The 72,089-nt window shown below is 41.7% G+C and overlaps 1 protein-coding gene and 1 long non-coding RNA gene across 4 annotated transcripts; one reads left to right on the top strand and one right to left on the bottom strand.

The window, feature by feature from the left end:
* Positions 1-26,884: 26,884 nt before the first annotated feature.
* LOC135406773 (uncharacterized) lies at positions 26,885-33,633 on the bottom strand. Of its 2 annotated transcripts, XR_010426472.1 has the most exons (4): positions 33,499-33,633; positions 32,330-32,453; positions 28,454-28,563; positions 26,885-27,377 (listed from the first exon to the last, which is right to left on the bottom strand). It is a non-coding gene; the product is annotated as an uncharacterized LOC135406773 (long non-coding RNA). The 2 variants fall into 2 exon arrangements; XR_010426471.1 differs by having other exon boundaries at positions 32,330-33,633.
* Positions 33,634-34,511: 878 nt separating this feature from the next.
* Positions 34,512-45,942, top strand: PLK2 (polo like kinase 2). Of its 2 annotated transcripts, none has more exons than XM_064642829.1 (14): positions 34,512-34,530; positions 40,716-40,823; positions 40,975-41,091; positions 41,272-41,401; positions 41,678-41,765; positions 42,169-42,264; positions 42,490-42,688; positions 42,774-42,921; positions 43,345-43,442; positions 44,082-44,205; positions 44,398-44,638; positions 44,734-44,863; positions 44,950-45,060; positions 45,179-45,942. In XM_064642829.1, the coding sequence occupies exons 2-14, from the start codon at positions 40,740-40,742 to the stop codon at positions 45,368-45,370; spliced, it is 1,758 nt and encodes a 585-aa protein (XP_064498899.1). In that variant the 5' UTR covers positions 34,512-34,530; positions 40,716-40,739; the 3' UTR covers positions 45,371-45,942. The 2 variants fall into 2 exon arrangements, with proteins under 2 accessions (XP_064498899.1, XP_064498898.1); XM_064642828.1 differs by lacking the exon at positions 34,512-34,530 and adding an exon at positions 39,942-40,281.
* Positions 45,943-72,089: the final 26,147 nt, after the last annotated feature.

Below are 72,089 nucleotides of genomic sequence, written 5' to 3'. Positions count from 1 at the left end.
TCTGAATGCTGCATCTCAGCTGGGTGGTTTATCATTTTGATATTTCCCCTTTGGGTGTGCTAAATCAAATCAGAAGGATAGTATATAGTACCTTGGCTCAGCCAGTCTCCTAGACAAGAAGGGCCTCTAGTGGCAGATGCTCTCATTATATTAAAAATTACTCATAACTCAGGCTTTCAAAGTATTAAAACATTAGGCTTTTTAAGGTGACACTTTGTCTACTGTCTTTTATACAGTCTTAACAAACAAAGAAGCCTTTGGCACAAGGGTACTGTAACACAGGATGCTGATGCTATTCCACATGTGACAGAGTAATATGGAAGGTCAGAGACTGAGTCATCCCACCAAAGTACTTTATACATATGGGTCTCCCTTATACATCCTTCCTGTATCCTTAATATCTCTGAACTGCACTGGAGTTAGAAGACCTTTCTTTTTAGAAATGTCAAAAAAATGTGGTGGGTTGTGGGTGATTTTTTTTTTAGTTGGTGATTTTTTGTTCTGGGTGGGGTTTTTTGTTTTGTTGTTTTGTTTTGTTTTGTTTGTTTATCTTTAACAGTTGACAGATTCCTAATTGATTTACCTTGGGAGAAAGAGGGTAAGAATGTTTTCATTGCACTCTGCAGATGTTGCTGACAGCTGATGGTAGCGCATTATTTCAGTATAGCAGAGAAAGGCAAGACATAAGAATTTTGAAGCAGAAGTCATCAAAGCTCAAAGTGGAGATAAAGCAAGATTAACAGAAAGAACAATTAAGCATTTAAAGTGATAACAAGATACAAAGAATTCCAAGTGCTGGAAAACAAGCATCAACACCTGTTGACTTTCCAAATTAACTGAAAACCAACAGGTAAGCAAAGGTTAGTTAGGGCTAAATGAAACATCACTAGGCAAAATTTTCTGATCTTTATTTTTAGGACAGAAGACACCAAATTACATTCTTCAGGCTAAAAAACCCTAAGAAAATGCTGATATATGAGACCAGTAGCAGGGAGGGAAGACAATTAGGAAAAATTGAAAACACAGGGGACAAAAAGCAGATTAACCATGAGCATATCTATCTGAGGAAGGCTTCAGGAGGTGAACTGCTATTACTGGATGGTACACATCATTATATGATGGGAGAATGGCATTCACTTCACTTTAAGACAACCCATAGGATCCATCATCCCAAAATACAAAAGTCAAAAAGTCTGATGTAAATGTCTTGTAGGTCAAAGTGTAGAATTAGAGCTCATCTCTTGTCATTATTATTGACATTAGTAGAAGGAATATAAATGCAAACTCTCACACATGATGATCTTACTTATCAGCTGCTCTTGGACAGCCTTTGGACAAGGTACCCAAAAACCGTATGAAGAAGGTTAAGCTAATTTTAACCATTATTTCTTGTTTCTGATCAAATTTTTTGGTCAGTCTTGTTCAGGACTACTCTTAAGGAGAGCAAGAATCCTGTTGAATGCAGTAACTGTTGATAAAAACCAGCATATGCTTTGTAGATGAATAAGGTACTATGGTGGCCATGTGAAACCCTGAAGATATCAATACAATTGTCTTATTCATGAATACAATTACTTTCCAAAAAACACAAGCAAAATGACATGAAGGATTTATGTTTATATATGTATTTAAATAAATTCTGGTTTTCCAATCTGGTAGCTCTGTCATGACATTTTTGTCATTTCAGAGTACATTTTTTTTGGACTTTTTTCCTGCATGTCTGCTGAATTAACAGTGTCCTTTATTGAACCTAAATTACTATCATGGCTCTTAGTGGGAGTGACAGTAATTGGCAAAGGATAGGGGATATAATAACCCTATACCTATTTCTGGGATTTTAAATGGCTAAAGGTTGCTAAGTGCACTGTTTCAGCAAGTCACTCTGGGCTATTTTCATCACCTGCAAATGCAAGGAAAAGCATGTCCTATAATAGTCTGGTGCCAGGGGAATTGACGTTGAACCTTTAAATTGATTTAAGAACAAAGCAGATATCTATCCGGTGCTATCACATTGTAGGTCACCGTCAGTTTCAGTCCTGGCTAGCTCAGGGTAGTAAGCTGACTCTATAAACCAGATTTAACCACATCTTTATCTGAAAGAGTTTGCACTGTGAATGAATATTATCCTTCCAAAACTAGGATTCAGAGCTGTTCAGCTCCTTAGTCATATTAGGGAGGTTGAACGATAAGTCAGCACTGCAACAGCAAGTAAGGTAGCAAACACCAAAGGAATCTGCAGCTACATATTTGCAACAGACCTAACTAGGTTAGGGCATGGTCTTGAGCATAAGAATGGGGTCTGACCATCCTAAGTGCGTAAGTATTAGCATGTTCCCCAGCACAGCCAGTCTGCAGCCTTAGGGCAGTGCCCAGGCAAATCTTGGGAAAGGCATGGGATTGGGACTCTTCATAAACAACTATATACAGAAGGTCATGTGCTTTCACTGGTGAGATGGGATTTTTGAAGTATAAAGATCCTATCTAAATTGGAGATGTGACCTCCATGTTTGTGTGTGGAACATCATCACAGATATAGCTAATAGTGTGTGTGCCTTTTCCTGCCTTTTCCTTGGTATTACCCAAGTTTTCCCCATGTGATAAATTCTCTGGCATTTACCACATATTGCCCTAATGTGAGAAAACAAAGTTATGAAAGAGGATTTTTTTCCCCAATTAAACTGTTGAAAATATCAGCTATGAAAACTGTTCAAGGTTTTCCCCCTCCCTCTGCTCTACATCTCAAACCAAATAGGATTGAGTCAACTGAAAAAATAAGATTAAATGAGTAAATGGAAAGCAGTAATTTCCACACTTGGAAACAGAAGCAATAAAGAGCATGGGCTCTTTATTGTGGAACTGACTATGCTGCATGCTGCTGAAGAGTATCCAGAGCATAAAGAGTACCAAGTGATTACCACCAAAAAACAGAGTGACATTTTGAGTCACTGAGCTCAAAGGAAGGAAGAGGGATCAGCTCAAACATGAAATCTAGAGCACAGTTGGGGTGCCATATCACGTAGTCTTCCCATTGCATACTACATTTTTAGGACTGCTTTGGTTGCAGTCCTGACATGATGATCCTGCTTCTGGGCAAATGGGGAAGAATTCAGGGGAGTCTAGACAGGAAATACAGGCAGAGGTACAGAAATTTTGTGAGGAAGGGAAAAAAAATTGGGTTCATTTAACCAAGAAGACTGAGAAACAATACAACAGTCTTTCAATACATGAAAAAGAGAAAAATTAAAAATCCTCTGTATTCACCAGAAATGGGATTGGGAATGATAGGCTTATAGTGCAGCAAAATTTTGATCGCAAGGAAAGCTGTAATATGAAGGCTAATCATGAGCGATATCTGTCTGCGAATAGGATGGACAGTGACCTGCAAAGAATAGCCTTGGTGTTATTGATCCTCTTCCTAATTGCAACAAATTCTAGTTCAATGTTACCAACTACACCTCTTCCATAAAGCACAAGTTTGAAATGGGCAGATGGATAGTGTGAATACATTCACACTAAAAATGTCACTACTTGCCTCCTTTACCCTCCATTTCACCCAGCATTTCATACCTGGAAAAAGATCATGGAAAAAGATGTCTGTATTTCTCAGAAGGGTGACTCACCAGTTGAGACTGGAAGGGAAGAATTGCTAAAGCACAGAGTTCAATCAGGATTGCTCTTGTCATGCAGTGAAGGGTTCCATGAAAGATATGTAATGGATCATTCTTTCAGTCCCTGGTCTTCAGGCTAAAATGCCCTTTTTTGTGATTTTCATACTACACATACATTTTCTGAAACCAGAAAATAAAACTATGGTGGATGTTTATTTAATTGGTCTTATATTAGGATACGAGGGGGAAAAGATATAAATTCATACTTGTTTTTGGTAGTCAGATACTTCTTTTTTTTTTCTTTTCTTTATGTCCCTCCTACCCCCATTTTACTCTGTTGCTTTATTCTTTAGCATTATAATCTTCTGAAATGTTTTCCTATGTGCAGTTTGCCTAAGATATTAAAGCTTGGAAAACTCTGCTTATTAAAGTGGCTTTTTGTCACTGTCAAGGTTTCTGAAGCTTGAACAAACTCACTCCATTTTTCCCTTACCCTGAAGGAGGGCACACAAAAAAAGAATAATGGAGCCACACAGCTGAAGTATATGATCCAAGATGGAGCTCAAATTTTATATCACAGTTTGATAAAGAATATGAGAGATCTGCCTTTGTTGTAATTTTAAATCAGAGTCTCTTCATAATCTTATTAAAAACTGAGAAAAAAGCCAAAACAGTTGGGACAGTCTTCAAATGCTCTATTGAAATTTCTATCTAGCAAAAGTAAGTAACACCCCTTTGTCCAATATTTCTTTGTACATTTCCATAAGAAGAGGAGAAAAAAATCTCATTTATTTCTTTCAGCAGCACAACAAACATGTACCACCTGCAGATGTAAATGTAGGAAAGTCTGGGGAATATTCAGGGTAAATAAATGGAAGTGCATTTTAATATCACTGGCTCTTCTCCATATGCCGAGGAAAACCAAAGAATGGAACTGGCATACTTATACTGCCCACTATTTGCAAAAGTGCTCCTGCAAGGTGTGAGAATTTTTTTAGACATCTAGAATCAGGGCAAAGGGCTCATGATTTGCACCAGACAGCTGCAATTTTTATTCCAGCTCCCAGGCAACAAAAGCAAACCTAAACCTGATGAGGAATCTGGGTCATTGCTGGGTTTAGTTAAAAAAAAAATCCCAATTGAAATAAAAGATCTGAATATTTCATACACTCTAATTGTGTTTCATAGTTGTCAATAACTTCAAAGTAATCTAAAATTTGGAACTGCTTGTGAATAAACAACTAAGCCATTGCAAGCCACAGAGCCCTGCATCAGGAGTCCATCTTGTATCAGCAAAGCCACCAATTCTTCTGGGCTCAGAAGAGAGCTTGTCCTTTCAAATAAAGCTCACACATAAATATTTAAACAAAGTTCTTTAAGGAGAAAAGAAAAAACTTTCTTCATAAGAGCTGCAGATCAGCTTGCTAAGTGTATAGCATGAGAGTATATCAGAAAGGAGATCTGGGGTTTGCGTGCTGGGTGTTTTAGAAGGAAGGGCAGGAAGTGGCAAAACAGCCAGTTCCCACCATTAGAAAAGGACTAACAATAGATATACCATTGATGATCAGCACCTGTATGATTGTGAAAGAAAATTTTTTCTTTTATAAGCTGATCAGCTGTGAAAGGCTCGTATTTGGCAAGATCAGGGTGCTGAGGGATGTTAGAAACAGGAGCTGGGAGGAGCCGAGGTGCAGGAAAGGTGACAGTTCCCTTAAGAGGCCTGTTGCCATTGAAGGGCTTCAGGAGAAGTATCAAGTGATGCAATTCCTAAAAAAGGGGCATGAGGGAGAATGGAAGCATTGAAAGCGTTACAGCAGCACATGTATTCTACTCTTTAATTTTCCAGTTAGCCCCCTTTGAGAACTGCCCTATATTTTGAAATAGATTAGACTTCAGAACCTTCTAGCAAATCCTTCCCTGATGATCTACCTATTTCTTTAATTAAGTAATACAAGTTTAAGTAAGGCACTTACTAATTCTGCTAAATGAAACATAATGCCTGACTAAAGTACACTGCAACTTGTGTTATGAGAAAATAATGGAGCCTTCATTATCTACCTAATTAAGACCATTCAGGTAGACTGCTTTTCCCAAGCAAAGATTTTTGTTCCATACAGGGGGAGGGGCCTTATGGACACAACTCTTTGATATCTCTTGATCTGGGACCTAAGTTATTATGCATGTAGAAGTCTGAACTATGTAACAAAATTTTAGCATCATAGTGAAACTTAAGTTTCTAGATTAATTTGTTATTTCTTCTTCTCTTCCCCGATTTGTTTATTGTATTTAAACAGCATGCTTTGTGAGGTACAAAATTCAGTGAGACAACCCTTTTTTCTTCCCTTCACCATTAGCCTGCCTTGTTTTTGAAATAAATGTGTGCCTATCTGATATGATTTGACCCTAAAAGCCCTGGGTTGAACAAATTTCACCTATACAGGCCCAAAACATCAAATCCAGTATAATGGATCCAGTATGAAGCAGCAGATTGTTTATATGTGACTTTTTATGAGGTGAACTGGAAGACATGGGACAAATGCTACCAGGTATGCAAGATGCTACTCAAACCACTGCTATCCTAAAACTAACTAGCTGCCTGAAATGGCATCAAGACCTTCCTTAGAACTTGTTCCTGCAGGAGAACCATAAAATGCAAGTGTGAGAGAGCTGGTCAGGTGGTGTCACAGAGCCTGGCATTGTCGAGTAGGAAGGGGCCCCCCTTCTGTCACTGGGTTCTTGATGGTATCTGCACATACCCAATCTTGGCGAAGTATCCATTAGAAACCTGCAAACTTCCATTTCACTCTTGTGCCTGTCAAAGCAGTCCTCAGTGAGGACAGACTGAGGACTGTCATTTTTGTGAGGAAGTGCTGAGAAAGCAAAAATAAATGTCAAGCACTCCTCTGTAACAATGTGGGAGTGTAAATTCCTGTTCATGGGACCCTGAATGTTCACAAGCTGTAAAATCCTATCTGGAGCACGCATTTTATATGGTGACAAAAAACCCCTGCACAACTGTCCTCCCTTGCTTACCTTTCTTCTGATCTGCTTGCAGCTTTAAAACCTCTCCTCCTTGTGCTCTCCTGCTAACTGCCGCTTAAGGTGTTTGCCACTTTCAACAAGTGACTTGTGATTCAGGTGCTCCTCTCTTATCTCTGCCTCTTTCACCTGGTAACCTCTGTAGCATTCTCCTACAACTCTCCAAAATATTTACTTCTGCATCCCCCTGCACCATGTGGCATCATACCCTACCTGAATGGCAGATACGGTTGTCCACCTCAGGACTGCTAAGCTCTGCAAAAGAGAGAGTTTGGAGCAGTTCTGAATAAGATTTCCAGGTAGTGAGGACACTTGAAGGCTGCATGTGGTGGGTCCTCTCCCAGGCTGTGATCAAAAAGTTTAAGTCGTTTAATGCTTGCTGATAAAACATTTAACTGTAGGTTATGTGCTGCTTTCTTCACTTGTGAAGGTACCACATACATCACGATGTAAGACTGCCATAATAACAGTGATATTTGACATTCTAGTTATGAACGAACTATTGTACATGCTATATAACATAATTTGGTAGAATAAAAAGCTTGATTTGGAGACTAGCAGGTTACTTACAATAAGAGGCAATTCCTCAAAGAAACTCTGTATCACAGAAGTCAAGGAAAGATTTTCAATTTATTCATGTCTTAAAATCTTAATTTATTAGTCACTATAGGAAGCATGATTTTATATAAGGATTTCTTAGTCTAAGTCAACCATACCTGGATAAGGTATTAAGTATACTTCATATAATTTTGGGCTGCTTTAAATGAATACCCTAGGGGCTGGATTAGGTTTCATGGGGAGCAAAGTAATTTTTAAGGAGATATCAGATACCTGATATCTCTTTTATATTCAGCTCTGATTTTCAGGTAAAGGGCTGTATGCATTGTATCAGGTGTTTTTCATGCTAGCAACTCAGACCAAGAGGGAGGTCTTTTTAATGATGCCTGCTGGCGAGCAGGAAAAAGAACTGTTGAAGCCTACCTGATAAGACAAATGGACGTAAGTGCCACAGTCCATGGGGGAGGGATGAAGGATCGCGGCACTGTGCAAAGGGGCTCAAACGAAGTCTGAGGTGCAGCGCTGGTTTAATGAAGTGTGCAAGGGTTAGATAAGCTCTGGCATGGAATGCACCAGAAAATGGGGTGGAGCATGACACATAACCAGGGACTCAGGCGAAGAGGGAGGAACTGGGGAAGGAAAGGACGAATGGTAGCTCTCTCCTCACTGCAGCTTCTTCAGCCAATCGGAGGGAGAAGCAGGGAAGCAGGGAGCAGGCACCACGAGGTATGCCTGGGCAAGCCCGGGCATTACAACCATAGGGAAATCATACAATGTACATATTTGTAAACACATAATAACTGTAAAGTCCATATAATAAAGTTCTTTCAATTGCTGTATATCTTTTTCCACTCCTGGAACCGTTCCCATTCTGATTCTTGCTCTTCCACACGTAAGTCTCAGACTAGAAGACAATCTTCTCTTGGCAGCTTCTAGTGAGCAGGCTACAAATGAGGTCTGTTCATTTAAACAGTTCATTTAAATTCTATTCAGGACCACAACATACTTTTGTTTTCTTTTATTATTTTTGAATGCATGATATTGCCATTTTAAGAAAAAATGAAGACATTTGAATAATAACACTATATAGCAAAATTTCTACAACTGCCAAACTCTGAATAAAAGGAAAAAAAAATATTTTTTGGGAAAGTTGCACCCTCGGGTATTCTCATCAAATCTGAAGCAATAGTGTGAAGAAGCTGTGAACAGGGCAAGAAGCTGGAATCAGAGCGCTTGAGTTAAAACAGAAACCTCAACGTAATGCTGTTTCTTCCCTGAAAAGATGAGTTGGTGCAAAGGCAGTGAATCAAGGTCTGTAACATAGAGATGTCTGCTGAAGCACTGAGCAAATCAAGACTCCCCAGCTGAATGAAAGCTTTCCTAAACAAAGTCACAGGTGTTCCTATCATGGGAAAGCTTGAGAAGTAAGCCCATGTAGACCAAACTAGGTGAAACAAGGCCAAGTGCAAGGTGCTGTGTTTGGGTCAAGTTTCAATACAGGCTGGAGGATGAAGGGATTGGGAGCAGCCCTGCAGAAGAGGACTTAGGGAATACTGGTGGACAAAAAAGTGGACATGACCTGGCAATGTGCACTTGCAGCACAGAAATTCAGCTGTATCTTAGACTTCATCAAAAGCTGCATGGCCAGCAGGTTGGGGAAGGTGATTCTTCACCTCTGCTCTGCTCTCATGAAACCCCATCTGAACTGCTCCATCCAGTTCTGGGGTGTCCCTAGCACAGGAAGGATATAGACTTGTTGGGGCAGGTCTAGAGGAGGCCATAAAGATGGGTAGAGGGAAGAAGCATCTCTCCTGTGAAGAAAGTCTGAGAGTTCTGGGATTGTTCAGCCTGGAGAAGAAAAGGCTCGAAGGAGGCCTTATTACAGTCTTTCAATATTTAAAGGGGGCTGAGAAGAAGGATTGGGACTCACTGTTTAGCAAAGCCACTTGTGATAGGAAAGAGGGTAATAGTTTGGAACTAAAGAAGGTAAATTCAGACAAGATATTAGTAAGGGAATTTTCATTGTGAGGGTGGTGAAACACCCTCAATGGAACACATTGCCCAGAAATATGTTAGATGCCCCATCCCTGGAAGTGTTAAGAGTCAGGTTGGACTGGGCTCTGAGTAACCTGATCTATTTGAAGATGCTCCTGCTCATTGCAGGGGGTTGGACTGCATGACCTTTAAAGGTCCCTTCCAACCCAAACCATTCTATGATTCTGTGCCCACAACACAAGATAAAAAAATTGCGCTTGGATTCAACATCCCTACACACAGAACACTCACACAGTCAGACAACATTTTCTCTTCAGCTTCAATCCCAGGTTTCCCATTGCAGAGTCTTATATGTCTGGATCCTTAAAGTAATTTTAATCATGGTGCAACAACAGAATAAAAGTTGGTGCATCCAAGGAGTAACCCTGAACAAAGGACCCCTTCACAGTCTAAGTGCATAACACTCAGGGGTCATCAGCTCCTGCTGTGCCTCTGAGTGTCTAGTCCCCTGGCTGGTGCCACAAGTCCCCATGCCCTTTGTTGTACAAATGGTCAGCACCAGTTCATGGCCTCTTGCCTCAGGCTCCTGCTACCCAGAGCTCAACCTGCAGCTGCACACCAAGCTACCTGCACTAGATGCATTCTTTAACAGCCAACATGGCAATATTGGTGATAGAATAAACCCACTACCATTTTAGTTCAAAGCTAGATTTGTATTTCCCTCACAGTAAAATTCATTGGTTTCCAACCTCCGGGCTCATCCTTGAGAATTGAGAGTGCTGCTTGTTATAAGTACCATCCTGCTGCCTAGAGTACTGCTTAGTTTTCTGGTTGTTGGCAGCTAGGCTTTTAGAAGGCAACAGATAAACCATTTTTGAGACATATAACCCTCCTGCTAGGTGCTGCTGGTACTTAAAAAATCTGCTTCATTCTTTCCACAATCTCATTTAGATGCTAGAAAGTCTTATACCTAGTCCCTTTAAAATATGTTTAGTATAATCTCATCATATCTTTGATTTTCTTAATATTATCAAAATAGGCAACACATGTTTGACTATATTATTGTACTTAGGCTATAACAGTAAAAACAATCAAGCTATTCTGGAAAAGTCATTAATAATGCATATATCTTTCTCTTTGTGCTTTCCTTCTTACACCTTGTCTATTCAGAAGAAGAATAGAAGGCTTATTTTATCGTGTTTATTTGCATGCAGGGTACACACTAATACTGTGAACACAAACATCATCTCTTCTTAGAGATTATGAGTCACTCCTGCGTCAAAAGAAGAAAAAAACCAAAACATGTACTAGCAGATTCTGAGAAACAAAGCACTTTAGAAACTGTTAGACAAGGATTAGGATCTACCCAGAAATGCTTTTCTTTTTTTCTCCAAGCTTCACTTGCCCAAGGAAAATATTTCAATATTCCCTTTCTTTTTCAAAGTTTTCATCCTAGATGTAACCCAATCTACCTGAGACTAAACACCAGCACGCTGCTAAAGAAAACATAAAAAAACCCCACCTGCTTTCTGTAGCTGACGTCTCCTATGGCTCCCTCCCTCTTCTTTCATCCTTATCTTCCTTCAGGTACTGGAAGGTCACAATTAGGTCACCCTGAAGCCTTCTTTCCTCCAAGCGGAACAACTCCAACTCTTTCAGCCTCTCCTTGTAGGAGAGGTGCTCCATCCTTCTACACTTGGTGGCCCTCCTCTGGACCCACTCAACAGGTCAATGTCTTTCCTGTGCTGGGGATGCAGAACTGAAGTGGGATCTCACTGGAGCAGAGGTGTAGAATCACCTCCCTCAACATGCTGGCCATGCTGCTTCTGATTCAGCCCCGGATACAATTGGCTTTCTGGGCTGCAAGCACACATTGACAGATCATGTCCAGACTCTCACCCACCCCAGCCTGTATTCATAACAAAAGCTGCCCAGATCCAGGTGCAGCACCTTGCACTTGGTCTTATTAAACCTCACAATATTCCTTTTTTGCCCACTTTTCAAGCTTGTCCAGGTCTCTCTGGATGGCATTCCATCCATCACTCATTTTGCTGTCATTTGCAAATTTGCTGAGAGTACACTTGATCCCTTCATCTATGTCATTAATGAAGGTATTAAATAACACTGGTCCCAGTATGGGCCCCTTAGGGACATCACTTGTCACTGGTGTCTGTTGGGACTCAATTCTTGACCACTACCCTCTGGATGCAAATGTCCAACCACTTTCTTATCCATCTAACTGTCGAACCATCAAATACATCTCTCTCCAATTTAGAGAGAAGAATGTTGTGGGGGAGCATGTCAAAGGCTTTACAGAAGCCCAAGACATCCATAGCCCTTCCCTTGTCTGCTAATGTAGTTACTCCATCATAGAAGGCCACTGGGTTGTTCAGCCAGAACTTGCCCTTGGTGAAGTCATGCTGGCTGTCTTGAATCAGCTCCCTGTCCTCCATGTGCCACAGCACAGCTTTCAGGAGGATCTGTTCCATGATCTTGCCAGGCACAGCTGACAGGTCAGTAGTTTCCAGGGTAGTTTCCTGTAGTTTCCTTTCTACCCTTTTTTAAGATGAGTACAACATCTCCCATTTACCAGTCACCTGGAACTTCACCTGATTGCTATCACTGTTCAAATATCATAGCTTAGCCAATTTCTTCAGGACTCTGGAATGCATCTCTACAGGTCCCATAGACTTATGTACATTCAGGTTCCTCAAGTGATCATGAACCTGATCTTTACTTACAGTGGGAGAGACTTGGCTCCCCTGGTCCCCATCCTGCTTCCGTCTACTTGAGAGATGTGGAAAGAGAGGCTGCCATTGAAGTCTGAGGCAAAAAGTTGTTGAGTACCTCAGCCTTCTCATCTCTTGTTTTCCAGCCCTGTTTAACAGGGGGTAGTACTCCTTCTTTGACCTTCCTTTTCTGGTTAATATACCTGTAGAAGCCCTTTGAGGTGCTTGTTGTTGCACAAACGCAGACCTGCACGTGGATGCACTCTGAATTAGCCTTTATTGCAAAGAACACCGGTTTAAATACAGTGCTTAAAACGTGTCACATGATCTCTCAACCAATGACATTAAAGTATTTCATAGAGCATGCGTAAGAGCCCAGAAAACTACCAGTCCCAAAATCCTTTGCTACATTTTTTCCCGCTACAATTCCCCTTTCCTTATATAATTCACAAGTTGTAAAACAGAACACTTTTTAAACATTTCTTATCATAACCAATCTTATCTTAACCATTTATAAAAACCAGGGACTTTTTGTGATAAGGCCTTTATTGAATTGTTGATAACTTTATTGGTTCGTGCAATATTCCAAGCAAACTTAAATTACCCAGGTTTTGTTGATATGTAAGACTTTTTATTTGAGGGTGATTTTTGTGTAATTGGGTAAAGGCATCATCTTCATTTGAAAGGGAAATGTGTTAGGTTACAGATGTTGTGTTTGATTGTAGTTGCTGTGGTTGAGGTAGTGTTGTTGAATGAGTATTTAAAGTATTTTTGCCATAAAGTGTATTTGAGTTCATACACATGCATATTTCCACGCAACTATTTTCATTCACACCACAGTGGCCACCGTCTCATTCTCTCTTCACAGACGCATATTTGAACCTTTTATTGTGTCTTCATTTAAATCACGGAGTTTCAGTTTTGTAGTGTTTGTCAGTTAGTGTGGTTTTTCTGGTTTTGTTTTATCAATTATTGTTTCCTTGTGATTGTTCCTGTTTTGAAAAAGTGCTAATGTAGATTCACACATATAGGGAACAGACCCATATATCTCTTTCCCCTCTTTTTGTGTGTTTTTATAGCATGTTTATTACTGTGGGGTGTGTTTTTAACTATTATTAGTCTTGTGAGTGAGTGCAGTATGTTGTGGAATGGAATATCTTCTGATTTGTGAGATATGTTTTAGCTTTTGTTGAATAATATACAGGATCATTTTTTGTGTTTATGGTTTTTGGAATTTCTAAAATTGCAAAACAAGAGTCTGATAACGTCTTTTTTCTAGTGTGTGTTGTTGCATTACTGCATTTGGAATGTGAGTGTGAATGGATGTGCATTATGTAAAAGTTAGATTTTGTGTGATTGACAAGGAATTATATGGTATGTATTCTTACAAGTAAGTGAGGATTACTGAAATCTCAAAGGAAGGAGGCTTTGAGATGTGAAAGTAACTCTGTAGCATAGCATGAATCAGTTATAACATTCATAGGTTAATTACAAAACAACTTAAATGTAGAGGAGTAGGTTCTAAAAGTTGTACAGAACCTTGGTCCAAGGTCTGGAATCTTATTGTTCCATTGTCCTTTTTTGTTTGTCCAGAAGCAGATGGTTTCAGTGTCCTGTTCATTTATTTCTTGTAGTTGTTCTTTACCTTTAAAAACAATCTTGGTAAACATGTTAATCACAGGATATTCAGTTTTAGATGAAAAATGGGCAGGAACATATGTGAGGATCAGGTGAATCTGTAGTTTTTGAAGCAACAGTGGTAAGTTATTTTATGTTATAGTGTCTTTTACCTTAAAGTTGAAGGTTTAGGGACAATCTTTCATTGTGTAGTCTTCTCTATTGGAGATTTGTTCCATTTTGGGGTCTGTTGAACTTTTTCTGGAACGTTTTACAGTCCTATTTCTTAATAATATCAGTTATAGCAACTATAATCAGTTTTAATTCAGTCTCTTAGGCAGTTGTGATTAACAAGCAGCTATTTTGCACTTTTGTTGACATTATGCACACTGTTCTGTGATAGCAAAATATTTTGAGAAGGTTTGAATGTATTAATTAAAAAATATGGGGATATTTAAGATTCTAAACTCGTTATTTGAATAACATTGTTACAATAATTGTATGTATGTGGATGTATTTGGGAATCTAATAACTTTAACAACTTCTAACAACTTTTATCTTTATCATAAAGCCACTGGAAAACTATTGAAAAAACAGGAAAAAACTTCTAAAGCGTCAGTGTTCTGGTTTTGTGGAGATAAACATTCTTAGTTAAAATGACACCAATTTACATAGTGAAAGGTAATCACAAGGGCTTTTAGACAATAAAGAGAATTTTTCTCCCTCACAATGGTGTGAGTGAACAGTTAATAAAGTTTCAGCTCACTATGTTTCGCTTTCCTTCTCTCACATTATGTAGGAAGGGAGATTCTGAGTGAGGGATGAGAGAGGTTTGTTTGCTGTCCCCCTCACTGAAAGAGAAACTACCTGTTTGTCTAGCCAAAAAGTTAGTAGGAAAGTTTTTATAGGAACAGGGATACGGGAGGAGATGATAAAATCTAATTCCACCCACTTGCTAAGCAATTAATTATTATTATGTTTGAGGGGTAACATATTATCTTTCTTTACAAAGCAATTATGTAAGAAGTGTTTTTTACCTTTTTCTTTAATTAAAAAGTAAGTTGTAAAATCTCAGTTTTCGAAAACTCTTAATTCTTTCCCACTCTGAGACGGGGCAAAAAGTATGAAAATCCATCTTTCTTTAGCTTTGAGAGACTGATAGATTAGTAAAAGGCTTTTTGTTAATAGGAGGGCTGTGTTTATATGGTCCTCTAGTAGTAAATGAAAATGCATCAGCTCTGTCCTAAGGAAAGGATGCTGTTTCACTGATTTAGGGCTATCTGTTTCTTGGGTTGCCTGTGGATTTAGTTGCAATAGAGCTGCTTTTAGGAAGAATCTGCTGTTAATTGACCCTCCCCTTGACTGAAACAATCTCTGCTCTACAGAATGAGTGATTTCAGTGGGTCTAATGGAAACAGAGTTAATGTCTTGGTGGCTATGATGTCTCTGCTTCGTTTCGGGATGTTAGTTTAGGAATACTTGTTAAACAGGTTTGGATGTTTTTCAAGGGTCATGGTGAGGTAGATATGATTGTTATGTCTGTTCTGCTGTTAAAAATGTTTGATATTTCTCTCTTTGCTTCCTGTTTTAGTTGCTTAATTTGGGTAAAAGGCAATTCATGTGCGTTTGTGTCCTGAATGGATTTAGAGGTGTATATGTCTAACTGTGTTGTTTGTTGCAGCCCAGCGGGGGATCTTTGGGCTTGTATTGTATGAGGGCTTGTCTGCTTTGCTTTATCAAAGCTTTTGCAGTGACTGTGTGCAAAAGGTTGTGTTTCTGCAGCTGAAGTTGTAACTGGTTGTTTCTTTGCTACTTGTTTTGTTTTGGCTTCCCATGTTGTGTATTGCATATCAATTTTCATTACATGAAACAGCATTGTAGATTTGTGAGAAGCAAACACTTGATTTAGGGCCCCTCCAAGCATGTTTATCTTTCCCCCCAGCCACACAAAAGAACTTTTTACAATAGCAGATAATTTGTTAATTAGTAAAGTTGCCTTTCTGTGACTTAGAAAGTTAAATATAGCAGCTGACAGCCGTATGTCTGCTGTGCTTTGCAGTGTCACCTTTGGATTGTTAGCTGTGTTGGTGAGTGGTTTGTGATGTCCCAACTGAGATTCCCACAGCACAAAACCAAGGGCTGTTAGTGTTGACAGCATAGCCAAAATATATACTGTCCATTTCAGTATTGGCACCTTTGATTTCACTGATAATCTCAGCTCGGGTAGGCATATGTTCCATGTGTTCTCCCAGTCTGTATTCTCCTCTTCGGGTTGAAGCAGTACCTGTAGCCATGTCGTGCTTACAGGAGGCATCGTGCTTACAGACCCTTGTCCTGCTGGGGGGACTTCAACTACCCTTACATCTGGAAAAGTAGCATGGTGAGCTGTAGGCAAGCCAGGAGACTCCTGGAATGCATGGAAGATAAATTCTTGGTTCAGGGAATAGACAGCCCTACCAGAGAGGATGTGTTACTGGATCTGTTGGTCACCAATGCAAGTGAGCTAATTGGGGATATCAAGATTGGAGGCAACCTGGGCTGCAGTGATCATCCTGTGGCCTCTGTGCAGTTGAAGGGAGCTAATGGACTCCCCCGGCCCCCGTGACAGCAGCCTGTTCGCTGTCCCCCCGCTGCAGCCCCGGCAGCGTGCACCCCCACCAGTGCCCCGCTCGGCTGCGGCACAGCCATCGCCGTGAGCACTGCTGCCACAGCTCCGTTTCTTCCCGGCGCCACACCCACCACAAGCAGCGCCGTGAAGGGTGCTACCGCTGCTCTGTTCGGCAGCGGAATGGTGGGTGCTGCGAAAGGGGCTCCTGCTGAGCCCGCGCCACCACCCCCCGTGCTGCATCCCGCCGCGGCGCCCAAGGGCTCCGGGGAGGCACGGGGAGGCACGGCCACACGCGGCTCCACACGCGGCTCCACAGCGACTCCGGCTGCCGCAGCGGCGGCGAGCACTGGCACGGCCGGCTGCACAGCCGCCGGGACCACACGCCACCCGGCGCGCAGCCTCGTGGCAGCTCCGGTTGGCGACTGAGTCCCCATTGCCAGGACCGGGCTCACTGCAACGGGAGACCAGGCGGGGGGGCACTGCCCGCGGCAAGCACCGCGCCCGACCTCATGCACAGCCACACAGTCGCGGCAGTGGCCGGGGAGGGGGTGGAAAATGGAGCACATGGCTCCAGCGTAAAGTCAGTGCCATGCATCCCCACACCACTGTTCCCGTACCATGCGGTCGAGCAGGGGGCCGGGGCTTCAGCAGGGCTAGGAGGGAAAAAGTCCATTGTCCCGGCCGTTTTTGGTTTCTTGTAACGTCCGTTTAAGGCTATCACGCAGCTAAGTTCTTGAGAGCATCTATGTCTCTTTCACTGGCTTTTTCAATTAGTCTGCTCCCTATTTTTTTTTCAAGGTAATACCAGTTAAAGGTAGAGCCAGTTCATTTATGGAAATCCAATATAATAAGTCCCATAATTTACTTTTCTTAATGTTTCTGTTCTGTTCTTGTAAAAAGTGGTTAATTCTTTCCACTGTCTGTTTAATTTCTGGAGAAATCCTCTCCTTTTGGGAACACTTCCCTCTCATCTTGCTAGATTTTTTAGGTTACCTCTGTGCTCTGAAGCTTTCTTCTGTTCTCCTTTTTCATCCTTTTTTCTTCCTTTTTTGACCTGTTTTGCAGAGGTAACCCAGCGCACTGAATTCTTCCTTTTCCCTTTGGATTCTAGTGAGATGGAGCACCCCCAGCAGGCACCCCACAGCTTTACTGCTCGTGGTACCAGTGCCTGTTGAATTCCCTTTTCGGGCAGCCATTTGAGGTGCTTGTTGTTGCACAAACGCAGAGCTACACGTGGATGCACTCTGAATTAGCCTTTATTGTAAAGAACACCGGTTTAAATACAGTGCTTAAAACGTGTCACATGATCTCTCAACCAATGACATTAAAGTATTTCATAGAGCATGCGTGAGAGCCCGGAACACTACCAGTCCCAAAACCCTTTGCTACATTTCTTCCTGCTACAGCCTTTCTTGTTATTCTTTGCATTCCTTGACAAGTTCGGCTCCAGCTGCACCTTGGTCTTCTTGACCCATCCCTACTCAACCAGACATCATCTCTATACTCTTCCCAGGTTACCTGTCCTAGCTACAACTGCCTGTGCATTTGCTTCTTTCTCTTTAGTTTCTCCAGTAGCTCCATCCTCAGCCATGCTCATCTCTTACCTTTCTTGCCCAGTTTTTTGCTCCTGGCTATTGTTAGCTCTTGCTCTCTATGGAAGAATTCCTTAAAGATCTGCCAGCTCTGTTCCACTCCTTTGCCCCAAAGGGCAGTCTCCCAGGGGATCCCATTGACTATCTCCCTGAAGAGCTGCAAGTTTGCTTTCCTAAAGTTTAGGGGCCTAACTTTACTCCTTATTTGACCCACATTCCTCAGGACTGCGGATTCCACCAGTGCATGATCACTGCAGCCCAGGCTGCCTCCAGTCTTGATATCCCCAATTAGCTCGCTTGCATTGGTGACCAACAGATCCAGTAACACATCCTCTCTGGTAGGGCTGTCTATTTCCTGAACCAAGAATTTATCTTCCATTCATTCCAGGAGTCTTCTGGCTTGCCTACAGCTCACCATGCTACTTTTCCAGATGTCAGGGTAGTTGAAGTCCCCCCAGCAGGACAAAGGTCTGTAAGCACGATGCCTCCTGTAGCTGGAGCTTCATCAGTAGGTTCCTCTTTCTCAGGCAGTCTGTAGTAGACACCAACCACAAGGTTTCCTTTGCTGCCTTGATCTCTAATTCTTACCACAGGCTCTTGATCTGCTCTTCTGTTCTTCAGAAACAACTCTTCCCGCTCAATCCAACTTTTAATGAAGAGGGCAAGCCCTCCACCTCTCCTTTCTCCCCTGTCTCTTCAGAACAGCCTGTAGCCATCAATAGTCACACTCCAGTCATGAGACTCATCCCTCCAACTTTCCGTAATGGCAAGAAGGTCATAAGCAGAATGGTGGCCTCCTGTTTGTTGCTGTGCTTTGTGCATTTGTTTAAAGGCATCTCAGCTGGGCTGTCAGGCATGTCACCTTCTTAGAGAAGAATTCCTTTGAGATATTTCCCTGATGTTTCCCTGTTGGCATCTGCTACCTCAGGAGTTGCTGGCTTGTCTCTGTAAGACTGCAAGTGTGTTCCAGTGTGGCCAGCACATTTCACAGTCAGACAGAGGACCCTTGCTAGGACCCTCTCTCTCTAACTTTTGCATATCATCCCACAGTTTGCCAAGGACAAGACTGATATTTTCTCCTTCCTCCATCTGGTTTAAAGCTCTGCCAATGAGTACCACTAGCTTCTGAGCAAAGACTCTTCTTCCTCAGTGAGAAAAGTGAAAGTTCTTGAAAAAAAAAAAAAAAGTGAAAGTTCTTGAAAACCCACAAATTTTGGTGGTGACACCAGCCATGGAACCAGGTATTAATAGATTCAGCCCACCTGTTTCTTCCTATCTTGCTGCCTGCAATTTGAAAATACAGAGGATAACATAACTGGTGCCCCAAATTCCCTTACCAATACATCAATAACAAAAAGCATACCAGGGAAAATGTGGCTCACAACTAAATGGAACATGGTCCCTCTCAACAGAGGTTCCAGAGAAGGCTGAGATACTGAACACCTTCCTTGCTTCAGTTTTCATTGCCAAGGCCAGTCCTTGAGAGTCCCGGACCCAGAAAACCAGGGAAAAGGTCTGGAGTAAGGAAGACTTGCCCTTTGTTGCATAAGATTGGGTTAGAGACCGTTCAGTTAAACCTGACATCCACAAGTCCATGAGCCCTGATGGGATACCTCCACAAATGTCATTGCTAGATCATTCTCAATCAACTTTGAAACGTCATAGTAGTCAGGAGAGATGCCTGAGGACTGTAGGAAAGTAAATGTCCCTCTAGCCTTCAAAAACGGCAAGAAGGAGGACCCAGGGAACTACAAGCCAGTCAGCCTCACTTCAATCCCTGTAGAGGTGATGGAGTGGTTCCCCCTAGCCACTATCTCTAAGCACATGCAAGATAAGAAGGTGGTCAGGAGTAGTTCACCAAAGGGAAGTCACGCTTGACCAACCTGATCGCCTTCTATGATGAGACAATCGACTAATTGTATAGATGAGGGTAGACCAGTGGACTTCAGCAAGGCCACTGACACTGTGTCCCATGATTTCCTTATAGACATATGTCTCAGTTTAATGAGATTGAAGTGTTTTGCTAAGGAGAATGAGTTAAGAGGTAGACTAAACTCCTCTCTCTCAGCAATTGTAAATCTGAAATTGAGAGGCTCCAATAGAGGAAGTATGGAGAAAGAAAAATATTAAAGGATAAATGTGTATTGGCAGAACAACAAAAGAACACAAAAACAACTAAACAATAATCCTGTACCCAAAAGTCCTCTTCAAAAAGGAAACAGTTCGGTACTTCCCATCCTCTGGCGCAGTTCTAACCATGATCAGCAGGGGCGCTGTTGGATCACTGGAGGAGCAGAGCCTGCAGTGCTCGGTGCTGGCCAGCAGGGGGCGCTGTCGGGCGCTGGCGGTCGCTGCATGGAGCCCGGTACGCGGGAGAAGCAGTAATGGAGATTTCCCCGCACACACCGAGGAGGGGAAGGGGAGAAGGGGAAAGAATGGCAGTTTCTTCCCATGAAACTCATGCTGTCTGCAGCTGGCTGTGGCTAGGACCCCCCCCCCTTCGTCGATGAGCACAAATGGCTGCCAAAAAACATGGGAGTGGAGGAAGGAAAAGGTGATCCTACTCCAAAAAATTCCTCTGCAGGTGGGCCAATGCTCTCTGATGAAATCTGAGCAGGTCTGAGCTAGGGACAGAGCAGGGCGTAGGCAAGCCAAGGCCAGAAAAACAGCCAGATGACCAGGCTGAAAACAGAGTGAACCTCCGACTCCTCAAAAACACACCTTGCCTGACTTAAAGCAAAAAGTGAAGTGTCCCATTTCCTAGGAGAGAAAGAAAAAAAAATTCATCACCCTTCTCTGCAGTTTTAGGAAGGGCCATCAGCTTGGAATGCAGGTCTGCCAGTTAGTTCTTTTGTATGGGTGAACTACCCCTTCCCTCTCACTTGTTCAACATCCTTCTTTTTACAGTGGGACAGGGGAAAGAAAAATTTCTGCTTGGATTTTTAGAACAAGTAAACCTATGATAAGATAGAAATGCAGCCTATGGTGAGGTGGACTGAGAACTGGTTGACCAGCAGATCCCAGAGGGTTGTAATCACTGGCACAGGATCTAGTTGGAGGCCTGTCACTAGTGGTGTCCTCCAGGACACCTGGGACTGGGACTATTACTGTTTAAATAAATAACTATTTTTAATTATTCATCAGTGACTTGGATGAAGGGGCAGATGCCTCCTCAGCAAGTTCACTGATGACACAAAGTTGGGAAGAGTGGCCAGTACCCTAGAGGCCCATGTAGCCCTTCAGAAGGACCTTGGCAGGTTGGAGAAATAGGCAGAGAAAACTGTCTAAAATTGAGCAAGGGTAAATGCAGGGTCCTACACCTGTGGAAGAATAACCCCGTGCCACCAGTACAGGATGGGAACTGACCTACTGGAAAACAGCTCTGTGGAGAAGAACCTGGGGATCCTGGTGGAAAACAGCTGTCCATGAATCAGCAGTGTGTTCATGTGGCCAAGAAAGCCAGCAGTATCCTGGGGTGCATTAGGAAGAACATTGCCAGCAGGTTGAGGGAGGTGATCCTCCATCTCTACTCAGCCCTGGTGGGGCCTCACACAGAGTGCTATGTCCAGTTCTGGGCTCCTCAGGACAAGAGAGACATGGAGCTTCTGAAGCAGGTCCAGTGGAGGGCTATAAATATGATCAGGGGACTGGATCACCTGATTAATGAGGACTGGTTGAAGGAGCAGGGCCTGTTTAGACTGGAAAAGGATGGAGAGGGATCACATCAATACAAGTATCTGAAGGGAGAGGGTCAAGAGGATGGAGCCAGGCTCTTCCCAGTGGTATGCAGCAATAGAACAAGAGGCAGTGCACAGAAACTGGACCACAGAGAGTTCCACCTGAATATAAGGGAGACCTTTACTGTAAGGTTGACCGAGCACTGTAACAGATTGCCCAGAGAGCCAGTGGGGTCGCCTTCCCTGGAGATATTCAAAAACCATCTGGATGCATTTCTGAGTCACATTCTCTAGGGGACCCTGTTTGAGCAGGCAGGTTGGGCCAGATGACCTCCAGTGGTCCCTTTCCAACCTCACACGTTCTGTGGTTCTGTACAGAGGCAACACAAATTATCTGTGTAGAACATACTGTACTTCCGAAGCTTCATCTAAACTGCATTTCTGCTATAAATTACATCAGAAAGGGATTTATATTCCTCCTTTCTTAACATGGTGTAGCAGTTCGAGCTACATTAGAAATCTAAAATCCAACTTCCAAGCTTCCCCCACCCCTTCCCACAATTTATCCTAACACCGGAGAGAAACTTTCAGGCCAGAGGCTTCTCTAGGGGAAGGGGGAAGTATATATATTTATTTACACGGATAAATACTATACAAACTAAAGGCAACTATATATATATATATTACATTACTATCAGTCAGTCCTTTCAAGCCCCTCCTTTAACTTTAGTCCAGGAGCAGCCTTTAAGGCTGATACGTAACACAGTCTTTTGCTGTGGGAGTGTTCTGGGCTCCTGAACGCTCCCTCCTCACCAAGTTCCAGCAGTTGTTTGTTGTAGTCTCTCCTCCTCATGAAGTCCGAGAAGATAGCTTTGAGTCCTTGCTCTCCTGCTGCTGGTGATCTCTCCCTCTCGGTGTCTCACCTTGGTTCGTAGGCTGCTGCAGTGTAGCTTATCAAGCGTCTGTGTCCGGGAATCTTCATTCCTCCAAGTCAGTTTTTGGCTGCCCCCGGTCAGCTTCGGCAGGCAACTCCCGAGCCTCTCTTGGCCTGTCTCCAATTTTGCCTGAGACTCCTCTCCCGAGCACCGGGCCTACTTCCACGGCCCAGTTTCCTGGCTCAGCTCCAACTCTGAGCCCTTCCTCCACTCACAGTGGAGGGAAAGAAAAGCCCCCCTCTACAGCTTCCCTGCAGAAAAGGAGGGGGAAGAGGGCTTGGCTGCAAAGCCTGCCTCTCTTCTCTTACCTCAGGTGCTGTGAATCCCTTCCTTCACAGCACACACTCCAAATGCTGACTCTAATTCTAGCCAAAGGCTGAGTTGGGGGGTCGCAGGGCTCCCCTCTGCCCCCCGGAGGGGAAGAGAGGGAGCCCAGCCACCCCCTGGCCTTGTCCACCTACATGCAGCAGACACCAACAGCAAAACAACCAAGACTGCAATGCCAACTGTTTCCGGTGCTGTGATATGTGATTTTTGAGCAGAAGCGAACAACATGAGTGGTGATTGGCTCTCCAGGGAACACTGTCCTGGCACCCAGTCACCTCTGAGCCCCTCGAACTCTCAAGGGGGCCCAATTTCAAACTATGACACATGGCAAGCTGTAGTCTTCAGTGATAAGACATTGATTCTACTTAAGCCTGTTCGATTCCTTATTTTTGTGGAACAGCAAGCTGTAGCCATGCAATGTAAGAGTAATACTGTTGACAGGAGGGTGGCTAGCTGCTGCAAAGTGCTCTTTGTATTATCACTTCCAATTGTAATTAAAAACAGATAAAACGGGGAAACAAAGAGCTGAGTAAACAACCTCAAAAATGTTATTTTAAACGGCAGATATTAAACAATGTGAAGCCTGATAAGGAACAAGCTGTACTATTCATATTAGTGCATATCTTGCAAGGACAGATTCTCAAGTCAGTATCCAAATGTTTGCCTGCTAAAGATAGTCTTCTGCCTTAGCTTTCTTATAACACAAAGAATTTTTCTTTAATTTTCCTTTTCTTCTTCTGCCACTGAGGTAGCAGAATTTCCTTCACAGGTTTGCCATCTGGACAGTCTCTGCTTGGCTGCATCAGGTGCACAGGGAGGGAAGGAAGGCAGTGGCAGTTCCCAGAAGGTCCTGACAAGTGGAGCTTGCTCTGCTCATCCTCACAGGAAAGATGGACTTCTCAGTGGGTCTGTCATACTGGGATCAGTAGAAGTTTCTCTAAAATGGCATCACTTTTGCGACTAGATTTTTGATCAAATAAAAAAAATAAAAATCAGAGGTCTGGAGCTTTGTTTAATATTTGTATGAGGCAAAACATTCAATAGCTCATCAAAACTGGGCACCCAAAAGCAGATGTTTACGCTCCAGACCTCATTCTCATTTATAATCTGCCACAATAAGCAGAACTGCACATGTCAAACTGTGATAATCTACTCAGCACCTGTTTAATAATGAGTATTGAAGTTGCTCTGTGTTTTGCACAGACATTGCGAGTGTACGATAATGTTTATGAAAGTGCTGGAGAACACCAGTGGAAAAAAGCTCTTAAGGTGATTAAGTGTAGGGGTAGTTGTGACTGCTATGATTGTATTGGGCCCAGATTAAAAGGTGTAATCCCTTACCAATGCCACCTACTCCAGTTTTACATAGAGAGTCAAGACAAGGGATCTCTAAATCCATTGTCCTTCTCCAGAGGAGAGATCTAGAAAACTACTTCTACTGCTTTCCCTGGCTCGTCTTGTCCAGATGAGGCCCAGCCAGCACACTGCTTCCATGTACAGAGCAGGGTCATTCAGCTGAATATTCTTTTCCCCGCTTACTTAAAGCCAACTATTTTTCCCACAGTAACATCCTACTGTAACTCTGGATACTCATTTAGTATTGCTGATCCAATACTTTAATACTGTTGGATACTCAGTCAGTTGGCAAGGTGGCAGTAGCAGCAGCAGCAACAGACAGAAGTCCAGAGGTGAGTGTCAGATCAGGCTGAGGCACTGCAGCACAGGCAGCTAGCTCAGTTGCTGGTCATTACATTCACTGAGAGTGTTCAAATACGGTGTCCACTTGGTGGGGAGCCAAGTCAACTAAGCTCACAAAAAAAAAATGCCACAACCCAGACAGAGCTCCCAAAAACCCATGCAACTCTCCAGGCTTCAGGCTGTAGTGAATGCCTAAGTTTCTCAGTGGACTGCCACGACCCGCGGGGAAATGGGAGTAGGGTCGAGCACTGCAAAGAAGGTTCTGAGACGGTGGAAGGTCGGTGAAGCAATGCCAATTTATTCAGAGAACTCAGGGGCTTAAATAGGGTAGGTTTGAGGGGAGGAACTTGGGCTAGGGAGGAGCATGAGACTGACAACTGGGACAACATGGTGATTGGGCAACTGGGTAAGGAGAGGAGGAGTTTGGGTATCTCTAGGGGAAAGGACCAATGGGAGCTACCTCTGCACTGCACCAAATCTTAACCAATGGCAGGCAGAGGAGTGGGAAACTAAGGGAAAGGCGGGAAAACTGAGGGAAGAAGAAGGGGACAATATGGTGGATAAATTTTTAAAACAACAACAGGGGTACATAAAACAGTATAACTTCACAACCATCAACTGGGGTACAACTGGGGTAGAACAGTCATGTCCAGAATGTGTCATAATCAGTGTTAGAGGTCAAATCCGGTATTTTAGAGTCCATTCAGGGATTATATATTTTTCTCCAGGCTTCATATCGTTCCCATTCCTCTTTGTCTCCTCCAACAGTGGACTGTAGCAGTGATGGCAGTTGTATCAGATGTGACCACTGGATGACCTGCTCAGCCTAGTAGCAGAGTTACAAGACAAAATAGAAAGGTAGAGAAGCGTTAGAGAATCAGAAAGGGAGACAGACTGGTGGGACCATGCTCTGGCCTCCCTGAGACATGAGCAGCCAACAGAAATAATTTAGGATCAAGAGGATCCTAAATTATCCTATCCATCCCCCAGCAAGAAGCAGGTACCAGTCAGGAAGCAAGAAGAGAGTAATGAGTAGTACATACTCAGGGAGGCAAGCAAGACCCTTCTTTGCCCACCTCACTCCCCCAGGTGCCTCCACACAATAGGTATGAGGCTTTGTATGTGGAATAGGTATGAGGCTTTGTATGTGGAAGACTAGCCTGAGGATGAAGAGGATGAAGGTTCCATTGTACCGGAGGCACTACCAAATCAGTAATAACCCATTGCATTATAACCTCTTCCAAGAGAAAGAAAAGATGGGTTTTAGCTGTAGGAGATTCCAGGCTAAAGGGAACAGAGGACCCAATATGCCAACTGTGCCCAACCCATAGGGGCCCCCCTGGGACCCGGGTTAAGGATGTCACCAGGAAAACTCCAAACCTGGTGAGACCCACGGACTTGCAGAGCTTTAAACTAGATATGATAGGGGAGGGGGACAGTATCAGTTTTGTTCCTGGCAAACTGTGGGATAGTATGAAAAAGTTAGAGGGACAGGGTACTTGTGAAGGCCCTCTGCAGGTGACTCTGAGATGTAATAGCCACACTGGAGCCCATCTTGTCAGAAACTGAAACAGTTAATGATTTATGCATTCTAAGAGACTTCTGCAGGCTTTTGACTTTCTGATGGGCAACTGGGCCCATCCCCCCTCCTCCAGTGCAGAAGATGTCAAGCCCCGAAAAGGCAGGAAGAGCCGAGTTTACCACGCCCTCCACATGAACTCCGTGCCAAAAAGGGGGACACCAACCTACGAAAACAACTCCCCGCCCTGGGGGAGGGGCAAAGGATATGGATTTTGACTGGTGACTTTGGGAGTTTGGCGGGGTTTTTGCTTTTCCTTCTCCCCCCACCACCTGCGGATCAAGACATCGCTGGATCCAGTGGGCGGTGATTATCTCATCTTCTTTTTTTTTCTTGCTCTCCCTTACTCTTACCCTGTCTTTCTCTCCCCTATGCATTCTTCTCTTCCCCAGAAAGGTTATGACAGCACCCAAAAATGTTAACTTACCTATTGATTCAAAATTGTTAAAATAAATCTTATCAATATATGTTTTCATACACCGATTATTTAGTGTCGTTTTGCTTTAATCCACCCCAAAGGAATTATTGATAAAACCTGGGTTACCCCCTCCCCCCTCTTTTCCTGGGGCGGGTCGTAACACACCTGCAGCTTACAGAGACAAGCCACAGACTCCTGAGATAATAGAAGCCAATAAGGAAACACTAGAGGAACACCCTAATAGCAAAAGAAGGCTTAAGAGGGAAGCAGCCAAAGATGCAACCACTAGACAGTATTGTGGGGCATCACTTTGAGCCCCTACTGTGATGCTCACACCATCAAATACTTCTATAAAGTGCCTGTCCACCAATGCATGCAGTATGGGGAACAAAAAGGAGGAACCAGAGATCTGTGGGCAGTTGCAGGGCTTTGAGCTCATTGCTATTATGTGGATGTGGTGGGATGCCACAGTTGTCAAGGAAAGGAAGATGCGACAGCCAGGGGTTTGAACAGAGTGGTAGCTCAAAGCTATCACACCTTTATTCTGGGGGCTAGCTCTATTTATAGGGTCACATAGGAAGGTTCTAGAGACTGGGGAGGAGAATGGGACAGGCAGGAACAACAGCCAATTAGGAAGGAGGGAACGAAGGGTTAGCGAGAGCCAATGAGGGGAGTATCTGCAATGCAGCAAATTACAACCAATAAAAAAATAGGGGATAAATGTGAGGGGAAAAGTATTATAACATTTGGTATGAACTGGGGTATGATAAACATTTAGCTTGTATTAACAACTTGAATCAGTCTCCATTAAGTCAACAGTCTTTGTTCTCATGAAACAGTGCTGAATGTCTTCAAAGCACGTCCTCCTCTGTTGCTGCCTCAGCTATAACCTCTCGCAGCTACTTCTTCCATCTCATAAACTTCTCTCTCTCTTCATCCATGCCCTCTGCAGTGGGATAGCTTGCATGACTGAAATGTTGTCTTGAAGGGCTACTTGCTGTTTAGGAGAGACACATCAGGAAGGCATGTTGCCCTCTCTGTGAGACAACCCTTAGAATGTATCAAGCTATATCTTGGTGAGGATAATGAGTGAGCTGAGAACTATGGTACACCTGAACATGGGGAAGAACTTTGCTGTGCTGGTGACTAAGCACTGGAACAGACTGACCAGAGAGGGAATCTCCCTCACTGGAGGTATTCAGTATTTAATGCTCTGCTTTGAATTGTGGGCAGTGTAGGAGAGCAAGAAGAAAAATAGCTCTTCCTGCTTTTATTGAAAATTTCCTATTTATTAACAATGGCACATCTTAAAGAGGCTTGAACAGTGTGGTTGTGACTTGGAAATACTGTTAAGGATAAAGAGGAAAATACATGTTTTCATACATAATTAAAATGTATATAGTTGCATACTGCAGGAAAAATCCACAATCTTGAAAGACCGAATAAGCTGAAATCAGAAAGTGATATAATGTACACAGCATGGAACTAATGGTTAATAGCCTTCTTAATAGGGCTATTAATCTTTTGCATCTTGCTTGTGGGATGTATGTGTATGATTTGAGTGTAAATATTTGTTTTTCACTAAGTCCTTCCTTCAAAAGTATGGAAAAGTCAAACACATATGTTATTACCTACAGTGATGTGACAAGTCAAGACATGCAATATGAGTGTAATAGAGTTGTCATTAAGAAAAACAGCCTTGCACAGACATACTCAAAACAATTTACTGGTTTCTTATTTGAATGGAAAAGAATAATCAATCAGCTGCTAAATAAATAGCTGCCGTGTTTTCTTCTCCTTTCGTTTAGGGCATACACCTGCCATATTAGGGCAACACCCTCTCTGTGATGAGTATAGTTTAATTAAAAATTAATATTCATCTGAGGTAATATTTTAATGTTTACCTTCTTAAAACTTATATAGAGATGTTATTACTTATTGCAGCTGTAGTTTACTTATGTAAAAATAATTGCATTGAGTGATCAGCATAAAGGTGTGGAAAGCACCACGCTAAAAAGTTGGGGAGGCTATGAAAACATGAAACTTCTATAGGAATTCTTTGTAGTACTGTACCTTTCTGTATATTTTCTTCCAAATGTGAGAAAAGGTTAGGATCCTTTGTGGGTAGGAGAGGTGAGGTGGAACCAACTCTTCAGCAGAGAGGACTGGAATCTCTCATTTACCTGTGGGTAAATATGTCTCAAGAAAACATATTCAGTTGTGAGAATTATGTCTGTTAAGGAGATAATTACATCAGAACTATGGATGTTTGGAAAGTCAGTTTTGAGATTTTTCCCAAGACTTTTCTGAGTGTGACATCTTTCCACTAAAAGATGATGCTTCTTTTCAAACTTTGCCCCAGAGCAAAGTGAACGTGTTGAATTAACACAAGCAGGAGAGACCTCCAGGCAGCTGTTGGGAAAGTTTAAGCTGGAGAGGAGGGTCTGAGAGCTACCTGAGAGATTGACCTGTGGAGGCCATTTTAGCTAAGAAATCAGTGAAGAAGACAATATTACCCAACTAAAATCATAAGAAGGACACAGTGGCTAAGAGAAGGTAAACCAGATTAAAAGCAGGAAAAAAATTAAAAAAAACTCAACCAACCAATCAGGAAAAAAAAACCAAAACCAAATCTCCAAACAAAAAATCTCCAAAAGTAAATGACATAGACACACACACACAGACACACAAAACCAAACAACCAAAAAAACCCCCCAAACCCCCAAACCCAAATCAACAAGACCCAAAGAACATCCCCCAAAAAAGGCAAGGATGGTGGAAGCAGGAAAAAATTAGGTGGCAGAATCATTATTCCAGAAGTTTTCTTCCATTAGTTTTAGCGAAGAATTTTTAACAGCTAAGTCTCTTTCTCCACCAGGAATGAATGTATGTCAGTCCAATGCAAATTTCCCGATGCTTTTTGAACACCTCTACAGATGGTGACTCCACCACCTCCCCAGGCAATTCCAAAGCCTGACCACCCTAACAGTGGAAAAAAATTTCCTAACACCTAATCTGAATCTCCCCTGTCTCAGATTAAGGCCATTTCCTCATGTTCTCTTGCTGTAGACATGGCAGAACAGACCAGCCCTCACCTCACTACCACTTCCTTTCAGGTAGTTGTAGAGAGCAATGAGTTCCCCTGGAGCCTCCTCTTCTTTAGACTGAACAAACCCAGCTCCCTCAGCTGTTCCTCATAAGACCGGTTTTCTAGACCCTTCTCAAGTCTTGTTGCCCTTCTCTGGACAGGCTCCAGCACCCCAATGTCCTTTTTGAAGTGGGGGACCCAAAACTGAACACAGTGGTTGAGGTGAGGCCTTGCCAGTGCCAAGTACAGGGGGATGACTACTGCCCTAATCTTGATGGCCACACTATTCTTGATACAGGCCAAGATGCCATTGGCCTCCTTGGACACCTGGGCACACCGGTTCATATTCAGCTAGCTGTCAGCCAGCACCACCAAGTCCCTTTCTGCTGAACAGCTCTGCCACTCCTCCGCAGACCTGTAGTGATGCATGGGGTTTGAAAACATTTGTTCCAACCATAAAGGCACTTTCTAAAGCACTTTAAGATGGTTAAAAAATAACACTCACCACATTGTTTTCTACTTAGGTGACCTTTTCCTGTTTTCTTGCAAACCACATACAAGTGTGAACAGCCTGTCTTACTGCTGAAAGGGCAGGAAATCTCTGCTCTCAATCAGTATTGCTTTTCTAGAAGCAGCCATGTTTCCTTAAGCACTTTACTTCTAACCAGAAATACCATCACCAAGGAGCCAAAGGACAGGAAAAATATGTTCTAATTTTTAAAAATAGGTATATTTTGTGCAAGTTAGTATTGGAGGATTTCCTTCATACATTTTACTTACCAAGTGGGTATTATTTGGAATGCTAACCATGAGTCCTTTTCACTGCTTGACAGATGAGTGAAAACTGTCCATGTCTCTTAAAGTCAGGAGTCTGCTGATTCTACTAATCTTAAATCTGTAATTTAAGGCTAACAGTAACTTAGTTATTTAACTACGAATTCTCTGCCATGAGAATTGAAATATATAAACCAGGCAAGGGAGAGGTAATATTTTCATATACTCGAGTTGATGCATCTAAAAAAAGAGACAGTTCTTTCAGTACACCAGCCCTTCTGGAAGTCTAAAATAGAAGCAGAAACTTCTAAAGCTAAATGAAGACTTTGATAGGAGAAACCTCACAGTTAACTGTGAAGGTCACTGCTACTCTTTCACTGAAAGAAGTGCTCTGCTTTACTTCAAATGAGACCTAAAATTAGCTCAGCCTCATCTCAAGAGTCCAATAATCCATGTTGTAGGCTGTTGCTAAACTAGTATTTGCAGTGTTTTACTTCCTTTCCTAGGCTCCCCCTTTTCCCAATGCTACAACTCCTCTTTGCATTGCAGAGCTGCAATAACTATTTATGTTCACGTTTTTACCTTGTTGTAAGTTCTCTTGAGTCTTATCTTTCTTCATTATTTTGCATTTACTCTGGGCACTTTAGACATGAAAGTGTGGTGTACTTGTTACATAATACTGTAGTTGATCTGAGCCAATAGGAACTGCTCTCAATATTTAAAACAACTGCCTCATGTCAAGTAATACAAAACAATAAAGGACAACTGAGAACTCACAACCCAAACCTGCTTAAAACATCAATTTGAAATAGAACTAAAATTATCCCCAAATGTCCCCTGTATACTGGACAAAATTCTTGGGTTAGTCTGTAGCTGTGTAACCGAATTCTTGTGGTCACTTTGGGTACTCCTGACTCTCTTCTCTTAGCACAGATGCGCAGAAAAGCATCTGCTATGGTGCTCGGAGGCATATAGATTTTTCACTTCTCAGTGTGTGTCCAGTCCGGGGGGGCAGTGTCTGCACCCAGGCAGACATTCCATGTTCAGAGGGCAACATTTACTCTTCTGGCTAGTGCATTTATCGTTTTGCCAGAAGGTTTTTTGTCATAGTTCTGGTTTTGTTTGCACTTGTCGAATACATTCTCCTGCTTTTTTAATTTGCCCTGATGAGTAGCTTTATTCAAGGTACTGGCTTCCCTAGTTTAAAAAGCAGATGTCCAATTAGTGCTTAAGATCTCTGGTCACTGATGGACCATGCAGCGAAACTCAGGATAAGAAAACTACAGTACTGGCCTACCTACCTTCTCTGGGTGGCTGTCATTAAAAATAGCTTTAATCAGAGAAGGATGCTAGAATAAAAGGATAAAAGTGAGTTGCTGGAAAAAAAACTAGTGTGGATTTTCACTTTCACAATTATCTACTTAAGGCATCCTTTTGCTCATCTTTTCTTTTATCTATCCTGTCTTAACTACCACCTGCTTTCATTTCTATTCTTAAAGAGGCCAGCAGACCAGATTTTATATGTCCCTGTTTCCTAGATACCTTTAGTTTTCTTAGAGGCCATTTTTTGCATGTGATCTGTTTTTACTTGGTATACTAGCTTTAGTAGTGACATGCTTCAGCTCTTCAGATTAGCAGTCAGGACAAGTGTAACTCTAATAAACTAAATGTAGTGCCAGTCAGTTTTAAATATTTACATAAATGTAGAAAGTACTCTTACCTGGAAAAACTGTAGTGATCTATGAATAAAACCAGGTAAGAAACACTTCTTAGGGTTAAAAAAAACCCTTCTAATGTATGTCAGAGAGAAAAAAACCTTGTTGAAAAGTGTGGTTCTCAGGTTTCCCCAGAATCTCTGAACACGTGCCTCTGTCATGTCAAGTCTGATGAACAGCAACTTTGATGGTGACATATGCAGTTAAGTCTTTTCTATGTGTTCTCTTTAATCCTATTGTTTTGATGTTAGAGTGGTGCATAGAAAAGAATCTAAGAAAGATAATAAATGTTAACTGGGTTTAATCTAATCTCAATGAGCAAAAGAGCACAGGATGCCCCTCTTTCATAGATAAGGTGGTTGCTTCACTTGCCTTTGATAGCAGCAGCTTTCAGCCCACTTTCCTTCCCTGAGCAGACTCTCTCTTCTGCTCTAATCAGGGTTGCTTCTGGCACGTCTTGCTTTGGTAGCAATGAGCTTCTGTTGTACCTACAGCACTGAAAGGAAGTCCTGGCTTATACTTAATTCCTCAGTAACTCAGTTTTCTGTAGACCATGTACTCTCCTATCTTCAACTCTAACTCCCCAGAGTTCCTCTAAATCTAAACATGCTTAAGATATGCATAATTGTCTTGCTCAGTTTGAACATTAGCTGCAATTATTGAGGATTAGGAATAATGACCTGTACTTCTGTTTGCCAGAACATTTATTTCTTTGTAGCTGTTTTGTTCTACAATCATGGTTAATTACAGAAAACAAGACAACAAATGCTTTCAATCTCCTAAATACTTGCTCTCTTCTTTTGTGCTTCATGTTTATAATACATAGTCAGAACTGGCCTGTGCATGTCTAATTACTGCCAGTATGTGTATGAAAACCAGATATGATTGCTCTTGACAGAAAGCAGTGTGAGAAGTATCTCTGATAAAAATTTTGGAGATGGCCAAATAAATTGAAACAAAGAACTTCATTAACAGCGTGCTGGGTGCACTGGACTCTTGACCAGGTCTGAGCACACACCGAATGGGAGAGGCGAGCCCTTTTAAGACCCTTTGATTTACATAACCACTCCCTCACTCCTCCTATGCCAAGCCTCACTCTTTTCTTCCTTAAAAGGTAATATAGTCTTCTTCTTGCAGTCCATTGGTTATTTTAACGAACCTATCAAGTTGTTTCCCTGCCCGCAGCTGCATGGTCCCTTGGCAGTGAGCCCAGACTGGTCTTACTGCCTTACATACTTTCTGGCCCACCTTGTCTAAGTTTTACTTGGCTCCCCACCAAATCCCCAGACCCAACACAAAAAGATACCTCTGGCAAAGAGCTAAGGAAAAAAACTCTGAAAAATCCAGACTAGCCAAACTTATATGAAAATAAATGTATTTACGTTATATACAGCTATATACAGTTGAAATACTATGTACAATTCCAAGGAAAAAGGGAAAGGGAAGGGGGGAAGGAAAAAGGGAACACAAAACAAAATAAAATATACACGATCAATAACCCAAGATCTAGCAACTAAAGAATTAGCACAAGAATATCTTACTACTCTTCTTGGGACAACAGAAATCGCGCTGGAACGACTGCTGGCAACCTCCACCTCCCAAGGTTGACAAGGCCTCACCAGGCCTCACTCCCCAACACGGCAGACCCGACAGCAGGCAACCCGCACCTCCAGAGCCACCGGAAGGGTGGTAATATATATAATATAATACTGGGTAATACGGCCACTTCCTTGGTTACAAACTGTTCACCAAGGAAGACTTAGACTAAAACTACCACACACCTTCACACTGTAATAGTAAGTAACTGTAAGCAACCTTGTAAGCAGAACAGTAAGCAGCCCACCAGCCCTCAGCCACAAAATGGCTCCCCAGCTCCCCAAATCAAATGACCTCCAGGTATCTCGGCATGAGGCAACCATGGAAACCCCTGCTTGTAATAAAACCATCTTATTCATTTTCTACAGGAGTGTAATGGAGACAGATAACCTTTTAACATGGGCATCATATATCTCATAACTCTTGTTTCTGCATTGTGTCTGTTATCAGAGCACCATTAAAACTGACTTCTGCTCTGAAGATTCAGGAAACTATATTCCTATCCACAGAAAGAAAATAAGCACTTAACCTAGCCAGTAGGAAACTTTCCTGTTCTGTTCCTGCAGTAGTTGAAGACTGAAAATGGGCAGGGGAAAGAAGAGCAGTGTGAGAAATATCTCCAATTAAAATTTTAGAGACGGCCAAATAGAGTGAAACAAAGAACTTTATTAATAGTGTGCTGGGTGCACCTAACTCAGGACCTGGTTCGAGCACACCCCGAATGGGAGGGATGAGTCCTTTTAAAACCCTTCAATTTGCATAACCACTCCCTCGCTCCTCCCATGCCAGGCCTCTCTCTTTTCTTCCTTAAAAGGTGATCTTCGCCTTCGTGCAGTCCATTGGTTGTCTTCATCCACCTGTCAGGTTGTTTCCCTGCTGCCGGCTGCATGGTTCCCTGGCAGTGAGCCCAGGCTGGTCTCACCACCTTACATTCTTCCTGGCTTGCCTTCGCACTGTAGCAGTAAGCAAGCAGAACTGTAAGTAACAATAAGTAGCAGTAAGCAGGCAGAACTATAAGCAGCAGTAAGCAACAATGAGCAGCAATAGGTAACCTCAAGCAGAACTATATGTAGCAGGTAGGCAGCAGCAATAAGCAACTTCAAGCAGAACCACAAGCAGTCCACCAGTCCCCTACCACAAAATGGCTCCCCAGTCCTTCAAACAAAATGGCCCCCAGTAGCCCCTGCTTGTAATAAAACCATCTTAATTATTTCCCACAGCAGGAAGGGAAACATGCTGACTGAAGTACTGACTTCTTTGTTCTGTTTAGAGGATTTTGACTACCCTTTGGCACTGTTCCCTTTAACAAGGAGGTTTTATATGTGAGGGCATTTATATGGCCATTTAGAAAGGCTAAATAAAGAAAAACAAACCAAACCAAACCCAAAACCAAACTAACAAAAAACAAAAACCCACAAAAGAACCTAGACAGTTCTTTTGGCATACAAAACACTATGATTGTTCCTCAGGTTTGAAGCTAAGTGTCTCTGATACTGGGCATGATGCTTTACCATCACACAGATCTTTGTTCCTTCTGCATGACTGATTCAGTTGCATAATGGGTCTAGCAGTCACTTATGTGGGAGGCAGGCTAGTTCTGGACATAACAACTATATCACTGCCACACGGTGTCTCAAGTCGGTCTCACAAAGTTCCAACCACCTTAAACAGAATACCAAAAATCACCAGAAGCAGTGGCAGAATCTGGAAAAAGCTGCTTCTGGCAGATCGGGTGGTACTAGGATATCTCCCTAAATATCTTGTGGACAGATGCTCTTTGACTAAGTGAGCACTTAGGAGCATTCACATTGCAGGCAGAGGCAGAGTAATTCTGATTCCTACAGGACACTATGTGAAGTATTTGCATGTAAAGGTTTAACTGTTTCTTATGGATAGGTAATAAAATTGACACTCTTTTTTTCTCCTCAGTGCATTGCAATGGGGCAAGTAGAGGCCATAGAGGTTTTCATTGAAGGAAATTATGTATCTGACAGTACTCTCTGTGCAAACACATTGTCAATTTTAAAGGTAAAGGCAAAGGCTTTAGAGTCTTTACTTTTGCAGTACTCTTCACTTTGAGGTTAGTACAACCTTTGTTTTGGCATATGAAAGAAAAACAAGTCAAGCTGTGAAAAAACAAAATGAGAAAAATAACATAATGTGCAAACCTGTGGTCTGACTTTACTTTTAGAAGCAGGTGCTGTATGAATGTGTGACTGCACTTTCTGAGTGCGGGGGCTACTGCCTGAAATAAAGCTGTGAGACATTACTCAACCCAAGAAGCACAGGAAAGGAGTGTGAGAGTAGTGAGTGATAAGACAAAACTGAGTCTCTCTGACACTGTTTTCACTTGACACTGACACTTGACTGGAGCTATATTATTTTCCATACTCTATCATTGCACTGGGGAAACACATTTCAGAGCCATCCATCAATTCCAACTGTGTAAGTACACATTAAAATCCAGGAAATTGAGTTTTGTGTCTTTGGGGACCTAATACAGGATCAATAACTACCAGAAGTGCAACCCTGCCTTCCTGCCCCAGGAAACTCATACCAGACAGGTAGAGTCGGAACAGACCTTGACATCACTCCAGAAGGAACCAAAAGCTGGCACAGCCTATGTGACCACTGGGCTAGGCATCCTCTTCTTTTTTTTTGGAGATCTTTCTGGGAAAACACATGATTGCCTTAAGCTCTTGGTAATCTGCCTGTTTTTTAATTAGTAGATCACTTCAAATGAAACTGCAAAAGAATTTAGGTCTTTGGAAACTTCACCAAGCTTCAATCAAAGGAAATTAAAATACATGAATTATTGCAGAAACAAGTGCTTTGCATTAGCTCTGCAATGATTTAGAGAGAACAAATGGTATCATGCCTGTGTGTAAGGACAATCTATGACAATAAAATCCCACAAGGGAAGTGACACACTGAAACTGCATGGCAGCATCAGAGCAAATGTTTAGTTCTATATCTACTCCAGCTTTTATGTGTTTTATACTTTTTTTGTTAAGGATGACTATGTGTTTCCAGTACTTTACTGGAAACACAGGGAAACACAGGAGAACATGGAAAGTGTGGAAAACAAAAACAGAGAAAGTACAGATCCATGTCGGGTGGTGAGAAAAGGCCGGTGGGGAAGTGGAAATGAAGAGGATAAGTCAGGGAAGAAGCCAAGGGAAGAAATTAAACGTAGTCAATATCTAAAGCACAGTAAGATTACCAACAGTTTCTCAAGACAAGTCGCTAAAGATCATGAGGCACTTTGTGTAAAAGCCACACTTTTCATAACACAGTTTCTGTAGGCTGATGTTGTAGAAGTAAGCTTCTAATTTTTTATCACCCATATACGTTGACACATATTACAGTGAGATGCTATTTGGAGAACCCATTAGTCTGTCCCATCCCTAAGTAGAATATGCTTCTTTTCAGACAAACTAACATCACTTCAGCAACTAAGGGCACTCCATGACCAGCTAAATGAAAAACACAGTCCTAATAAAAGCTAACAGGAGGCAGGAGAGAGATGTTCTCATAGCAGAAAGCAAAGGATGAGGTCAGCCAGGTAAAAGGTCAGGGCTGCCTGCCAAACCTGTGTGGACTGACACCTGAGCCCATTATGGACTGCAGGGTTATTGCTGTGTATGCCTGTAGGAGCATAGTGAATTGGCTCATATTGGCATACTGGGGAGGGAAAAGCAAATTCATTGCACCAAATATTCAGGAAGGTCAGCTGAGAGTCAGTCTGGAAGCCAGGCAGATGGTGTTGATCCTGATTTCACATAAAGCCCTGGCAAAATCATGGCCATGAACACAGTGCCAAGCCTCTGTAGTATGCAGGGAGTTGGACATCCAGGATTTAATGCACTTCTTTTTGGAGATCTACATCTTTGAACTAGCATACTTTCCCTATGTTAGGGTAAGAAAATGTGGTTCCTGCCAAGACTTTCTTCCCACAAGCCTGTAATTAAGCAGCTTATGATTCTGCCAAATTGCCATTCCTCACCTAAATCAGGGATTTATGCACACCCAGGCTTCCCAGACCCTCAGTAATAAGGCTGTTATGAAAAGCTGTACACTTGTGTCAAAATGAAGCGGTAGGGTTAAGTGATTATTTTCATCTGGAGACAGAGACAGAACATATGCCTGAAGCTGAATTTTGGGCTAGGTTTGCCCTGTTTCTTGGCAGGGTAGCTGCATTGGTGCATGCTGATTTGGCTATAGACCTTCTGCTGTCTTAGCTAGCTTAGAGATGAGCTGCTTCTGCATGCTGCAGGTAAGCTTCAGCACTTTGTTAATGTAACTTGGAAAAAAAGTATGATATTACAGAGCACTGACTAGAATAGCTTTCCCTTGGAAGACTTAAAAGGGTCAGTTTCAAGCCTTTACAGTACTGTTATTTTATCCAAGAGATCACCTGTAGAAGGAAAAAGTTTGCATTGTAAAACCTCACAATAAATGGTATCCTAACCTTGGCATTTTGAAATAAATATATGCTCCCTATGCAAAACTGGGAGAAGCAATCTCAGAGTAACTGCTGCATGGGCCAGTCTGGCAGCCTCTTGTAACTCAGAGGGAACACGGCTTAGAGACTTTGCTTCAGCAAAGTAGGTGAGAACAAATAGTAGGTGAGAACAAAATGTAGGTGAGAACAAATAGTCCCACTCCTGCTTAGCTTTAACCAAGTGCTTGTGTCCTCTTAAAGTCAAGCGTAACAATTTTTCCTAAACCTTTACCTGACAAAGCTTGTTTTTCTTACATTTGCTTTTTACCTTGTGCAATACCACTTCTTTCCAGCGGAGGGAAAACTTGTCCTTCTATTCTGCCTATTTTCCACTCTCCCTATAAGCTTTTCTGCTGGAACGTACTGACAGTAAACAAAGCATCGAGAAATCATGTTTACATTAAGTAACTTATTTTGCAATAACTGGTACTAATTTGGAAAAACTTAAAGATGCGTGAGGGAAAAAACATTTGTCTAGGAAGTCAATGTTTGTAAGGCTAAGGAGTGAGGGGGGACAGGACTGAGCAGTGTCTGTGTATCCTAATTTTATGTTCTTATTATTTTTAACCTTTACCCGAATGGCTAATCACTGGTTATACTAATATAACTTGACTAGACTTTGCAGAGTGAGATAGGAAGATACTTGAATGCAGAAGCACATGAGCAGTAAAAGACTGCAGATGGGTAGAAGTAGAGTGTACACAATCTGGTATATTTAACCCTTGAGCACTGTTACCTTCATACCAGTAGAGGGAATCAAACACTGTTATTCAGTCTGTTGCTGGTTTTGGCTGGGGGGAGTGTGTGTGTTCTGATAAGGCATGCCTCCTGATGTTGACACTGTAAAATAAGTATATTTTTCTGTTCTTTTAAGATCTGAAATGAGGGTTTTTCAGAGACCGACACTAAAATAATTTATACACTTATATGTTCTGACAGTCATTCCTATTAAATCAACTAGTCTTTGACTTTTACCAACAATGAAAGTAGGTAGAAGTTCTTAGTGCGTGCCAAAAAGCAAATACTACTTCAGAAATGCGTAACACACAAAGGAAGTAATGAATTCCAGCATTTTTGCCTCTCCAGAATGGAGACTGTTTCATATTTCATTACTTTTTCTCCCAGACACACACTTCACTCTTCAACAATTGTCTGTATGCAAACACCTAGATCAGAGGTCTAGTACTGCAATTGTCTTCAGGTATCTTCAAACTTGATTTGCATTTGAGATGTTTCTGCTTATGAAAAGAAGATTTTAGACCTGACTGTTGTCAGAGAGGTGATGGTGGGGGGGAGTGTCCCTAGGCATGGGTTCTCCTTGCTAAAGGAGGGACGCGATAGCCCCCTGTGGCATGTGCCCCAATCACTTGCACCGTCCGAGCAAGTCCATGGGCCTCAGCTCCATGCTGGCCCCGTCTCTCTGCTGTGATGGAGGTGCTTTGGCACAGGTGGTAAAAACTCCTTCCCTTCCTCTCGTGCAGCCACAGGCACGCGGTAGGGTGCTGCTCCTGCAGGCCACAGCTCGGGTCGTCCATCACCAACTCCCGCACGGTGCAATCCTCAAGTGAAGAAAAACACAACTTGTGATGTAGCTCCCCTTGCCCAGCTCCCCTTCCGGGACGGCCGTGGTCAAAGGAGCCTCCGCAGCTGCAGGGGGACAAGAGCGTGGCTCAGCTCCTGCCAGCTACAGCGCTCCACTCCTGCCGTGCGGCTGGGCAAGGGAAGGCAAAGCACGACAGCCCGCTCTGGCCCCGCTCTCCTCGGGCCGTCCCGGGGCGGGGCGCCGAGCCGAGCGGGCGGAGCGGAGCCCCAGAGGGGGCCGTCCTGCAGCACCGGGGCGGAGCCGCCACCCGCTTTATAAAGGCGAGCCGGGGAGGTGCTGTCAGTTGTGAGCCGAGCGGCGGGGGAGCGGTGCAGAGGGGGGGAAACGGCGGAGAGCGGTGGGAAGGGCACGGCGGGTGAAGCAGAGTAGAAGCAGACGGACAGGCAGGACGGACGGAGGCGAGGCGCGGTGATGGAGCTGCTACGGACTATCGCGCACACGCCGGGCGGCGGCGGTGCCAAGTGCTGCGAGGCAGCGGCGGGCAGGGCGGCTGGCGGCGAGTCGCGCAGGAAGAAGGCAGAGGAGCCGCACCAGCACGGCCACCCCGCCGCCGAGGTCTCCCGGATTATTACCGACCCCACGACGGGGAAACGCTACTGCCGCGGCAAGGTGCTCGGAAAGGTAATGGCCGCGGCGGGCCCCGAGCCCTCCCGGGGCGCGGCCGGTGAGTCCGGCTCGCCGCCCTTCTCAGCGGGGAGGGCTCTTTCCTGTTCCCGCGGGGCTGCGCTTCCCCTGCAAGCGGGAGTGAGCCGACCTGCTGGCCCCGACCTGCCCGGTCCGAGCGCCCTTCCTGCCCCCCGATTCGTCTCTGCCTCGAAACACTAGCGGGATCGTGCCTTCGGCTCGGGCGAGCCCGCGGGAATGACTTGGTGTTGCATGCGGGGAGTGGGGAGCGCGAACCTTCCGATGGGTGATGAACCCAGGACCTGTCCTTAGCAAATTGCCTTTTGCGAAGGAAGTTGCCTTGCTTGACTAATACGTGAGCTGGTGAATGACTAAGTGTAGGAATGCTTTCATACCTGCTCTAATTGCTTTTTTCTCCTGTGTCTTTCTAGGGTGGATTTGCCAAGTGTTATGAGATGACAGATTTAACAACAAATAAAGTTTATGCTGCAAAAATCATTCCTCACAGCAGAGTATCAAAACCTCATCAAAGGGAGAAGGTGTGTATGGAGTGCTTTTGTTTCTCTCCAACTCTTGGTGTGCTGGATTGCCTAGCCCTTTCCCTGAAATGGTTCTAATAGAGCTAGTCTGCTCAACGTTGTGGAACTAAGGCTAACACTTTTTTTTGTTCACCCTCTCTTGTCTTTTCAGATTGATAAAGAGATTGAGCTGCACAGAATGCTTAATCATAGACATGTTGTGCAGTTTTACCATTATTTTGAAGACAGAGAGAATATTTACATTCTTCTGGAATACTGCAGTAGAAGGGTGAGCATCGACTAGGAAAAATTCAGTATTTACTTACATGGAATCTGCAACTTATTTATATGTGTGATGTGTAAAAGGTATTTTTTGTGACTTTAGTTGTTGTTTCTCCATGTATTAATTTACTTAAGGGGAATCTTGTGCATGAATGTTCAATGACATTTCTACCTTTTTCCTCTGCAGTCAATGGCTCACATCTTAAAAGCAAGGAAGGTATTGACAGAACCAGAAGTACGATACTACCTCAGGCAAATTGTGTCAGGGCTAAAGTATCTTCACGAACAGGAAATCTTACACAGGGATCTTAAACTAGGTAAGTTCTGCACATTGCCAACTTCAAAACACTCCTCCAGCCCTGTCAGCATTGTGCCATTTACCCTTGTATGCTGATAACTTAATTAGTAGAATCAGTGCAGTCTGCCTTTACAGTGGAAACATGGAGTGCTTAAGGGATGACACTAAGCATTCCTAATGAAAAAAAAAAATCTTGGCTAGCGTCTGGCTTTGAACAAAGTATGACTCAGCACCTGTGGCAAATGCATTACTACGTTGCAAGAAATGGACTAACTGGTATTTCTCTGTCTACTAGGTAACTTCTTCATCAATGAGAACATGGAACTGAAACTGGGTGACTTCGGCTTGGCAGCTAGGCTGGAACCACTAGAGCACAGAAGAAGGTAGGAGCATCAAAACTGTGTAGTCTAGTAGTAAATCAAACCAAATTCATTTAGAAAGGAGAAGTCCTGTTCCACAGCAAAAATGAATTATTTCTGAGATTAAGACTTTAGCTTCTAGAAAATGGGCTGCTATGCTTTGACTTCTGCTTTTGAGTAGTAGCAAATGCCAGAGGCTGGGTGTACTGACTGACAAATAGTGCAGGCATGAGTCTGTCCCTCCTGTATCATAAAAGCACAATGGAAAACATGTATGCTATCAAAGTTCCTACAGCTCCTCTTTAGGAGTCTCTTAAATTCATGTCTGAACTTGAGAGGAAAACCTGCTGTATGAAAAATAGCTTCTCTCCTCTTTCTGTTGGAAATACTAACCAGCTCTGTGGCCTCTTTGATTTTTTTTTTTCAGAACAATATGTGGCACACCAAATTACCTCTCTCCAGAAGTCCTCAACAAACAAGGGCATGGCTGTGAATCTGATATCTGGGCCTTAGGCTGTGTAATGTAAGTACTTCAGTGCCTTTGAAATGAAATATTTCTATCACTGGCTTAGGCTTTTAAGAGTTCAAAGGGAATGCAGTACTGCATCCATTTGCAGCCCTCTGTACATGTGTAGCCTAAGTACAGAAATTTTCCTTCATGTTAGGAGACAGATGGAGCCTTTTTTGTAGTTGTACATAAGTGCTGTGGGTGTGTAAAATAAAATTATTTTCCTTTGCTTTTAAACAGGTACACAATGCTGTTGGGAAGACCCCCATTTGAGACTACAAATCTTAAAGAAACGTACAGATGTATAAGGGAAGCAAGATACAGCCTGCCTTCATCTCTCATGGCACCTGCAAAACACTTAATAGCTAGCATGTTGTCAAAAAACCCTGAAGATCGGCCCAGTTTAGATGAAATAATTCGACATGAATTTTTCTTACAGGTTTGTACTGTTTAGTGTTCTAGCTGAAGAAGTATCCACACAAAGATGCGCTGTTCTAAAATTTTTTTGTATTGCATTTCCACAGGGCTTTACACCTGATAGACTCTCTGCTAGCTGTTGTCACACCATTCCTGATTTCCATTTGTCAAGTCCTGCTAAAAATTTCTTCAAAAAAGCAGCTGCTGCTCTCTTTGGTGGTAAAAAGGATAAAGCCAGATACTTCGACACACATAGTAAGTGGATTGTAGTTAGACTTAAAACTTATCTCTATTGCATCAGTATCGTGTTGGTAATATACATCTGTGAGATAGCACTGGAGCACATACACTTGTCTCAGAGCTTCCCCTGGGTTATTTCGACCTCTTTCTTCATAAGTATAGATGGTAGCCTGCCCACCTACGTCAGCTTGTGTAAGTGAATGTTTCTTATGGCATACTGACAATCTAAATTGATCATCTGTTAGTTTGTACTGTTTATTGAAATTTATTCTCTTAGTAACTTGTGTATAATGGCCTCACTCTTCTTGGAGACTGTTGTGTGTTTAGAAGAAGCTACTGAAGGGGGACAGTGTGCTTTCTGCAGCTAATTTGTTATGCTTTCTGTAACTGAACAGCACTTCAAGATTCAGTGTGAAGTATTTTTTTCCTGTATTGCAGACAAATTAGCTAAAGAAGACGAAGAAATCTACAGGCTCAGGCATGATTTGAAGAAGACCTCAATAACTCAGCAGCCCCCCAAACACAGAACAGATGAGGTATGTGCAAGTTCAGTTCAATTCAAATCCAGTAACAGTTGGGTGGAGTAGCTATAATTAAATTATATTTGACTTGAATATCAGAGCTGGGACTGTACACAGTATAATCAAGCTTAAATGATTAACTGAGTTGCTTTAAGAGGGCTTAGCCAAGCATCACCAAGGTATGGTAGCCTTTGTAGGGAGACTATAAATTTTGTCTTTTGAGTAATTATAGTATCTGCCTAGACTCCATTGTTGTCTATGTGGTAACTTGTCTGCCAGGTGCTCTTTCTCAATATTCCAAATACAGGGCTTCAGTTCATGATTAACTAGGACTTCTTAAAAGAATAAATTGCTGAGATGTAGCTCTTGCCATTTGGTGTTCAGACCTGCACACAGCTGTTCCCTTGCTAGGACAGGAGAGCAGAGAACTGATTAATAGCCTGTGAGATGCAAATTGAAGATCTAAAGAATGGAAGGACCTGGCATGCTAGTCTAAGCTCAGTCTAACAGCAGCTCTTTGTACATGCTGGAAACATTAATACTAGTTTCCCTATAATTTATCATTTGTTGAGAAATAGGAGAGCCATGCAAAACTTGTGTATAAGCCTTGCCTTGTGTTATGTTTCATGTTTATGCGTCTGACATCTCTTCTAGGAGATCCAGCCTCTTATCACAACAGTAGCAAAGCCAGGAGCATTGCCAGAAACTAAGCAGATTGGAGACTCTATTCGGATGATAGTCAGAGGAACTTTGGGAAGCTGCAGCAGTAGCAGTGAATGTAAATGCAACAAATTATAATCTCTAATTCTGAATCACACCTTTATTTTCTTCATGATTCTAACGCTTGAAACAAACATCTGCTTTCATCCCCTATTTTTTATGCTTTAAATTTTACAGCCAAATTTTTGAAAAATTAAAATTGGAAAGCTAAGTGCTCTTGTCAGTCTAATAATTAATCATTCCTTTTTAGGTCTGGAAGACAGTACCATGGGAAGTGTTGCTGATACGGTCGCAAGGGTATTGCGAGGATGTCTGGAGAACATGCCAGAATCAGACAGCATTCCCAAAGAACAGCTGACAGCATCCTTCCAGTGGGTTACAAAATGGGTGGACTACTCTAACAAGTATGGCTTTGGGTACCAACTGTCAGACCACACTGTTGGCGTCCTTTTCAACAATGGGGTGCATATGAGCCTTCTGCCAGATAAAAAGTAAGAATCATTACAAAGCCAGCAACTCAGTATGACAGTTTAAACATGAAATACTTGTTTTTCATCACTAACCTCTTTATTTTCTTATCTTCCAGAACAGTGCACTACTATGCTGAGCTGGGCCAATGCTCTGTCTTCTCAACCACAGAGGCTCCTGAACAGTTCATTAGCCAAGTAACTGTACTGAAGTATTTCTCTCACTATATGGAGGAGAACCTCATGGATGTAAGTTCAGCACTTTCAGGGTCTTGAGCTGTAAAAATACACTAAATGTGAACTGAGTACTTAACACCGTCTGTTCCCTTTCCTAGGGAGGAGATTTGCCCAGCCTAACAGATGTACGCAGGCCTAGGCTTTATCTCTTACAGTGGCTCAAATCTGATAAAGCATTAATGATGCTCTTCAATGATGGCACGTTTCAAGTAAGTTTGGTAGCATTACTGTAGAAAATGTTTTTTAAAATACTTTAGCAATAAAACTGGCTAAGTCTTAAAATGAGAGGAGGAAGAATACAAACAGGAACTCACTTCTCTTTTGCAGGTGAATTTCTATCATGATCACACAAAAGTCATAATTTGCAATCAGAGTGAGGACTATCTCCTTACATACATCAATGAAGACAGGATGTCAACAACGTTTCATCTGACAACTCTTTTGGTTTCTGGATGTTCATTGGAACTAAAACACAGAATGGAATATGCTCTGAACATGCTGCTGCAGCGATATAACTGAAGGCCCTGGCTCAGTTAAACCAAATGGACCCTCTTGTTCACTGTGAATCTACAGTGGAGATGATGGAGCAACTAGTATACTGATAGATGTGTGGTGGTACGAAAACATGACTGTCCTAGTGTGCTGGGCACACATCTATTGGAAGCCTAAACCTACTTTTGGACTAAACTATTGTGACAAGGAGTTCTTCGGATCATAATTTTCCTTGCTTCATGTGTGTTAAAGATATATTTGACTTGAACTCAGAGCAGAGTGTGTCTACTTGCTCTGTAAAAGAGCATCTCTGATGGATTAAAACTGTGAAATACGCATCTGGAAAGGCAGGGAAGGGAGAGCTCTGTTGTTGGGGATAATTGTAACAAGCAGCTTCTGGTTGCTTAACTGTGAACTATGGCCATACTTTTTTTTCCCCCTTTATTTTTCAAAAATACCTACACTTGTGGCTGGCAAAGTGCATTCCTTGTTAATTTTTTTTTTAATTTATTACAGCCTAAAGTGAAGTATTTATTACATGTTTTTTGGACCTTGGCATTTTAAATATCTGTTGGCAATAAAGAGAATGGAAATCTGAAGCAGTATTCTCTGCTCTTTCTACACTATAACACAACATACTGTGCTTTTGAAGAACAAAAAATCTTGCAGGTTTGCTTTCTTTATGCTATCTTTTAGAAGTCTGCTACAGCTCAGGGTATGGATGACAGGTGCTAACCCTGAAGACCTTGTCTGTTTCTATGACCACTTGCACTCTGAACAGAAGTACACTGCTGTTAATTCTAGCTGCACCCCTGAAGGAACTGCTCATGGATCTTGCTTGGGTAATGATGGAGGCCTTGACACTTAGTTATGGTCCTGGAGGCTAAAAACAAAAATATGGATTTCTTCAAAGTGCTACATCTCAGCATTCATGTTTTACACTGACTGAAAAGAACTTACTTCAGGATAATACTTGGTGCATGCAGTAGCTATGATAATGAGCTGTATAAGCTTTCTCTTCTAATTGCTGTGAAAACACTGCTCTTACCTGCCAAGGGAGTGAGTATCCTGATACTCCACCATTCTGAGTATCACCAATGGTGATACCATTCTACTCCAAGGTAGAATGAATTGACTATAGCTATCACTGCCCCTCTATTGTGCTTTACTGTGTCAGGTGGTAAACCCAGTAAAGTAAAATCAAAAGGGTGATAAGATTAAAGGGTGATTTAGTGTCAACTTTGGGCTTATAACTGATAACATTAAACAACTGAAAGTAAGATTCATGGTATGCAGTAAGTTTTCTGTAAAGTAGCTCAAAACAGCTGTGAACAACATAGGAATAGCCTGCTGTTTTCTGCCATCCCACTGCTACTAAGCATACACTTAAAAGAGTGTATGCTTTCCAAAACTGAAGGCAATGCCATTTGTCAGTTGGCTCAGAGGTGGAACTGTGGAGGACTCGTGACTCCATGTGAGGACAAAAGGTCTTACTTGTGGAGCTGGACTTCTTTGTCTTTAGATACTACATAGCTCCTAGACATATATGAGCACATAGCAGTTTTCAAGTAACTGTTCTGATGCAACACCAAGTAGTGGCTCAGTGGCTTACTCGACCTAAAATGAAGGTCTGTTCTTAAATGCAGACATCAATTGCCATCAGTGTATCAATCAAAGCAGCTGAATGCAAGGAATGGGCAGTCAGAGTAATAAAATGCAGACTAAACAAAGTACAGATGTCAACCCCAAATAGTGAGCAGAGGAGTTATCACTGGCTTGCTTGATCTTGCAGCAAGGGTCTATAAATGTGGTGGTGTATTGAATACCGTGCATTAGGTAATATTTATTTACTTTTCAAGTCTAGACAGGAAGACCCAATTGAGTTCTTCAGATGGATTTGTTAATGTAACTTTAGGCAGTTCAGTGAAGTTAAATATATACTTGCTATAGTGAGCAGGATTCAGCATCCCAGCTGTCTACTTTCTTAAAGGGATAATGGCTGATTTTATTCCTGGGAGGCCATGACTTACCTAATTGTCCTGCACACATACAGTACAGCTACCAGCTGCTTTTCTCTTACAAAGTAAGATCTCCCTTTTTGTTTATGACACCAATAAGCATACAGTTTATGTGCATTTGAAACACAAAATTTACTTGAGATATAATACTTCCTGAAATGGAAAAAGCACTTTTATTTTGACTGTCTATGTGCTGGAAAAGGTACGAACCTTTATTTCAGCTGCTGTAATTTCTTTGGGTACCAAAATCATGTTTGTGTTGCTGTAATTGACGCTGGTGTAAGCAAATAAACTGACTTCAAAAGTAGGATTTTTAAAACTGAATGTAAAGGCCCCAAATCCTATTGTAGGATGCTAGGTGTTTGTGGACAGTTGAAATACTCCTCACTAAAATAAGTTAAATGAATAGCTATTTGTATGCAGCATTCATGTGTGGTAGCAGGATGCTGGGTGGTTTCTAAATCCTTATGTAACTTATGCTTAGTGCTGCTTAGTGCAGCTTCTGCTCTGTATTCTTACCTCACTTTTTATTTTCGTATTGCAAAATAAGATGTTTAGATCAGGTTAAGGAGAAATACCCTCTTGAAAGTACACCTTTGCCCTAGACTCTGAGCCCAAGGAGGGAAAGCCACTTAAAAATTCTTAGTATGAGAACTTCTATCAGGAACAAAGATTCTCCAATTCTTTCCCAGGTTGGATCCTGTCTTAAATAAGACACTGTGGTGTACTTAAACACATAACATCCCTGTTGTAATTCTGCATATTGGAAGATTAATATTAGAAAAGTACTTGTCCGCATCCTCTTTATAACAAATGTCCTACTTTCTCTTGAAAGACAGTTATATGGTCAGCATTTTGTGCTTGTCAGGCAATTCTTCTAATCTTTTCGTTTGAAACCAAGAGAAAACACAGCATAAAACTTTAGCTCGGGATCACATGTACTTGAATGGAAATGTGGGGATTAAAAGATTAGGTGAAAGCACACACATTTCTCTGGTGTGAGTGGTGGGCACAGGAAATAACATGGCCAAATTAAAAAAAAAAAGAAAAAAACACTCTCTTATCAAATCTTTCTTATCAAAATGTGTTTATCAAGTTTTAAAATATATTTTTGCAAATATACATACATACTTGTACGACCCAGTGCACCAACCTGCCAATAGCAAATAAGTCAAGAAAATTATTCAAATAGGTCATGATTCAACATTAACAAAATACATGACCCAGTGATGCCACTAATCACTCAGATATTCTAGGGCATTCTGTAATCCTTTTAAGAGTTCTGAAATTATTCCATTTCATGAAATCACTTTATGTAATGTATATAAGAAAAAAAAAGAGCTCAGGTATACGGTACTTTGCAATATTGAAAAAAGTTTCCAACGTTCTCCAAGTTACTAAGGAAACTACAAAAAGATTCTGCCACTTTAAAGCTATTTTGTTACTTCTGCAAACAGTCATATTGATCCTTCAGCTGCCCATCAATAATAGGGAATTTTGTGCCTGATTAAGTGGATTCTAAATGTAAATGTGAATTAAAAAAATTACAGGTTCTTATAAATAATTATGAACCCCCAGCTATATGCATACCCAAGAATCATTTATGGCATAGACCACAGCTTTTTTTGTTTTGGTCTCATTTTATTCTCTCTATGCCTTAGTAATATCAATAGTGGCAGACATATCTTTGATTTAATTGCCACAATGTTAGACCAATACATGCAAATCAAGAGGTTAAACTCCCTTAAAATACACATATTTAAATCCATTTAAATTTGGAGACAAATATCATGGATCATGAGTATTTGGAAATTAGTATAATAGAAAGTAAAGATTTAGCCTCTGGGATTTATCCATGTAAATTAGCTTCAGTATGGAAACAAAATTGATTTGAAAGATTCTGTCATACTGACATAGCACTAGGCTACATTTGAAATTGTTTTTTTCCTCTACTTTCCCCCAAATCATGGGGGAAAAAAACATTTTCCATCATCTATCTCAAGTATTATCCTGATTGATCATTTTTATGGTTCATTTTAATGCCCTTTCCTGGTTACTGTTTGAAGAAACATCTTGATCTGTCATGAAGAAAACATACAAGAGTTAATGAAAACAGTACCTTACACAGAGGCATTATTAGTACTAAACTGTCCCAGCTGAGCAGTTTCTAAACTCTCTTTTTCAGAGGTTAGAAAGCAGTAAGGTATTTCATGGTTGCCTTCACTAAGGATTCTGAGTGGAAGAATTGAATGAACTCACCCAGACTTTGCCAGATTGTGGGGCTGACTTCTTATGTGGCAGGCCAGAAATGAAGATTAATCCACACTCTACCTCCCTTACATATACTGAGTGATCATGAAAATGACTGCTTATTTTCTGTTGATTGTTAAAAAAGTCAGATAAAGGAAAAGGTGGGACAAGTGTTCTCCAGGGGTGAGTGAATGGGTGCATGGGTGTCTCTCCATACTGAGAATCTTAGGCTGAGGTGGACTGTTTTTTGTCTCATTCCCCACACTGGGGAATAAATACCAGGTCATGTAAATTGTTTACCTGGATTTAAGGACTTTGGGGCTGATAACCCATCACAGAACTAGTTCTTCCTAGACAAAATGCTCCAAAGAGCTATGGTAATACAAATAACCCCTTTAAAACCTGGTCGTCTCAGACACCTTGGACATTCTGGTGGACCTTTCTTCAGAAGGACTCAGTTCACAGTATTTCACATCAAATGACCACCACAGCAACAGTGTTAATAAGATGAATAAAAGAAGCTTTGATGTCACTTTTTCAATCTTACTTCCAGCTCAGGGAGGCCTCACCTGCTCCTGGTCATGTTTCGCAAGAATTAGAATCAAATTAATAGTAAACTCTGACAATTCATGAGAATTCTACACATATAAAATTTTCTGCTGATAAAGTCACCTCTGTAATTTATAGCTTATTATGATAAGATTTTTCCTTCTTTCTTATAAATAAATAAATTTCAAAGAAATTTTATGAGTTTGGAATGCCCTTTATTGGAGAAGTGAAAGTGACAGGGCCTTTATAGTGGGATTCTGGTTCCAGTGGATTAAGACAATGGAACTATGATGGGAGAAGAAGGGGAAAGTATATTGCATTTTGGAGTAGACTGTGGCAGAGGGGGAAAGTCAATGAGAGCAGGAAAAAGGAAGCAAGTTGTGCCATCAAAGCAAGTTTAATCTTCTATGGAAAAAAAAAGCAATTTGCATATCTTCCTCAAGGCCAGATTCTCATGTCTGCCATTACATTAAGTCATGGATAGTTGCAGTAAAAGATGCATGAGAGGTGCAATAAGTGGGTGGAACAGGAAAGGCTGGACTTTTTAGTACAGGGAATCCAAGGAAGCTGAGACAAGCTCAAGGTAATTTAAAAGCCTTGTATTATAGATTAGCACAGGCTGCAACAGTTATGTTTGATGTTGTTTTACATAGAAAATTTAAAAACCTAGTTTGATTTTCAGATGCCCTGACCTCTGTTAGTGCTGAGCACCTGTGGATATAAAAGTGGATGGCTTCTGCTTACAATCAAGGCTAGATATCTCATAACAGGACACAGGGCATGATAGTGTCAGGCAGTGGTTATGGAAAGAGGAAAGTACACAGAATTATTATAGGATTATTCAGTCTTAAGTGATGCTCTTTCTGTCTCTCTAAGCATTTGCACTGAACTCATACTCACATCTGATCATCTCCACTTCTTGTCAATTTCTTCTTGTTATTGTTAATTACAAATAATTAGAAGGTTAGCTTGGGAGGGTCAGTCATGGCACAAGTGGGTATGTAGGAACAAGGGTTTACAGAGGGGTTCTGGAAAAAGTGAAAGAGCTCAAAATACAGGAGGAAGGGAAGGTGCTGAAGAGCCACGACTCGGGGGAGGGAGACCTGGGATTGAACCATGAGGGAGGGCTGGCTGGGACTGGTGGAGGGGGAATCCTGGGAGACAGAGGCCCCCATTTTGAACCCTCATTTGAACCCCACCATTTGAACAATGGTGGCAGCAAGGCAGGAGACAGATGAGTTTTGTGGTAGGATAGTGGTGGGCAGGTCTAGGGCAGGGCCCACAGCAGACCCAGAGGGACCCAGGGTCTGCCCGAGGGTGGCTCTGACTGCAGGTGCCACCCTGGAGCAGGGATAAGGCAGCTCGGAGGTGCCCTTGCAACAGGACCTGGAGTGGGCAAGGCCTGCTTTCAGCCACCTTTACCACATGGACAAGAGGGTCATCACTGGACTGAGGAGGGAAAGCAGAGAGTGGTCTTTGAGGGAGAAAAAAATAGCAATTAGGAGCCACAAAGGATTATTGATCCATGATAATTGATCCATGATCGGCCAATAAAAGAGAAGAAGGACTAAGTGGGAGCTCATGTATTTGGGGCAGTGGAGTAAGCTCGAGTGTTATGTCATGTTTTGTGTCAAAGAAAGGTGTTTGAGGGGATGTGAAATGACAGAGAAGGCAGCTAGCATGTTCTATGGGTGATAAAAACAGATATGAACCAGAGGTGAAACACTGAGTGTTTTGTGACTACAGAAAAGACAGTAACAGGGATCAAGGAACAAAAGGGAATGAGTCAAGTGAAGAAGTTCAAAATCACAGTAAAATTAGAGCTCAGTGGAGCTGAGAAGAGAAGGGAGATACTGGAACTTATTATTAGCAGCCTTTCTACATCTGCTTCCAGGAGAACCAGGGGAGTGGTGCCGAAGTGGGTCAAGAGGAGGATTAGCAGCGCAAAAGTGAAGGCAGAAGACACAGGCATTGTGCTGGCATGAGATGGGAGTGGAACTGGACAGGTGAAAACAGAAGGCATACTGAGGGATTAAATTCCTCTCCAAGTAATGGAGAAGGTGCCCTGTCAGGAGGCAGCACACGTATTACACACAACATGCATCTCTGAGGAAATTAAATGTGAAGTAAATGTTTAGAGAATTTTCACATTCTCACTAAAAGGATTGACAATGATTCAGTTATATTAGTGGTGCCAGCACTGGGGACCAGTATTACAAGACAATGCATTATTCTTCTGAGTCACTGGTTTCGTTCTCACATGGGCCTTTATTAACTGCAAATCTTTACCTCCTGATGGTTGCCTCATGTGAAATGAGTTGGTGGCTCATTTCTGTTCGTACTGAGAAGGTATCCACATTACAAAAATCATCACTGCTAATTACAAGCCATTTGCATTAATTGGTATCCTTGGTAGAAGTCTTCAGAGGGAAGAAGGCTAATGACTAAGCAACAGGCATGGCAACTAAAACACCCTGTTTCCATGAAGTTGCTCCTGACTGGTCAGGGATATGTGGAGTATTTGTGGTGGGTGACCAGGGAAATAGTGCTTGTTGCCTGAGATGTGTGAGATATGGGTGCCCTTTTTAGAACCAACCACTGATTTTCTGAGCCTAAACTTTCAACAGTGATGGTGATTGGTGACTTTTTGTATGCTGTACCTGTTCTGGACTGCTACTTGCAATGGAAAGAGCTTCCCACGTCCTCATACTTTACTATGGTTTATTTTCTGACTTTTTGGGTGTTACTGTTTTCATTTGTCTGCCCAAGGAAATAACTTCTCTTTTCTAATTTATCTATAAGTGAAATTAGTGTCTTCTTAATAGATTGCTTCTTTTGTCTCCGGTTTCTCTTTTCATATAGTTTCAGATATCGAACTGCAGTGTTGTCATGGTTTGAAATTGGCCCCCCCTTGAGAGTTCAAGGGGCTCAGAGGTGATTGGGTGCCAGGACAGTGTTCCCTGGAGAGCCAATCACTGTCCATGTCGTTCGCTTCTGCTCAAAATCATATATCACATCCCCAGAAGCTGCTGGCAGTCTTGGTGTTGTGCTGTTGGTGTCTGCTGTGTGTAGGTGGACAAGGCCAGGGGGTGGCTGGGCTCCCTCTCTTCCCCTCCGGAGGGGAGAGGGGAGCCCTGCGGCCCCCCCAACTCTGCTTGGGCTGGAGTTGGAAGCAGCATTTGGAGTGTGTGCTGTGAAGGAAGAGATTTCACAGCACCTGAGGCAAGAGGAGAGAGGCAGATTTTGCAGCCAAGCCCTCTCCCCCCTCCTTTTCTGCAGTGAAGCTGTAGAGGGGGGCTTTTCTTTCCCTCCACTGTGAGTGGAGGAAGGGCTCAGCACTGAAGCTGAGCCAAGAGACGGGCCAGAGGAGGTAGGCCCGGCGCTCGGGAGAAGAATCCCAGGAGAAATTGGAGACAGGCCAAGAGCTCAGGAGTTGCCTGCCGAAGCTGACTTGGAGGAATGAAGATTCCAGGACGCGTACGTTGATAAGCTACACTGCAGCAGCCTATGAACCGAGGTATGAGACCGAGAGGGAGAGATTACATAGCAGACCGAGGAACAAAGACTCAAAGCGATCTTCTTGGACTTTGTGAGGAGAAAAACTGCCACAAACAGCTGAAGCTTGGTGAAGGGGGAGCATTCGAGCCCAGAACACTCCCACGAGAGAGAGAGAGACTGGTTACATATCAGCCTTGAAAGGCTCTTCCTGGACTGAAGTTAACGGGAGGGGCTAAAAGGACTGACAGAAATGTAAAAATATATATATACATAGTTGCTTTTAGTTTGTATAGTATATTTATTTGTGTAAATAAATGTATATACTTTCCCCTTCCCCTATAGAAGCCTCTGGCCTGAAAGTTTCTCTGTAGTGTTAGTATAAATTGTGGGAAGGGGTGGGGGAAGGCCTGAAAATTGGATTTTAGATTTCTAATGTGGCTCAAACTGCCACAAGTAGAAAGTTCTATTCTTCAATGAGACAAACTTAAATAAAGAAATCAGTAAACTGCCTGTCTCCTGGCTCACACAGCTAAGGTTATCCAAAGCATTTTGTACAGATGAGCAGTTGGTGGCTTAAACAATTTTCCGGGAGATGTATGGACATTGGAAATAGAATTATCTGAAAAGGGTAACAATTCACCAACATGAAACAGGGGTCATGTCCAAAATGAGAGCCTGTAGCATTATTCTCTCTGTGACTCATGGTCTGCTTCCACTTCTTAAATTTTCACAGAATCACAGAATATGTTAGATTGGAAAGGACCCATAAGGATCATTGAGTCCAACTCCTGATGCTGCACAGGACCATCCCCAAAAGTCACACCATGTGCCTGAGAGTACTGTCCAAATGCTTCTTGAACTCTGTCAGGCTTGGTGATGTGACCACTTCCCTGGGAACCTGTTCCAGTGCTCAACCACCTTCTGGGTGAAGGACCTCTTTCTAATATTCAACCTAAACCTCCCCTGGCACAGCTTCAGGCCATTCCTTCAGGTCCTTCAGGTCCTGTCACTGGTCAGCACAGATCAGGGTCTGCCCCTCCTCTTCCCCTCACGAGGAAGTTTTAGACTGCAATGAGGTCATCTCTCAGTGAACACACCAAGTGACCTCAGCTGCTTCTCATATGGCTGCCCCTCAAGGCCCTTCATCATCTTTGTCATCCTCCTTTGAACCGTTTCCAATAGCTTAATATCTCTCTTATATTGTGGTGACCAAAACTGCACACAATATTCATCTCCCTTGACCAGCTTTGCCTGATGCCCCCCAGGACATGGTTGGTGCTTCTGGCTGCCAGAGCACTGCTGACTTTAATTCAACTTGCCGTTGAGCAGGACCCCCTGATCTCTTTCCACGACACTGCTCTCCAGCATCTCATTCCCCAGTCTGTCTGTACATCCAGAGTTACCCAACCCCAGGTGCAGAGTCCGGCACTTTCCCTTTTTCAACTTCATATGGTTGGTGATTGCCCAGTCCTCTGATTTGTCAAGGTCTCTCTGCAGGGCCTTCCTGCCTTTGGGAGTCAACAGCTCCTCCCAGTTTTGTGTCATCTGCAAACTTGCTTAGTATCCCTTCCAGTCCTGCATCCAAGTCATTTAAGAAGATGTTGAATAGCACAAGGCCCAAGATAGAGCCCTCTGGAACCGCATTAGTGACAGGTGGCCAGTCTGATGTGACCCCTATACCCACTATTACCCCTATACCCAAACCTTGAGCCAATTACTCATCAACCACATGGTGTGTTTATCCAGCTCTATGCTGGACATTTTGTCCAGAAGGATCCTGTGAGAGACAGTATTGAAAGCTTCACTGAAATCCAAAAAGATTACACAAACTGGCTTCCCTTGATCAATTGAGTGGGTTACCTTGTCATAAAAGGTAATCAGGTTTGATAAGCAGGTCTTTCCTCTCATGGAGCCCTGCTGGCTCTGACCAGTGCTGTATCCATCCAACTCACACTTGGATTGCTGAAGATTTCATAGGGTCTCTCTTTAGCATTTAAGGGTTCTTCTGAAGTGTTTTCCACTCCACAAATTCTTCCTCCACAAATACTAACACATTGCTATGTAGAATATGCCTGTCAGATAAGAGGCACTAACACATCTGTTTTGCAGAAGCAAGACAGAGCACAGAGGGAATTTATTTATCCTCCTCTTCTTGCCCAGCATTTTTCCTAATCACACTCCTGGGGTCTCAAAGTTAGAAGAACCAAACCTGTGCAAGGATCCTATAGACAGACACGGCATTTTCTACTTAACCCTCATTCTTTCCACAAACTGTGGATTTTTGCAGTGGACTTATTGAAAACAGGGTCATAGAAAAACAAAGAGTGATCCTGTAATTGTGTATCCACAATTTATGGTGTACAATTAACCTTTGTTCTACCATTTCCTAAAGCTGAGTATGGGACATTGCAATTTTTATTATATTCAATTGCAGAGGTTTTTAAATGCTGGTTTTGAACCAATTTGGGCTCTGTTAAGCTAGAAAATAGAATAAAATATAATCAGTGTATTGTCTACCACTTAAAAGATGTTTAGACATTTTATTACATTAATTCTGTCTCTAATAGCCTAAAAAAGAGCATTTTTATGTTTGTAATTCCAATAATGTTTATAAAAGGCTTTGTGAGTTCACTAGAGAGAAGAGATCAGCTATCCAATGTTTTCTACTAGTGAACAGATGTAAAACAACCATAAAGCTCTAAGTCCTTTAAATCTCATGCTTTCAAGAATGCTTACAAAGTAAGATTATAGTACGCACAGAGAACAAGTAGAATAACTACCTAATATTATCTTGATGTGAGAAAATCCATAATATGATTATAGGTTAAATTTTGAAGAAAACCCTTGTAGTATTTCAGGTACTGCACAGCAAATTGCAGCACAGATTTGACGTCTTTTCTGAATAGAGCAATAAAGAAATGTAAAGAAATTTTATAATTTTGGCCAAGCTTGACTTAGTAGTCTCATTTTAAGAAGGAATATCTGTCTACGATGAATGCTTCTCAAAAATGAAGGGGTGTGAAATCTTTACTTAATTTAAATGGAATATACATTCCTTATTACATTAGGTGCTTATTATGAGCAAATCATGCTCACCTGGCTTACTTTTAACAGTTTGAACTGATACGAGGAGAACTGCATTGAGAAAGGGAAGATGTATTTGTTGCCAGAGATCTCATTAGGTAAGGGCCTGAGACAGCAGGAATGAAACCAGTTGTTGGTTTCTAGGAGTCGCTAAGTGACTTTCTGAAGAAAAAGGACATGGGACACCTTCTCGTGAGAGACTTTCCAAGCAGTTGCTACCAGTGGCTGCTGTCCCCTGCAAAATCCTTCTGGCTTTAGGAAATGTTCGGACAGTCCCAAGGTGTTGAGTTAGTATCTCTTGTTGCAGCGGTGTGAACTAATTATAGACATAGAATAATTGTTGGGTAGTAAGGTGGTGAGGAATGACAGGAGGAACAACAATAAGATTATGTGGTCACTTGGCAAGGAATGGTGCTTGGTATAATGCAGTTAAAAAGGCTTGTTTATTTGTTGTTTTATTCTAATTAAGATGTATGTCCTGTTTGCTAATATTATTAAGGTGTTGCGAAAGAAGTGTTTCTGGGGAATGGACTTAAGAGTTTTCAGGACAGTGAACTTGCAAAACAACTCAGGACAGGCACTCTGTGCAGAGAGTGTGAGACGAAGAAAACCCAGAGATTGTTGTTGGACCAAGATACAGAGGGTGCTGGCACTGGCAAAGTAGGGAACATTGACCATAGGGTCACATACCTGGGTAACAAAACACACCACAGTGCTGATATGGCTTGACACCAATAAGATCAGTGAACCATTAACATAGATAAAAGGCATGATCAAGTCCAGATATACCACTTTTGAGAAGATGTCTTCACAGGTCGAAGCCGATGGGCTCGCACTCCTTTTGCTTGAAGCCTGTCAGAAGCAATCATATCTGGTCCTTGTAGCTGTCATCCCAAGGACACCCTGACAAAGAACAGTTTAGTTATGGCATAGCTATAAGGCTTGTGGATGGAGCTGGCTTGCACTCAGGCTGCTCGGAATGGGCAGTGGTGACCGTCTGCCCATCTATGTGAACTTACTGACTCTGCCACTAACTCTGAAATCTTCAGTTCCACATCTAGAGTATTTTTCCTTTAAATTTGCAACAAATGGAAAATTCTAAACATGTCCTCTGAAGTGTGAATTTCCATTCATGCATACCACGTGGGAGCATACTTTAAAGAATGTGCCCCCTACCTCATCCATGCCAATAGCATGGCTTGAATATACAGTGGGGGAGCTCTGGAACCAGGGGAGCTCTGGAACCAGGAATTAAAGGCTGGTTTGTGAAAATCTGTGAGAGCTACTGCAAAACTTGTCATCTCCTGTGAGGCATAAGGCTTGCCTTTTTTGAATTGTGGAAAGTGATGATAGCTGCTTGTACCTGATCTATTCCATGAATTCTCCTAGTTTTTACTAGTCCTCCTAATTTTGGACTTTCCATCTTTTTTTCTTTTTTTTTTTTTTTTTTTTTTTTTTCAGCACTTAGGATGAAAAAGGGATGTGGAGAATTTCTGAACTCACACAGACAACAGTTGCCCAAAATTCCTGGTGTGAAATGTTGTCTAGTTATAGAAATTCACACTCAGGTGCAAATTCTTGTTAAGTTTAGTTTCCTTTCTGTGCTGGTTTCTGTGTTACATCTTCTAACTGTCTCTTCAAAGCCTCCTGGGCTATTTTGGTCCTTCCAATACCAAAGCACAAGTTATATGGAAGTTAGTCTATTTGAACATGGCTCTATTTCTTTTTTTTCTGCTGAAGGAGTACTATATTATTAATTTAAAAAGCTTGTTTAAATTTAGAAAGAAAATGTCTTTTTATATCAGAACTGCTCAGCCTTTGCAAGTGCTCAAGTGTGAGTCCAATATGAACAAATATACAGTACTGCACATGCCCAGGAAATATGATTCTTTGGAGTTACCCTACAGGAAACATAGTTAACTCTGTATCAATCCACTCCTCATCTGGGAGGGAAATGTGGGATACTAAACACTAGGAAAAGTACCCAGCAACTTATAAGAAAATCCCTCTTTTTTTTTTTTGTTTTGTATTTGTTTCGGTTTGCTGTTTTGGTTTGGGTTTTTTGGTTGTTGATTTGTTTTGTTTTGTTTGTTTGTTTGCTTTGTTTGTTTTTTAATTGTTATTCTAAGAAGGACCTAGTTATTTTACATAGGACATCCTGTTACTGTGTAGGATGACCTGAGAAGCATGACTGGCATGCCACCTCTTCTGTGCTTCTTTATTAGCTGCTTTCCTTGCTGTCTCAATTGATTCTTACTTTGGTGTTTTATTCTTTAGTTTTTTTAGTTTACCTACGAAGAGATCACACAGTTCTGATTTGATTGCCTACCACAGTCTTATTTTCTGCTCTGCTTTACTAGTATTTGAAGTAGAATTGGATTAGTGCTGATCCAGATCACAAGTTAAACTATCTTTCCCATCTAAAGGTGGTTTATAAATGCTATGTACAGTGTTATCCCACACTGAATTGTAAAAGAATCTACAAGAGACCTGCATAAATGTTCCTGGATGCTGGCTGGCATGTTTTTTTTCTCTTTCTGCCAATGAGATAATATGACAGAAATGTTATCCCTTCACGGTCTGGAAATAGCATTCTCTATTTTCTGGCATGCCTTGTCAAACTTCTCTAGTTATAGACTGCTAAAGGAGTATTAGGTGTGGAGATTTATTCACAATCCATGCTGGTGGACCATGCTCCACCGAGCTGCAGTATTATTATGAAGAGTTTTTGCTTATCCAATCCATACTAGTACTTGACAGACCTTTCTGCTAGTGAAGGATAAATTTGTACTTAGAAGGAGAAGGAAAGTCCCCCTTCAGTAGGTGCGAAGTCGGCAGCTGAAGTCAGAAGCAAAATTTGTGAAAGATGTGACTTTGGTACATATCTGGTGTTGGATTGATGGTCAACAGTCTGGATTTTCTTGGCTCATTGAGTTACTGGCACAGAGAGAGAAGCTACTGGCAGAGTTTTGGGAGAAAGGCTGCTGTAGGCAGCTACCTTGAAGTGAAGTTTCAGACCTCCTCACCTTAAGAAACCACTTCTTTACAGATTGACGAAAGTTGTCCAAATCCTTTAGGAGTATAAAGTTTAACACTTGTCCTTCTCAATATTTCTTGTTGGTGAGTTTGGCAAGCTTCTATGCCTGAGTGGCAGAGGCTTTCAGAGACGCTTTTTCCTCATGCTTACTCTGGGATTGTGGATCACACTTGTGGTAAACTACTAAGGTTTAACACTTCAGTGCTCAGTATTTTAACACTTCAATCTGTTTCAAAATTTTTCCCTCAGACTACTTTGGACCTTTTTTGCTGGTTTGACTCTTTTGAAGCAATTCAAAAAAATTCTGTCTAATTTTTGCATTTTAGTGTTTCAAACATGAAATATAAATTCACTGTAAAATCAGAACATTAATTGAATTTGCCTGCTTACTACTGAGTTTTAAGACTTTTGCTATTTGACAGTTTTCTTGTGCCAAACCAACATCAGCATGAATAATGAAGCATGTCACAGTAAAGTAATTCTTTACAGCAGCAACATCAATACAGTATTTTTCCACCTTGCCTGACCCATTTACCACTGTCTTCCCCTACCTTTCTGTAGCTATAGTTGCAATTTAATTGAACATTGTATGTTATCAAATGGGAAGCTATTTTTAATTTCTTAATCTATAGACATAAACAGACCACTCTTTTGACAAAAATGATGCAAACTGAGCAAAACAAACATCATTTTCTATCTTTCTTTTCTATCTTTCATACTTGCTACTGAGATTTTTTCAGGGCTAGGATTACTCCTTCAACATTCTTTATGACATTAGTCCAAATTGTGAAAATTTCTCAGCTTTTAGTCAATCTTTCTCCAGCCAAACTCCTAGTGGTGAATACAGCAGGTTCAAAGAGTATTCTTACTAGATATAAACTGTAAAGTTTCAATGTAAATTTAGAATAGTTAGGGATATTTAGAAAGGAAAGTTCCTGCTTTTGGATAAGATGAGGGTTGAACCTGTGTGTGTTGAACTTATTATGCAAGACTCCTGTGATGACTCAAATCAAAAGAAAACTGAACTTATCTGTGATTGTGTTTAAAGCATGCTGTTCATCAATGAAGCTATATACCTAATAAGTAATAACAACATAAATTTGGCAAATAAGCCAACAGGCTGTTTTATTTTGTTGGTACATAGTGTAAGTATCAGGAAAGATTTAGCTTCTAAATGTAGTAATTTAAAAGACCACAATTAATTTGTTCTCCTTAACAAAGGCCTTCATACTCAGAGTACTCAGAAGGAACACGATTTTTTGAATCACCCTTTGCTATTCTGAATAGACTATAAATCACAAAAGGGAAAAATTAAAGATTTTATTAAATACCTAATGATTTCAGGAATCGATACTGAAAACAAGCTGTTAGCAGAGGCTGTAGAGAGCTGGACTAGAAAGAGACTGTAGCCTACTTACATCATTGGAGTAGGGATGAAAAGGTGGTAGCAGGGTCAAAAGGAGAGGTAAGCACTGCAAATGTAATTGCTATTTTGCAGAGGCAGTGGAAAAACATCCATTTACGTTATGTTTAATCTCAACACAGCACTATGGCAAAAGGTTTTGGTTGAAGTGGTGAAGTCCTGTGTTTGAAAATTGCCTGTGACGATTTAATTTCATTTACATTCTTCTATGCATGTTTAATGAGTATTCAATCTTATTTTAAAGTATAATGATAAATATGCTAATAAGCTTTTTGTTCTCCCTCAAACTAATTGAATATCTCATTGCTGTCTAACAGAATGTGAATATCTAATCCATGCACCCTTTTATTTAAACAGCGTTCTGGACACTACTTATTTGAAGTGAAACCAGGCCTGGCACCCCTCAGATATTTCATCTTTCTAGTGCTGCACTAGGCACAGTTCCTAGCTAGCTACAGTGGGACGTCTGTTTCTTTATATCATATAACAGTATGTGAAAAAAAAACCAATAAGGTTACTTTATAGAAGCCATAGGACATCTGAGGCAACTCTAAGACAACTCAACTAAAATTTGGTAGCAAAGGAAGCATCTTGCAGGTAAAACTGTAATCTAGAAGGTAATCTAGGCTGGGGGCTGTTATGCTCCAGTTTTGTGCTGCCACTTCCAGTCTGTTTGAAGCTGTGGAATCAGGCCACAAAGAGCAGCCTGGAAGCTGCTTTGCTTGATGCTGCTGGTTGAGCTGACTTCTGATCACTTACCAAAATGGAGAAAGAACCAAAAAAAAGGCAATATCTTTATTTTTAAATTTTGGGATTTCATAGGCCTCTAATTTCAGGTAATTTTGAATGTTACTAAAGGGAGAGAAAAAACCAAGCACTGTGTCTGTGACCAAGACTGACAGATTGTTTCACCTGGCTGCTTTATGAGTTCCTCAGGATTAGCAGTCCCTAGTCTATTCTTAAGGTTTCTTCTTTCTGTTGCTAAAGCAACACCACAAATTTGAGGTAACAAATTTCTTTGTCTCATGGGCCTAAAGTTTAAATAGCTGCTCTAGATGAAGAGCTGGGCAATTAAATAGTTTCCTTAACGTTGTGTGATGTATTTTTTAAATTGACATTTAACAACTATCTTTGAAAAAGTCCTTTTGTAATAAGAACTTAAATTCATATGTGGTTGATCATAAAACACATGGTGTCTCTGCTATAGATTTCAAACACTATATGGGAATGGACATATTTTCTTTAACTTCTGTTCAACAATACATAGTGACTTTTTTCCTCATTGTATTGACCTGTCTAAAAATATCTTTCAGTATTTTTTCCACTGATTGCATTATTCTCTTATACCCCTAGCACTACATTTCTCAGCTGACTGATTTGACAGTCTGTGAAAAGGGTAGAAATTATCAACTGAATCTAACAAGCTCATGTTATTTCAACAGATTTTACTCTCTGTAGAACAACATGAAAAGGATGACCCATTTCTCCTCGTCCCAGAATTAAAGGCCGATACATCACGAATCCTGAAACTATCACTAATTTACAGTGATTTCTATAGGCCAGAGATGCTTCTATTTATATACTGCACCCTTCACAATTTGCTACCTCTTTGAAAAAGACTTCCCTACTTTGCTGTAAAATGAATTATTGACAGAGACTGGGAAGGATGATTGAAAGCAAACAAAAAAAGTAGTAATTTGTATAGAAATACAAATAAAAACAAATGGTCAATTTGTTTTTGGTAATCCAGATGCAGATATACCCTTTGGTTGACAAGGTCAAAGCTCTGTCAGCAGTACTTTGGTGCAGCATACCATCTTCCATCTTTGCAGTTCCTCTAACCCTCCCATTTACATAGAACATCAATAAAGTCAGAGCTGTGTTTTCATCAGCGCTTCTGTGCCTCACAGAAGTTTTGTAGGCCATGCTAAGTAGTCTGTAGTACTGCACTAGTTTTCTACGTGAATTTTGACGACAATGTTACCTCAAAGCCTACAGAAAGTGCTGATGGTTGGTTGTATTAACACTTTGGTAATTAGTCTGTAAAGCTGACACTGCCTTTCTTCTAACTATAAAAAAAGTGGTGTAAACTGCCTGGTATGAGTGTCAGTAGCACAGAGCCCAGCATGGACTGCAAGACCCAGCTGAGTGCTTGGTAATTCATTGATTAGTCTGAGCTCTATTCAGCTGGCACTTAGTAAGCAGCAGTATTGCTGCTACCTTTTCAGTAGGAGGGAGTGTGTGTGTGAAGTTCATAAGGAAAATGACACTGGCTTTGTGCTTTTCCTGATCTAATGCTTAACACATAACGTGGAAGAGGGCAGAAGGTGTTTTGACTTTTGTATTACTCTGAGGTCTGTAGAACTTTTATAAAATATGTTATAATCTGAAATTAGAACTCACAGATCCCTATGCATATGTGGTATGTTGATTCAAATTGACGTCACAGCCACGTATATCCTGCCTGCCAAAACATTGCAGAGTAAAATAGGTAAAACAGTGGAAAACTGTGGCCAATAATCTAGTAATGTAAATACCTATTTTAAAACAACTGTGCTGGTGTCATTAGTCATATAATCTCCAAACATTCTCTATATTAAATTTCCTACAATTTTAGATTTGAAATTGGCACTTCCTCCCTGCTTAAACAATAAAAAATACCCAAGACCCTTTTAACTATAGAAAATTACAATTTCTTTCTGTGAAAATATCTTCTCCCTTCCATTTTGATTAACCATTATCACTGTGAAATTTTCACTGGTTCACTGGTTGTTTGGACTTTTTTGTACTTTCTGCCTGCAAAAACATATATAAAACATGACAGAAAGTTTTCTTATCTGTTGAAGGTTTTCAAATACTTGTCTCAAAAAAAAAGGCTCCTATTAATGAGAACTCTCAGTATTTTGAATGTGAATTTGTTCCTGATAGTAGACTATAAACCATTACATATACCAATAATTTTTCTTGCAATTATTGTTGAGCAGACAACACAAATAAGATTCCTCCTAACAACGTATCTCTTTGAAAGTCAGTGTGAGATTTCCAATCATATATAAAAAAGAAAATCCCAAAATCCTGATTTAAAATACCAAATTCTTTCTAAATTATTACAGTTCTAGAGATATCCACACAGACAGTGCTTATTTCCAAATTTTCTTGATGTAGAGTTGCAGGGAGTATATGACATATCCTATCAAGTATGTATTATTGAAATAGTTTCCTTCTAGAGTTTGGAAAATATCATCAACACTTGGGCAAGAAAACCATAAGAGGGAGATGGTAGAGACAGAAGTAGTTGAGTGAAAGTAAACTGTGTGGTCTTGTTTCCTAATCAAGGAACATGCCATGGAGAGAGAATTCAATGACACTGAAATTGCAGTGTAGATAAAAAGGAAAAGGTGTTAAGCCTGGGAAACTATTTGCCAAAAGATGCAGTGAGGCAAAGACTTGGAAAAAATTCAAAAGCTGCTTGGCTGTTGTTCATCATCATCATCATGGCTGGGCTTCGCGAACGAAGATTTAGGAAGGCTCTATCCACGTTTGTTACAAGCTGGTGGCTAAAAAGGCCAATACAGATAGACATATCCAATTGCAAAAGGCAAAGCAGAAAGACTCCTTAGGTGGTATATTCAGCAAGACACGATTCTTTCTGCATTGTCTTTTCTCCTTGAGAGTGATCCTGCGTGCGTTCTCAAAGGAAACGGCAGTGTTATAGATGGTGTGTCTCCAGACCTCCCGATTGGAGGCCAGAGTAGACCAGTTATGGTGATCGATATGGCCAAGGCTGAGATGTTGTTTCAGGGAGTCCTTGTATTTTTTCTTCGGGGCTCCTCTCATGCGGCAGCCAGTGGCAAGTTCACCATAAAGCAAGATCTTAGGGAGGCGGTGGTCCTTCATCCTGGAGACGTGTCCTGCCCATCGCAGCTGTGTTCTCAGCAACATGGCCTCAATACTTGTGACTGCTGCTTGTTCTAGAACAGATGTATTGGTTACATAATCTGACCAGTGGATGTTTAGGATTGTTCAGAGGCAGCGTTGATGGAAGCGTTCTAGGAGATGCAGGTGGTGGCGGTAGATGACCCATGATTCGGAACCATACAGGAGAGTAGACAACACTATGGCTTTGTAAATACTGATCTTGGTACTTTTCTTCAAGTGTTTATTACACCATACTCTTTTGTGGAGTTTTCCAAAGGTGCTATATGCCTTTGCTAACCTATTGTCTATCTCTCCATCAATCTTACCATCCGAGGAGATGAGGCTACCTAGGTAATTAAACTGATGGACTGATTTAAGCTCTGATTGGCCAATGGTGATATGGGGATGATGGAAGACTTCCTGAGGTGCAGGTTGATGGAGAACTTCTGTCTTCTTTAAGCTGACTTCCAGCCCAAAGAGCTCAGCAGTGTCTGCAAAGCAGGATGTTAAACGCTGCAGAGCTGCTTCTGTGTGGGCCACAAGGGCGGCATCATCAGCATAAAGCAGCTCCCGGACAAGATGATTTAAGGTCTTGGTGTGGGCCTTCAGTCACCTTAGGTTGAAAAGGCTTCCATCAGTACGATATCGGATGTAGATACCATCCTGATCATTGAGGTCTGCTGCGGCCCTTTGGAGCATCATGCTGAAAAAGACTGTAAATAGGGTTGGTGCAAGAACGCAGCCTTGTTTCACACCATTCTTTATTAGAAAGGGCTCAGAAAGTGCGTTGCCATATCTGACTTCGCCATGCTGATCCTCATGGAGTGAGATGATCATTTTAAGGAATTTAGGGGGACAACCTGAACGTTCCAAAATCTGCCACAGACCTTTTCTGCTCACAGTATCAAAAGCCTTGGTGAGGTCAACAAAGGTTACATAGAGACCTTTGTTCTGTTCCCTACACTTCTCTTGCAGTTGTCTGAGAACTAATACCATGTCTGTGGTATTCCTGTTGACTCCCTAACCACACTGGCTTTCAGGTAGAATTCCTTCTGCTATAGTGGGTATTAGTCTGTTCAAGAGTATTCTTGCCAGGATTTTGGCAATGGAGAGCAAAGTAATACTACGGTAATTTGAACAGTCTGATTTAATTTCTTTCTTCTTATACAAAGTGATGATGACTGCGTCTCAAAGGTCTGATGGTAGCTCGCCTAGTTCCCCACAGCGCACCACAGACTCGTGAAATTTAGCATGGAGTGCAAGGCCCCCATATTTCCAGACTTTGGGTGAATTCCATCAATCCCAGCTGCCTTGCCGATTTTCACCTGCTGTATGGCCTTGAGGGTTTCTCCTAAAGCGGGGGCAGTATCCAATTCATACTTTACTGGTTGTTGTGAGATGGACTGAATTGCTGAGTCTTGGACTGCATGGTTGGTACTGAAAAGGGTCTGAAAGTGTTCAGACCAACGATTCAGAATGGAGGTTTTATCTGTCAGAAGCATTTGACCATCAGCACTGAGTAGAGGGCTTTGTACCTGGTATGTAGGCCCGTATGCTGTTTTCAGGGCCTCATAGAATCCTTTGTGATCACCCATATCTGCACATAATTGAGTTTTTTCAGCTAGGTCGATCCACCACTTGTTCTGGATGTCACAGAGTTTCTGTTGGAGCTTGCTGCATGCAAGACGAAAGGCTGTTTTTCTTGTGTGACAGGATGGCAGTGCAAGGTGTGCTTGGTGGGTGGTTCTCTTCTTCCTCAACAATTCCTGGATCTCTTGATTGTTTTCATCAAACCAGTCCTTGTTCTTCTTGAAGGAGAACCTTAAGGATTCTTCAGAGGATTGCAGGATGCTGTTTTTAATATTGTGCCAAATTGTTTCAGCAGAGGAATCTGTATGGAGTGGTTTTCGAGCCTAGTTTGAAGATTTGCCTGGAATTTGTCTCTTACTGTGGCTGAGTGGAGACTGTTAACTTGGAGTCTTCTCCTGGGGATACTGCCCTTTTTAGGTTTGAATTTAAGATTGAAGTTGAGTTTGCAGCACACAAGCCGATGGTCTGTTTGGCATTCTGCACTGGGCATCACATGGGTACGGTGGACATCGCGGACATCTCTCCGTCACACCAAGACATAATCAATGAGGTGCCAATGCTTACATCTGGGGTGCATCCAGGTTGTCTTCAGACTATCTTTCTGCTGAAAGATAGTATTAATCATGGTGAACTGTTGCTCCGCACAGAATTCTAGCAGAAGTCGACCATTATTGTTGCAGTTTCCAACACCATGCTTGCCTAATATTCCTTTCCAGGCTTCAAAATTCTTACCTACTCTGGCGTTGAAATCACCAAGGATAATGATCTTATCCTCTGCAGGCACCTTTTGGGTAAGGTGGCGCAGGTCAGTGTAAAATTTATCTTTTTCAGCAGAGTCAGCTTGGAGAGTTGGGGCATATATACTAAAGAGGACAACGTGTTGGTTGTTGTGGAGTGGAAGGCGTGAGATTGCTTTACGGTGAACTTGCCACTGGCTGCTGCATGAGAGGAGCCCCGAAGAAAAGATACAAGGACTCCCTGAAACAACATCTCAGCCTTGGCCATATTGATCACCATAACTGGTCTACTCTGGCCTCTAATCGGGAGGCCTGGAGACACACCATCTATAACGCAGCTGTCTCCTTTGAGAACACACGCAGGATCACCCTCGAGGAAAAAAGGCAACGCAGAAAGAACCGTGTATTGCAGAATACACCATCTAAGGAGTCTTTCTGCTGTGCCTTTTGCAATCGGATATGTCTGTCATGTATTGGCCTCATAAGCCACCATCGTGCCTGTAGCAAATGCGGATAGAGCCTTCCCAAATCTTAGTTCGCGAAGCCCAGCCATGAGTGAGAATGAGTGAGTGGAAGGCGTAGGGAGATAATGCAGTCAGAGTGACCTGTCGGCAGATTTTTGAGTTTTGGAACAATAGAGTTTTTGATCATGAAGCCAACTCCAGAGATACGCTTTTCGGTTCTGGGTTTACCTGACCAAAAGAGTGTGTAACCGGCATCATGTTCTCTGAGGCTGCCTTCCTCGTGAAGGCGAACTTCACTGAGAGCAGCTTGGCTGTTGTAAAAACATAATAATCCACAATAATATTAAAAATAGTATGTTCTTCAGGTGAGATATAAAGATTGTTGCTTTAGAATGTGAGTCAATTGATAATTGCCTGAAAGTGGAATGAAATTTCCTGTTGGAGAAATTATTCTTCCGCTGCCTGTAACAGCATTTCTCAGACCTCTTTCTTGCAGTGTCTAGTGCTGGCCGTTATCTGTGGCAGGGCACAGTCTGCATAACTTAGTAACTCATCCTTATTACTAACATTTAGGCCAAAAAGAGCTCTGTGATGATTACTAAAGTATTTATACAAACATTGTTGAATGGCACTCTTGCAAAACAACATCTTTAATAGTTCATCTAGATTGCCCATCGTATTAACTGCATACTGCTGTGTAAAAAAGTATAGCTATCTGAAGTGTTTAACAATCTCCACAGGACTGCTCTGTTACTGTGCCACCCCTGTATGATCAGAATACATAAGTGGCTGAGCCTCTGCAAATAGCCTTATCTTGTCTGGAATCAAGGACATTTAACGTAGTCTACTACAGAAGGACTTTCAATGTCGTTCCTCTCAGGTAAAACAGCATAGCACTTGGCACTTTATGTTAAGAGAAGGCTGTGGGTACAGACTGAAGGATGTCATGGGGCCACTCATGCCACAGTGTCTTTGCAGTTTCCTTTCTGATTGGAACAAGACAGGACATATCTTATCTACACAATAGAAACTTAGAGTGTCTTTAAAGATTTGATTATCAGTTCTGTGGCTGCACCACAGAGCTCAGTTCAGACTGCTCCACCCTGCTAGACAGTCAAGGTAAATACAAGGTAAATACAAGGTAAATACACCTGCTCTGAAGTTTGTGTTCTCAGTGGTAGATTGTTGAACTCCTGTATACAATTAATTAAAAAGTGCTAGGCAGCAGTCCTGGGCACCAAACTCGATTGTTCATACTGTTAGATCATTAGACTTGGGCACACCTTTAACCAGAGACAGTTATCTCTGGGCCAAACCCTGACCATGGCAAGGGAATTAGCACAGTCTGAGGAGAATTCCCAAAAGTCAGCTGGGATGCGAACATTGTGTTTGGGGCAGTGAGGAAGTTTAGAAATGGACTAATTTAAGCTGGCTAATTTCAGCCAGCTAACTTCAAATCTTAGTGCTGCGAAAGACCTAAGGTATACAGAAGTTAGCTGACTTATCTGCTTTCAAGTTAGCTTGTTTTATGCTGTCTTGAGTGTTCATATCTGTGCAGGGGACACGTGCCTAGCATTTTAGTAAAATTCTAACTAAAATCTCTATTTTCAGAAAGGCAAAGAGGGAAGAAAACAATTGCCCTGGAGGTATGACTATGGAGAGATATTCAACCGGGGAGCAGTTGCCTTCAGAGTCTGAACATCTTTAGGGGAAAGCCTTTCATATGTGGCATTCAGGACATATCCCAAAGCCCACCCAAAATACCTAACCTAAAAGACTTTTGATACAAATTGGGGTTTTGAGGTGTTTGTTTTTTGCTTGGTTTGGTTTTCAGTTTATTTGTTTGTTTGTTTTAGTGTTTTGGTGGTTTTTTTGTTTTGTTTTTTTTTTTTTTTTTTTTTTTTTGTTTTTTTTTTTTTTTTTTGCTGGGTACCTGTTATGCTGCCTGGAATATTGGCAGTGGATTGATTAGAGGTGGTGTAAACATTCACTGTGTTTTTTTTGGAAGGACAATGTGTAAAAAGGCCAGAAGGGATGCAGTATAAACTTCAAGATGTGGAAAGTAATCTTCCATCTCCTTTTACTTTTGTTATTAGAAAAGTATTGCTGGCTATTCAAGTCATTTGTCCAAACAACATGTAGGAGGGTATAAATCTGATATGTGGTAGTCTGTTTCATCTCCCTATGTCTTTTCTACATCTCTATGTTTGAGTCATAAAAGGCTCTGACAAAGGAAAAAAAGCATTCATCTCATATCAGAATTTAAGCGTATGCTAAGAGCTTTGATGAATTAGAATTTAAGAATAGGGTAACAGAACAATAGCACATTCTCTAGAAATGATTTTGCAGGGTGTACACCATCCAATTCAATGACAGGCAGAGGTATCTAAACTAACTGAAGAACTGGATACAGAATTGCTCTGTCAGCACAGCACTACACCCTAATTAATCAGCGAAGTGGAGTTAGGTAGATTAGCTTTAGTAGCACCGTAGTAATGCAACTCTGTGTCTTCTCAGGCCACATGTTATCTAAGCTGTGTTGGATCAGGTGAATGTTCCAACTTGTCCAGTACCTGTAACTTCGTCCTGGACTGCATCATGTAAAATGTCTGTTTAGTGACTGAATTTGAGTGTCCAAATTGAATCTTTGGACAAGTAGCCCAGTTTTGCAAGCAAACTTAGGGGAAAAAAATTAGTAAAAGAATTCAGAAGGAGTAAACTCTTAGAATTGAAACAAAAAATATTTTGATTTTCTGAAATCAAATTCAGAGAATTTGTTTGCATCACAGATTCTGCATTTATATTTGAATGTGCTAAATTGTTTCCTCAATGCTAACATAACCCTATTCTATTCAATTAAAATCCACAACAGAATAGCAGCTCTTCATCTGGGAAAACTATACTGATGGGCCAAAAGAAAGGATTTTTTTGTCTTTTGTCAATAGATCCTACTGCCATGGACCAAATAAGAGATTAAGGAAATTCAAAACCTGGCTGTATTATAGCAGCTTCTGCATGTCTAGTGGGACAAAAACCATTTGAAAGGATGACAGCTATTCTAAACATTTTTCAGCAACTCCATTTTTCACCCAGAGGGTGATCAGGGACTGTAACAGGCTCCCCAAGAAAGTGGTTACAGTTCCAAGCCTGTCTGAGTTCAAGATGTGTTTGGACAATGGTCTTAGGAACATGATGGGATTCTTGGGGCTGTCCTGGCAGGGCAGGAGCTGGACTTTGATAATCATTGTGTGTCCCTTCCAACTCAGGATATTCTATGATTCAATCCTGTAAAACGTAAGACCCATCAGACAGAGGTCCAAATTTTCCATTCTTCATAAATGAGATATCCTGAGACACACTAGGCCAAACTGCATTCTTAATTTTTGATCACATTAAGCAGTGGCACACTTGGGCGTATGCAGACATACTGTACATCAGAGGAGGCTGATGTCTTTGGTGCTCATTGCAACACAGGGCTTGTGAGGTAGTGCCCTGAATTATTTTCAGTCTCTTAAGCAGCAATTTAAATATTTCTCAGAAACTTTTCCTTCTTTCTCATGTTCTGTTTCTTTTGTATGAATATAGTTTCTAACTACCTAGCCATACAGAAAAATTACAAATATTTTAATGTACAGTGTTCTAGTATGAATTCTAAAAGAAGTGGACCTTGCGTAGTCTGTATGCTTCTACCTACAATTTTGAATATTTTGGCCAATGGTTTTTGGTTTTAGTAGTGATATAGAGTGCTTAGAGAGATAAAAGTCTCCTTTCTCTCATGAAGTAATGGTTCAAGCATATGTTCAGAGAGAGTCCTCCCGCTGGCAGAAATGCTGCAGTGTTATCATTTCCCATTTTTGATAGCTGAGAATCTAATGAGCAACAGATATTTTGAGAGCTCAGTCAGAGCTTGCTTTTTCTTGGGAAGAATCTATCCACATTATAGAAGCCATGGGCAACCACTTTTTATCCATTCCATTGCTTATAGTGCTTGTTTTATAAATCCCACTGTCTTCAATGCAGAACTACGACCATAATAATGTTATCACTTGGTTCTCAATGGTTTGCAGTTTGACACCTGACAGTCCTTTATGGCATTACTTATATCTGTGCAATGGACACTTCCAGAATGAATCAATCATTTCAGAGGAAGTTTTGATTTCCTTTCTATGCAGGTAAGG

Source organism: Pseudopipra pipra, chromosome Z, assembly GCF_036250125.1.
Source record: "Pseudopipra pipra isolate bDixPip1 chromosome Z, bDixPip1.hap1, whole genome shotgun sequence".
Taxonomy (NCBI): Eukaryota; Metazoa; Chordata; class Aves; order Passeriformes; family Pipridae; genus Pseudopipra; species Pseudopipra pipra.
This window is presented reverse-complemented; position numbering and strand designations above follow the sequence as displayed.

Coding starts and splice junctions, on each gene's coding strand:
- PLK2 (XM_064642828.1), top strand. CDS start 40,072: ATGGAGCTGCTACGGACTATCGCGCACACGCCGGGCGGCGGCGGTGCC. Junction 41,092..41,271: donor TGGAATACTGCAGTAGAAGG/GTGAGCATCGAC, acceptor TTTCCTCTGCAG/TCAATGGCTCACATCTTAAA. Junction 41,766..42,168: donor CCACTAGAGCACAGAAGAAG/GTAGGAGCATCA, acceptor TTTTTTTTTCAG/AACAATATGTGGCACACCAA.